This window comes from Colossoma macropomum, unplaced genomic scaffold, assembly GCF_904425465.1.
Source record: "Colossoma macropomum unplaced genomic scaffold, Colossoma_macropomum, whole genome shotgun sequence".
Lineage (NCBI taxonomy): Eukaryota > Metazoa > Chordata > Actinopteri > Characiformes > Serrasalmidae > Colossoma > Colossoma macropomum.
This window is the reverse complement of record NW_023494785.1, coordinates 1575942-1637500: the sequence shown is the minus strand read 5'-3', so window position 1 is coordinate 1637500 and position 61559 is coordinate 1575942. Positions and strand designations below refer to the sequence as shown.

General features: G+C 38.7%; 2 protein-coding genes across 2 annotated transcripts; both read right to left on the bottom strand.

The window, feature by feature from the left end:
• Positions 1-6402: 6402 nt before the first annotated feature.
• LOC118815134 (zinc-alpha-2-glycoprotein-like) lies at positions 6403-17333 on the bottom strand. Its single transcript, XM_036581073.1, has 5 exons — positions 17000-17333; positions 14346-14612; positions 11166-11441; positions 10222-10506; positions 6403-6947 (listed from the first exon to the last, which is right to left on the bottom strand). Exons 1-5 carry the CDS (start codon positions 17064-17066, stop codon positions 6835-6837), a joined length of 1008 nt encoding a protein of 335 aa, XP_036436966.1. The 5' UTR covers positions 17067-17333; the 3' UTR covers positions 6403-6834.
• Positions 17334-52201: 34868 nt separating this feature from the next.
• LOC118812839 (major histocompatibility complex class I-related gene protein-like) lies at positions 52202-58827 on the bottom strand. Its single transcript, XM_036577957.1, has 5 exons — positions 58764-58827; positions 56222-56506; positions 53721-54011; positions 52441-52720; positions 52202-52223 (listed from the first exon to the last, which is right to left on the bottom strand). Exons 1-5 carry the CDS (start codon positions 58825-58827, stop codon positions 52202-52204), a joined length of 942 nt encoding a protein of 313 aa, XP_036433850.1.
• Positions 58828-61559: the final 2732 nt, after the last annotated feature.

Genomic DNA, 61559 nt, shown 5'->3' with positions numbered 1-61559 from the left:
TATATTTATGTATACTTTTTAGGAGGGGGCGGGTCTGAGAAGAGGTCATTCTCTATTGGTTAACTGATTTGGAGTGACAGGTCTTCTGAACAGCCCACTCTGAGGGCCATGATCTGCCTGAACATGGTGGAGCTCTCCGTACTCTGTGTAGTTTGGTCAGAGGGCAGTGCTGACGTGTCTGACCCTGTTTAGCAATGTTTGTCATATTTGTTAATGTAACACTCAGGGTCCTGTGTTCCTGTTTGAAATTGGGAATTAAAGTATATTAGGTAAACAAAGCTTTCTGCAGCTGTGTTTTGCTGGTGCTAACTAGCCTAGCGGTGTCTGCTATAGTGCTAACTCAGTGAGCTTTACAGCTGTTTAAATCAGAGTTTATTAACCTGTTTCTGGAGACCTGCAGCTCCACACGGCTTCAACCACTCCTTACAGTAAAACACCTGATCCAGCTCATCAACTGATTATCAGCCCTTCATGAGCTGATCAGGAGTGTTGGGTCAGGAAATCATTGAACCTGCGGTGCTGTGGGGTCGAGAGAAACAATGCAGCGCTGACCTAAACAATCCAGCGCTGACCTAAACAACGCAGCGCTGACCTAAACAACGCAGCGCTGACCTAAACAATGGAGCACTGACCTAAACAACGCAGCGCTGACCTAAACAATCCAGCACTGACCTAAACAACGCAGCGCTGACCTAAACAATCCAGCACTGACCTAAACAACGCAGCGCTGACCTAAACAATCCAGCACTGACCTAAACAATCCAGCACTGACCTAAACAACGCAGCGCTGACCTAAACAATCCAGCGCTGACCTAAACAATCCAGCACTGACCTAAACAACGCAGCGCTGACCTAAACAATCCAGCACTGACCTAAACAACGCAGCGCTGACCTAAACAATCCAGCACTGACCTAAACAGCGCAGCGCTGACCTAAACAATCCAGCACTGACCTAAACAACGCAGCGCTGACCTAAACAATCCAGCACTGACCTAAACAACGCAGCGCTGACCTAAACAATCCAGCACTGACCTAAACAATCCAGCACTGACCTAAACAACGCAGCGCTGACCTAAACAATCCAGCGCTGACCTAAACAATCCAGCGCTGACCTAAACAATCCAGCACTGACCTAAACAACGCAGCGCTGACCTAAACAATCCAGCACTGACCTAAACAACGCAGCGCTGACCTAAACAATCCAGCACTGACCTAAACAACGCAGCGCTGACCTAAACAGCGCAGCGCTGACCTAAACAACGCAGCGCTGACCTAAACAATGCAGTGCTGACCTAAACAGCGCAGCGCTGACCTAAACAATCCAGCACTGACCTAAACAATGCAGCGCTGACCTGCGTGAAGAGTCAAAAACACCTCGTACTGTATGAGTCACTGCTGCCGTCAGTGGATGGACAGTAATGTTTAATCACTACAAAAGGAATCAAGTCATCTTGTCCTGGTTGGCTGTGAGTTCTGGGTTTATGGCGGCTGTTCAGTCTTTTGTTGTTTCTACCCCAGAATCCCTCAGTGTCAGAAAAAGAACGATTCCAGAAGAAAAAAATGTATCAGTGAGATCAACAAACAGAAAAAAACGAAAGTAAAAATTGGCAAAACGAGTAATAAATTCATATCAGAATGAGTGAAAATGAGTAGTGATCTTCTGTAAAAGTTTGATTTAACTCTATGTGCACCATATTTCTGACATTCTGATTCTTAATATTTTGCTTGTGGATTTTATTATTTATGTGCAACTTTTGTCACAAAATTAACTCCACAAAACCACTGAATCCAGTACAGGAGGGTTCCTTAGGTCGCTTTGTCGTCATCTTATTTTATACGTTTTTCAGTTGCTGAAGCCACAAATGAAGCTTCTGTCTCCAATTTGTGGATCATCTCTGTGGAGAAAGAACCACAGAATGTTCCTGATGGATCAGCAGCGTCCTGAGGCTGAGTTTATGCTGCGTTCGAGTGGTGTTTAAAACGTGGACATTGCGCTCGAACAGCTGATAAAGCCAGTAAAACGCTGCACTTGGGGTTCATCCTAAAGTTAGGACAGGATTTAGGAGGTTTAGTCTAGTTAGGATGTCTGTGTGATGCTGATTTCTTATCTGGAGTTCATGATGAGATTATGAAGTTAGGAGCTGTTATTCTGGAATAGCTACTGAACTAAATTCAGTCCCTACTGACGTCGTCATGGAGACCAAACGGATCAGATTACAGATGTAAGACGTTTCTGTAACACGACCCCAGATGTGCTTCTATTAGATCTGTGTGCTTCTTAACACAGTAAAGAGAAAGTAAGATTCTCCGGACCGCCATGCTTTCTTTTTCTTTTTCTGCTTTCTTTCTTTCTTTCTTTTTCTGTATATGGGGCGAAGCTAACCGTTATGATTGAGCACCAGAACGGAGTTTAATCGTATTTACTAGTAACTATCTGGGATAAACAACCTTCTGATGAGCGCCCGAACGCAGCATTAGCCCCGTATCTGCACTAAGTTCTCTGACTGTCTCCAGAATAATATCCTCCTCTGTGTTTGAAGTCACTGCTGGAGCTGCATCCATTCAGCTACAGTGTCTTTTAAAAATCCATCAGTGGCTTCATCGCTACTCATACCAAACAGTTTTGACTGGTCATAAAAAGCGTAACTGAGGCCTTTTGTAAAGTACGCTCTTCTGTGTCATCCTTACACTGGCATTTCAGCGTCCAGTGGGCCAAGAGAGGTCAGAATAAGGTCCACATCTTCTTTTCAGACACTCAGTGCCTCGAATCCACTGTACATCCATCCAGCTGTTCCCATGTGAAATCCTTCAGTCTCAGACTTTGAGTGTTTATCCGACCAGCTGTCAGATTTCCCCATGAAACAGTTTATTCCTCCTCAACATTATCAAGAGTTTATAATAATCCTGTGACTTTCACAGAAGATCTGCAGGGTGTTTAATCTTGAGTTCTCTGTCTCGAGAAAAGTGACCACCAATGTCTCTGAGGTCACTGCTGGAGCTGCATCCCTTCAGCTACAGTGTTTTTCTTGAGAATCCATCAGCAGCTTCACTGCTAATCATACTAAACAGTTTCAGTTTGCATTGAGAGTCAACAAGCAAAATTGGGGCCCTTTGGAGAGTTTGATCCTCTGTGTGATACTTATCTTGGTATTTCAGTGTCCAGTGAGTCGAGACAGAACAGAACAAGGTCCACATCTTCTTTACAATCAGTGTCTGTGTGTCCACTGTCTGTCCGTCCACCTGCTCCCAGAAACAAGTTAACATGAAAATAAGACAATGTCAGTGTGACACCAATAAACCCAGCTTTACATCATAACTGATCTGTTTATCTTTGTTAGCTCTCATTTCAGATCTAAACCAGGCCCACGCTGCTCTCACTCTTGTAGGTGACGTCCAGATAGTTTCGTGTGTTTTTCAGTTGTGACCACATTTTCATTGTAGCCTGTGTGTATTTTGCAGTGCTGATCCTTAAACTGAAACTCCTTAAATTAAAACAGATCTGAACTGTAAATGAATCTGAACGCAGTAAAGTTCAGTGTGTTTGTTTTAGAGTTTGAGTTTTTATATTTTATCCATATATTTTCAACCCCTGCAGTAGCCGTTCACTGTTTAAGAGCTGAATCACTTCCCTGACCTGCTGACCGCTTTGGGGGCGTCACTAAAACACTCCCAGGCTGAGGTTAAAGAGGGAAGTGTGGTCAGAGCTGTGGGCAGTTCTGATCAACAAAGCACCCAAACTCTGTCTTTACACTCAAACACAGAATAATGTCCAGGAGAAAGGAGAAATTCACAGTGTGGGGATAAGAAAGACAATCTAATCTGTAAAACTGACCCTCAAACTGAACCTGTATCACCAAACACGATGATCACGAGTGGGAAATGACAGTAACACTCACCATCTGAAGATGCTCAGCTTGTACGTCTCCTGCACCTCCTTGATTTAGACATAAAACAGTATATTATTTAAATTAATTAAATAAATTATTTATTTTTTTCCTGTAGAAATAATTTGTTTATATATTTTTGACACAATAATGAAAGTAACATTATAAAGCCCAACTACTGACAACGTGAATCGCAGTGATCAACTACTTATTGCTATTTAAGATACAGTTTGATGATGAAATAAATAGTAACAATGTATTTATAATCCAAAACCAAACTATACATTAACAAACTGGATCTATTTCATAAAGAGTAAAAGTCACAGTCAGAATCTCTGCAGACGTTCATATGAGTCAGCTGGACGTAGAGAATCCTAACACATTTGAACTGGTTTGTACCACAGCGTGTGCTGAACTCAGCTGTCTGTCTTAACAGAGGTGCTGTTTGAGTTTAGATTTCTCTACAGGAATCAGACACACAGCCGAATTTAAACTGGGCTGAAGATTCATGAAGATTCATTCACTGATCCTCACACAGTGACTTTTACACATCAAACACTACAGACAGTTACGTCTCATTAAACCCTACAATCCACAGAAGATAAACACATTTTATCCAGATGAAGCAGCAGAGTTAGATGTTTCAGTGCTGTTTGATCTTCCAGTAATTCTCTTTCCTAATAAAGAATCAGCTACAGTCACACTGAACAGACATTCATTAATGACAAAGATTAAATTAATCAATATTGTTAATGTGGAATATTATTACCTGATCCAGCCTCAGGACCACCAGCTGTAGACCCTGGAGGAGAGTTCAGTTAAATACAGATTAAAACAGGTAAAGAAGAGTCTGGAGAAGATCATACACTGAACACACAGCACTGATTCAACCAATGAATTGTAATATTTCTATTAATTTGAAGAAAATCACAGTAAAAATGCTGTGTGCTGAGATTTCAGGATCCTTTAACTGAAACTCCTTAAATTAAAACAGATCTGATCTGTAAATGAATCTGAACGCAGTAAAGTTCAGTTTGTTTGTTTTAGAGTTTGAGTTTTTATGTTTTATCCATATATTTTCAACCCCTGCAGTAGCCGTTCACTGTTTAAGAGCCGAATCACTTCCCTGACCTGCTGGCCGCTTTGGGGGCGTCACTAAAACACTCCCAGGTTGAGGTTAAAGAGGGAAGTGTGGTCAGAGCTGTGGGCAGTTCTGATCAACAAAGCAGCCGAATCCTGTTTTTAAACATGTAATAATGTCCAGCGCTGTGAATACATTAGTTTTTATTAACCATTGTCTCTCTATTCGAGAGCTGAACCTCAGTGTGTGACTGTGTGACACAATCTTTACCACAACTCATCAACAATCTGATTGGTCGCCGCTCAGCTCATTTGCATAAAGTTCATTCAGAAGGAGAGAGAGCAGAGAAATCAGTATCAGCAGTTTAACGTGTCAGTTATGATAAACTGTCGTCCACAATACAGCAGGTCACAAAACGCTCAGTTTGATGAAATCAGCAAAAAAATCAAAATAAAAAGGTGAATCATTTTGCATGATGTCATCGTTCACGTCACACAAACGCTGCTTAAAATTTCAGTATCCCAAATTTAAAAGACCTTCCTGTGTGGCTGAAATTTCTGAAATTGTGAGTAAGAACCTGAAGAACATATTAGATTAATAAATAAACTGAAATACAAGGATTTTGTGCCAGAATTAAAATTAGGAACTCAATAAAATAAATAAAAATCGAATCTGTACAACTGAACCTCAAACTGAATCTGTATCACCAAACACGATGATCAGAAGTGTGAAATAACAGTAATCATAATAATAATAATAATAAGAAGAAGAAGAAGAAGAAGAAGAAGTTACATTTATATAGCGCCTTTCACAAACCCAAGGTCGCTTTACATAGCATGGGCAAACAAACAAACCAAAAAAAAATAATAATAATAAAAAAAAAAGAAAAAAAAATCCTAAGCAGTGGACGAGGGAGAAAAATGCTGATTAAAGAGAAAAGTCTTCAAGTCAGATTTGAAGGAGGAGAAAGAAGAGCAGTCCCTGAGGGATTGAGGAAGAAAATTCCAGAGTTTGGGGGCCATGGCACTGAAGGACCTCCCTCCCAAAGTGGAAAGTCTGGTGCTGGGACAGCAAGTAAGTTATTACAAGAAGACCTGAGAGAGCGAGAGGGAGTGTAAGAGGTCAGCAGTTCTCTGAGGTAGGGGGAACAGTAACACTCACCTCCAGACTCACGTTGCTCTCTTTCACGTTCTTGAATTAAAGATTAAAAAATGTATGTTATTTAACCTGGATCTGTTTAAAAAGAGTAAAGGTCACAGGCAGAATCTCTGCAGATGGTCATACGAGTCAGCTGGACGTAGAGAATCCTAACACATTTAAATAGAAAGCATCTCACACTACCGATCTGTAAGTCTCTGTAATTCAAAAAGAGCTTTTGAATATTTTAATTATCAAATTGTATCAAATAATTGTTGTAGCTCTAAATAACATGCTTGAAATAAGGCTGAATTAACACTGAAACACAGTAAAACATTATAAATATTAAGTGACTATTCTACACTAATGACGTGTGCACGCACAGCAGGGCCGCTCTGTGGGTTCTAGAGACTGTTAGAACACCGTCTCTAAGAACTGACCGGCTGATGTGAAATTCTAAAGGGAGGGTCTTTACGGTTCTGGTTATTATAAAGTTTTCCACTGCTGTCCACACATGTAAGAGATCAGATTCAGTTCTGATAATTTCACCTCTAAAGCTGCAACTAATGTCACACACTGAGTTGAAGAACAGCTGGAAACATCAGTGACAGCACTGATCTAGTAAAACTCTGGAGAACATATCTAGGCAGAGTACATGACAGTGTTTTTAAAAACTGTTCATGTTTCCACTGTAAACAGAACCTGTATTTATACAGTCTATACTCACCAGGTCTACAAACAGAAAATCTGAACAGCTGTTCCGATCAACACCAGAGCAAATGTCACTCCTACAATCACTCCTACAATCACTCCCCCTCCTGGACCATTCTGGCAGTCGCTGCATGCTGTAGACAAAAACAATCACTAATTTAAAAGTGCTGACAGCAGAATGTTCTAATGTTCTAATGTTCTTCTACCATCATCTGCAGAGAACAATTATTTTATAACTCACTGCTTTAAGCTACTGAAATTCCCCTGATGTTCTAGAAAAGCTTCAACCCGAGGAGACAGATGCCTTCAAATGAACCTCCAAATTCCCCGGTTTTGTGCCAGTGATGGTCACAGGCAGAGACTGTTTAAGTTTGGGTGCTGCATCTCTATTGAACTTCCACCATTCCACCATAAGAGCTCAGGATCCAGTGTAATCTAACAGAAGACCTACTGTAAGCCTACAGCACCTCTATTATTTTATTTCAAGTGTTGATGTTTGATTATTTATGTTGTTTATATTTGACTCCTTTTTGAAAACAGGTCATAAGTAAGAATGAGTCCAGTTTAAAAAAAATGTAACAGTCATGAAAGTGTAAAAAAATAAAATAACATCAGGATTTCTGATAAACAATCATTCACAATCTATCACTCACATATTGAATAACTCCACCAGAGGGCACTGTAGAGCCTGTGTGTAACATTTTGGTCAGAGGTTCTAAGAGGTTCTAAAGAAGTATAGAAAGACTACTGCAGCCAGCTAAAGACTATCACACACTGGATGAGACTCTCAACACTGCACAGCTGACAGTACAGAGTGCAGCTATAGCACATAAGAAGCACTGCTGAAAACTGCTGATGAACAACTGAAGCTCAGTTTACACTCTCAGAAAAAACCTTCAACAGCAGCACACATCGTTCTTTAAATAATGCAAATGATATCAAACCTGACTAAAATGTTGATTCCTAATACTAATCGATACAGGAAATGGGGCCTTTTTAGAAGTAATTCCAAATATGGACCATTCTACAGAATCAGTTCAAACTTATGATCTATTTAAACCCAATACTTTAATAGAGACAGTAATAAGCTAAATAAATATAACATCATTTATACAGTTCTTTCTATTGGGAGGTGTCAGTTCCAAACTCTAAACACTAAATGTACACTTAATACTTAATCTGTTTTGCATCTTTTACATTTTTTTAATATTTTTGATTTCTTTTACAGTGAAATTGAAAGATTTAGATTTATCAATAGTTTAATTTTCAAATAAAAAACTTATGTCACTAAAAACACAAACAGTTTTGGTCCACAGGCCAATTTTAGCCACGCCCCTGCATTTTAGAGCAGGAAGTGAGGCTGCATCCCTGTCCCTCATGGCCACATGGTGAGCAGTTAGATCGCATTGTTTTGAAGTAAATGTGTCCCAAAGTCTGGAAATCAGTGTGGAACATTAAGAACTGTCAGTTAAAAATATCTGCATTATTAAATAGTTAAGATGTAAACAGAGTCGTTCAGAGTGGTTTGGGGTGAAACGCTCTGTTCTAGAGAAACTTACTGAGTCAGAACTGTTCACAGTGGTGGTGATAGGAACCAGACGTCTGAAGTGTTTAATGCCTGTACAAGGTACTAGGGGTGTAATGATACATCGTGATATAATACATCACGATGCAAAAATGTGACTGTGCATCGTGGAGATGGACGATAACAAGTATGTTTGGTTTATTATGCCATCCAATGCAATTGCATTTTTGAACACCAGAGGGTGCAGTTGATTTTACCCACACCAGCACATCATACATCATGCTCCCATACGCCACAGTCCTTAGCCTCGGTTGGTGTTTTTATTGCAAATGACATGAGGCTGTTTTTTGTTGGCAATAATGATAGACCGTGAATGCCCGTGAAATCTATACTCTGGACGGCTCCAGCATCAGTGATGCTGACGATATTGTGAAACTTCTGAAACCTCTGAAAACAGCCACCACTGTGTTGTCCAACAAAAAGAACCCCACAGTGTCATCCATCCATCCATCCATCATCTAAACCGCTTATCCTTCTGGGTCGCGGTGGGGTGCTGGAGCCTATCCCAGCTGTCATTGGGCAGAAGGCAGGATACACCCTGGACAGGTTGCAGACAGACATACACATTCACACCTAGGGGCAATTTAGCACATCCAATCAGCCTGACTGCATGTTTTTGGACCGTGGGAGGAAACCGGAGTACCCAGAGGAAACCCACGCAGACACGGGGAGAACATGCAGACTCCACATAGAGATGACCCCGGTCGCCCGGCCGGGAATCGAACCCAGGCCCTTCTTGCTGTGAGGCGACAGCACGACCCACTGTGCCACCGTGCCGCCCCCACAGTGTCATTCAGTGTCACAATTTTCATTTTTCCTTCTAAGTTCTTTTAATTGCAGGAGAGTAAAGTTTCTTTTTGTTTAAACTAAATATAAATTTGTTATATTTTGTAAAAGAAAAGTAGAAATTATTTGAACTGTTAATCTTCAGAAAAAAGGAATGTTTTCACTTTGATATTTAATATATGCTGAAGCAACAATAGAATATTTTCATTTCATTCAAATTGTGTTTAAAATCGAGAAAATCGAATCGTGAACTTAGTATTGCAAAACGAATCATGAGTAGAGTGCATCGTTACACCTCTACAAGCTACCACACAGCACTTTACGATAGTTCAGAGAAGATTTGGTCTAAAATGTATTTTCTAATATCCATTTATGGTGCAAAGGTATGTGCACATGTGTTGTGAGGCAAAATAGTCCCCAAAGAAAATGTACTATTTCAGATTTCCCACTATTTTCTATCATAAACATTCCATATAAACTCAGAAGACTCGTGTAGGTTCACTGGTGGTTCTAGATAGTAAATAAAACCACTCTGAATCCCTCTGTGTACATCAGCGTAATTCCCCTTTGAGTAAACTCTTTTTTGTGTTTTAATAAAAATGTGATGATTTTCTGTGTGAACAGCTGTTCAAAGCTGTGTTTGTTGGTCATGTACTGGCTGGCATTTTTGTGTTCTGCTCAAAATGAGTTAAAATTGTCATTCCTGAAACGGTCACTACTGAAACATTTGATAAACCTTCAGTAGTGTTATTATTATATTGGTAAAGTCAAAATGGAATGTTCAATTATTTGTTTTAATAAAATCAGCAAGTCTGAAATGTGTTTCACCTCTGACTAGGATGATCCGTAACATTAAACTGAGCAAGTGTTCAGACGTTTACCACACGAAATGTATTTTTTGATGATTTTTGGTTTCTGCACATCTACCATTTTACTGCTGTTAAACAAAGACTAATAACTGCAATAACTTCACTACAATCTCCTCAAACTGGCGAACAATCAGCCAGAACATCGACACGGATATAATATATACTTACCCCATTTTTTTATCACTGGCTCTCCGAGGGAGCTGTGAGTCACATAACAATAATAATCTGCTGTATCGTCCTCCTGGATCTCCACACTCTTCCTCAGCTGGTAGGTTCCATCATCATTGGGTCTGACTCCTGAAGATGTTAGTAGATGTTCAGGCAGTGAAGTGGTGAACTTCCTCAGTGTAATCTCCACGTCTTTGGGGTAGAAGCCCGTGGCCAGGCAGGTCAGGGTCAGCTTCTTCAGGTCAGTTACAGATTTCTTCACAAACATATAAACATCCACTCGAGCTGGAGAGAAAACAAATGCACAATGAAACATTTACTCAGAATCAGTGAGATGTTCTGACACAGACATGTGTGACTGTTCATGTATTCAAGTTCTGGTGATAATTTTGTGTCATAACTCTGCAGCTTTGCTGCTTACAGTAGAATTATAGATACAGAGAGTTTCTGCATAATTAAACAGTGAGGATGTAAACAGAGTCGTTCAGAGTGGTTTGGTGTGAAACGCTCTGTTCTAGAGAAACTCAGAGTCAGAACTGTTCACAGTCGTCTGAAGAGTTTAATGCTTCTAGATTCTAGGATCACTGATGGTTCTGGATAGTAAAGAAAGTGTCTATATTTGTGTTGTAGTCATGGCGACGCCTGGTTCCTATCACCACCACTGTAAAGACATCTGAACCATTTCACACCAAAACACTCTGAATGACCTTATTTACATCTATACATGGAGAAATTTAGAAAAATCAGTGGAATTGCCCTTCAATACCATGTTAACCACTTCACTCAGTGTGCATGACTACAAAAAATACACAAAAGTACAACCTGTTTTTTTTACCTGTCTGTAAAATACCTACATAATAATCACACCTCTACTACCTCTATTAATCTGCTAAAAGTAAGAATTAAATTATTAATCTGATCATAGCCAGTTTCTAAATACTCACTCTGTTTGGTTTCAGTGGTGTTGTACTGTAAATAAATCTTCAGCCAGTGCTCACACTCTTCACAATTATAAACAGCGTTTGGACCGCGTCCAGCGTTCCACTCCTCTGTTATCCCATCTTGACTGACTAAGGCTGACCATTTCTTCAAGGTCCAGTTATAGGAGATTAAACTCTGTCCATCGTAGCCGTATTCATTAATGCAGTTTAAACCTGAAACTGAGCCGTCAGATTGTTTTTCACCCTCACAGCCGACTCTCCACTGCAGAGAGTGACCATCTGAAATATAAAGAGTGATTCATGTGAGCAAAGCCAGATACAGATTATCTGTCTGTGTTACAGAACACGCCTATAATCTCACAGACATGAGCAAAGAAAGGATCAGCATCATGTCTCTGTCACTTAGTTTTCATTTGATTTACCTTTTATTTTTTATTTCCACAAATGGTTTATACACACATGGACTAATAATAATAGTAGTAATAGTAATAATAATAATAATAATAATAATAATAAAAATAATAAAAAGCAGAACAATGATAATAATATAAAATCATTTTCAGACAGTTCCTAACTCGCAGGAGAAACACAGTGATATCGTGTGAGTCGAGTTTTAATATCATAATATGGTCAGTTCAGTAAAGGTTGTGGTCGTACTTCACTGCCCCCCCCCAACTGTGTTGAATCAGTGCAGCTCAGCAGTCGTGTTTGTAGATCTGATCTGTGTTAAATTCAGTATATGCAGTATTAACCCTGTAATGCAGACGTAAAAACAGCAATAATACGAGGCTGTTTCTGCTGTGTGATCTGCTCTTCTCCATTAATCACATGATCACTTTATCATTACACTCATTAAACACACCAATAATAAGCTCTTACTGATCGGCTCAGGTATGTTTATAACACTGGCTGTAAATCAGCTGTTACTGTCACTGGAAGCTGTTCCCATGGTAACTTGGTTAACAGATACAGCCCTAATGATAAACAACAAGTTTCTGAAATTGTTCTATTTAATAATTACACTCAATCTGGCAACACTAATCAGGGTTCTGGTGCTGTTTGGATGTGTCAGTGATGAGCAGGACAGCAGAGGAATCTTTATAACCATCACCTTTAACCCCTCTACTCAAAGGGCGAGGAAGTGATCATATTCATATTAATAATAATAAACTTTAAGAATGTAGCACCTTTCATATATTTAAAGTGCAGCTCAGAGTGCTTTACAGCGTGAACTGAAAACAACAGAGAAGGAACAGAAACGAGTGGCATTAAAATAAAATGAGTAAACTTTAAGAGGCAACAACAATAAATAATAATAAATAATAAATTAGACACAAGTGATTTTTTACAATTGTCCAAAATAAACGAGGTAGTAGTGATTTATAACATCAGGACACGCTTTCCTCAGTGCACATCAGTGCTGCCCTGTCTGTGCATTCAAGTGCAGTTAGCCTCAGCGCTTGAAGGCTCAGCCCTGCAAGCCTTTAAGACCTCATTGCCAACGTTCAAGTGACTTGGCCTCGTAGCCTCGTAGCCTTGTAGCCAGCCTGAGTAAAAACGTAATCCGTTACAAACTTTATTAAACACACACCCCAGTCCACAGCTCTGTCAGTGAAGCTTTTGAATGGCCTGTGGTTTGTTGACGTCTTTCAGTATATGTTTCACCTCCAATCACTGCTTAGTAACCATTACACTATTCTTCATTATCTCACTCAAGCTTTCAGGTTCTTATACCGTGGCAGTAACTTTAGCTAAGCAGCTTCACAGTTTGCTGCTTCTATCTTTGTGTGTTTTTCATCTAATGGTTATGTATGTCGTCTTCATTGGGGTTCGTGTTTTGCTTGTCAAGAATGGATGTGTGCTTTATAGGGAAATGTTTCATTGGTTGTTGGGTTTATGTTAACATGTGTTCTCATTAATGCGATTGAAGTGATTCTGCTACTGTTTTGTCTCAATCTGGAAAAAAATGCGCTCACAGTGGTGATGTGCCAACACTGGGTAATATGCTGCCATTGTGGTGCTGAATAGGCTTTACTTAACTTGCTGTGAGATCATATATATAAAAAAAAAAAAAAAATCACTGACCACTCAAAAAAGGTAGCCAGGTATAACCCATAACTTAACGATCCAGGCCTGTGAAGCATGTCATGTTCTATTTAGTTATAAAAAAATAACTAATAGCATTGGGCTGTGTTCTCTAGGTCGTGCTAAGGACTTGTATTTTGAAAGAATGTGTGTTTTTGGTGGTGGCTAGCTCAGAGAGAGCAGTGTTGTTAGGTGAGTGAGCTAACAGTGTGTGTGTTTTTCCCTGCTGGACCAGAACCTAAACATCTCCAAGTTTCTTCTGAGAACCCCCCCCCCATGTTATTCAGTTTACTGAGTTTGTAAATGTTCAGTTTCTCTCAGAGAAAAATGATTTATGTTCTTTAACTTCATAAACCAAACCTGCAGTTCTAAACCTGGGTGTGATCTTAGACTCTGAGCTCTGTAAACAGTCACTAAAGTAGCTTTTTATCATCTGAGAAAATCACTGAACTTCAGCCTTTTCTCTCTCAGAGCGACGCACAGAAACTTCATGTGTTTCTTACAGTCAGAGTTGTTCACTGTAATGATCTTCTTACTGGACTTCCTAAGAAAACTATACATCCTTTACAGCTCATACAGAGCGCAGCAGCATCCTAACAAAAACAACACAGAGAGATCAGATCAGTCCCGCTTCACTGCTGCACTGACTGCCTGTATCGCTCAGGATAGATTTTAACGGTCTGCTATTAGTTTTTAAGCTCTAAATGACCTTAAAGCACCACTTATATCACAGAATGCCTGTCTGTTTATGTTCCAGCATGTGATCTTGGATCTGTTGATAATGATCTTCTACAAACACCTTCAGTAAAACAGAACAAGAGATACATTTTTAAACGTTTCTTTAATGTGTGAACTGAGCTTGACTGATAAAATCCTTTGATCTGTCATTGTCTTGTCTATTGCTGTAAAACATTATCACCTGTCTGTAAAGCACTTTGAGCTGCCACCAGTATGAAAAGTGCTCTATAACTAATTATTATTATTATTATTGATAATAATAATAATAATAATAATAATAATAATAATAATATGTTAATCCAGGCAGACTCAATGTCCATGTTTTATAAATGGCTGTGTATCGGCTGTGTACTTTCTCACCTGACTCATCGTGTCTGAAGTCCTTCATTTGTATGTCGAGGATCTTGTTTAACTGGTGTCCATCGTACTTCAGTTTATCAGCACCTTCTTTCCACTCACTCTCCTTCATCTCCTTCATCCAGTCCTGTTTAGGAGTCCTGACCCCGTCTGTACTGCTGTAGGAGTCAATCTGTCTGTCATCCAGCAGAGTCACTGCACTGAACTCAGAGACTCTGTCTGAAGAGCTTTTAGACTGGACAGTGTAGAGATAATACAGAGAGTGTTCATCTGTGGAGAAATAAAAAGACTGGATATTAAACAATGATTTCACTACAATAAACAGCGACAGTAATTTAGATCAAGGTATTCCTTTAAGTCTACAATAAAACTTCATTCTTTTAACTTTTTATATTCCAATAACACCTGAACTGGATCATAATTTATCTCGATTATATAAAATACAGATGTCCTGATCAAGATCTGATTCCTTTCAAGTCTCTCTTAACGTGAGGTGAACAGGAATATCGATTGTGAGCCAGAACATCAGTGCTTGACCTCACAAATGCTCTTTTGACTGAATGGACACAAATTCCCACAGATACACTCCAAAATCTTGTGGAAAGCTTCCCAGAAGAGTGGAGGCTCTTAGAGCCGCAAAGGGGCGCAACTCCATGTTACTGCACATGGTTTTAGAATCGGACATCCAAAAAGCTTATATAGGTGTGAGAGTCAGCTGTCCACATACTTATGGCCACATAGTCTATGTTAGTATGCCAGGGAAATACATTTTCATTGTTTGTTGACCCAACATGAGCTACAGTAGTTAGCAACACCGCCGCGCCATCTCAGCCTTCTCAGTCACATCCTTAACTACGTATCCATGGTAACACATTCAAAGTATAACATAACATACTTACAAATACAAGCAAAACAGTCCTGTTTTACTGAATTCTTAGCCGTTCTTTCTCCGTCTTTCACTGATGAAGTCTAACAATTATCTGAACAGTGATGTCAGTACTCAAACTTGGTCACTTGAGTGGTGCAGATGGGGGGCAGATGTGATGAATAATAAATAAATAAATGACAATTAATTTGAAAGACTTGGTCCTTCACATCTGTATCTAACTGAAGATGTTCTTGTTGAAACACCTGCTGTTAAATAACGTCAGTCTATCAGTTTTGTGAACATAAAATCTAAATCTACTCTAAAATAAAGGTACAGCAGTGGTCCTGGGGTCCGGCTGAGTACCTTAAATGAGTTTTAAAGTGTTCTTTCCCAGAGAAAAGGTGCATATTAGTACCTTCACACTAATTTGTAACTACTTCGTAAAAGTCAGTAAAAAATTATACTGTGATGTACACTGTGTGTTGTGAAACTGTCTTGAGGTATCGTGATATAATATCTTCTCCTTCTGTTATCCTACTCAGGCTGTTTTTGGAGTTGGGTTGTATTTTACACAACTCTACTGCTGATCATTTTAGTTTTAGTTGACATTTTCCATAATAAAATTTGTTTCCATGGTGAGACGTTTCTATAAATAAAGTTCACTCACGGTATTCCTGTTTGTGTAATAAAATCACTTTGTTGTCATTTGTCAGCTATGCATCTGAGACATTGTCATATATGCTTTTTTCCATCAAATCGGTTGGCAAGACCATCTAAGCTGGGTTTGGACATTAAATCTGACCGCCCCCTGACCTTAGCAGACCCCTTTCAGCTGCACAGCTTCACACCCCTGCCTCACTTTACTAGGCTTTTTTTTCGCATGGTAGCCTCATTCACTGCACACACTGTTTATATTAATTACATTTAATAATCAGTATAATTAGTTAATGTATATTTTATGGAATTAGATTTCATAAAACCTCAAATAAATGCAGGGAAAACACTGTACAGAAAACCGCAATAACTACTGAAACGCAGAAAGGACCTCAGTACAGTACTGAATACTGCACTCCTACGGTTTACTGTACCACAGCATGAACTGGGATATCTAAAGACCGAGAGCGGCAGAAGACAGACTGAGCACTATCTACTCAGAACAGAGACGATTTCAGAGTCAGAATAAGATACAGAACAAATACTCTACACTCCGAGAGGACCTTAGTACTGTACTGAATACAGCACTCTTACTGAACTGGGATATCTAATAGACCGAGAGTGGCAGAGGACAGACTGAGCACTATCTACTCAGAACAGAGGCGATTTCAACAGTATAGAGTCAGAATAAGATACAGAACAAACTGTCTACACTCCGAGTTTCTGCTTTTCCTCTTCATTTCCTCTCCATACTGGAATTTCCTGAACTAATCTCTCTACAGCAGCGCACATTCCTCAATCTACAGACCTTCTCAGCTCTACTGAACTTCACTCGCCCCAAAACAAAAACCTCAGATTAGTTTCGTTTTCTCTGTTAAAGGCCTCCATTTCCGTTCAGCTGTTCGTTCATATGTTACTGTTTATACTCCACACAGTGTTTCACTTTCTGTACTCTGGAGAATCTTTATTTAGGTGATTAATCAAAGCTGGACATTTGCCAGTTGAGGCCTTTAATGACCACAAACATTTCAATACAAACTAAACTGAACTGAACCGAGCTGAGCTGAACTGAGCTGAGCTGAACGGCCTTTAGGACAGAGAGGAACTTCAGTCAGAGTGAAGAGAGAAAACTCACCTCCAGCAACATCAGACAGAAGAAAACTCAAACCCAGCAGCGCTAAAACTGAACCTGTATGGATCATCGTCGTCTTCGGTGTGTCTGTCTCGTCCTCAGTGCAGATGAGGGACTAATACTGCGTTCGGGCGCTCATCGGGAGGTTGTTTATCCCAGACAGTTACTAGTAAATATGATTAAACTCCATTACGGTGGTCGGTCGTAACGGTTGGATTCGCCGTACACAGAAAAAGAAAGCAGAAAAAGAAAAAGAAAAAGAAAGCATGGCGGTCCGGATCATCTCACTTTCTCTTTACTGTGTTGAGAAGCACACAGATCTAATAGGCGCTCCCCTGTTTACGCCCAAGTTGGTTTATGAGTTCTCACTTCCTGTTTCCCCCTTATCTCAAAAACAGGACAGCTGAACAGCAGAGGGCGCCCGCGAGCGAGTCCTCAGTGAATGGGAGTGAATGGAGCTAAACAGCTAAAAACGAAAGTTAAATAGTTTCTAATCACTCAGAACTTTCCTTTAGTTTTTAGACAGTAGAGGATGAGTTTCACTAAAAAACAGAGAAATCTCACCTGTATGTTTCCTTTATTCTACAGTAAACGGGTTTTGGGCAGCAGGACACTAACATTACTGCTACTGAGTGCTGATTGGTTGGCATTACTGCTACTGAGTGCTGATTGATTGGCATTACTGCTACTGAGTGCTGATTGGTTAGCATTACTGCTACTGAGTGCTGACTGGTTAGCATTACTGCAACTGAGTGCTGATTGGTTAGCATTACTGCTACTGAGTGCTGTTTGGTTAGCATTACTGCTACTGAGAGCTGACTGGTTAGCATTACTGCAACTGAGTGCTGATTGGTTAGCATTACTGCTACTGAGTGGTGATTGGTTAGCATTACTGCTACTGAGTGCTGTTTGGTTAGCATTACTGCTACTGAGTGCTGATTGGTTAGCATTACTGCTACTGAGTGCTGACTGGTTAGCATTACTGCAACTGAGTGGTGATTGGTTAGCATTACTGCTACTGAGTGGTGATTGGTTAGCATTACTGCTACTGAGTGCTTATTGGTTAGCATTACTGCTACTGAGTGCTTATTGGTTAGCATTACTGCTACTCAGCACAAAACCAATTTTTAACATTTGAGAAAACATTTTTAATATAAAACAATATTTTAGGTTTAACTGAGGAATTTGTATAAAATAGATTCACGTTTACTTTTTCATTAATGTTTTACTACATTTCAAAAATATGTATATTATTTAAAAAGTTCATTTGTCACAGAGATTTTGATTTTACATTTTAACACAGTATTTTCAGCTCTACTAAACTGCTTCTTTGGGTCGAGGCTCATCAGTGAGAAAGCAGCTCAAGGCCTGAGAAGGCAAGTCACACTCGCTCACTATATTTCATTAATTTATTAATAATTTTGTTTATCAGGCAACTCATAACTTCACTGTGTCACTGGAGTTCTGTGCTTTAATGACTGGTTTTATTTAAAATATCATTTTATTACTCATTTTAAACAGTCGCACAAGGTCATCTGACCAACAATGAGTCAGCCAATTTACAAAATCCTCAGTTTTAACCAGAATGTCACTGGAGTCACCGTCACTGGTGTTACACCATATTCATACAACACCAGTGACATCAGTGTTAATGATGAAGTCATGAATGATCAGAACTCCTGAAAAACTAGTTAATACAGAAACCGGATCTTTATCAATATTTACCAGTGGTGGACGAAGTACACAAACCATGTACCTGAGTTAAAGCAGAGATACCCAAGGTAAAATATTACTACAGTAAAAGTAGAAGTTCCTCCCTTTAGATCTCCACTTGAGTAAAAGTACAAAAGTATTTGCCTTCAAATGTACTTAAGTATTGAAAGTGAAAGTACTAAAAGATTAATTATGACTTTGATGTCCTATTACCATTTTTCTAACAAGGCTCTGCTTCATTAACTCTTTAGGTGAAAATACTCCAGTGTCTCTCTTGGTAAACCAGTCTTTTAATAGAAGGTCACTAATTAGTGACGCTGATGTCTATTAAAATGATCATAAGCACAAAACACTGAAGGCAAACAGTTTCCATCAGGTAGAACTGAGTGGCCATGAAATACAAGCAAAGTTTCAGTTTGCTTTTTTTTTGTAACTTGGTTTAAATAAAAATTAGTTTAAATGTAAACAAGTATATATATAATAAAATCTTGCTTTAAACACAGGTTCACAAATGAGTTTTCCTTTACTAAACTGCATCTGTAGGTCAATTTTAATTATCACCTACAATATCAATAACGCTGCCTTATCGTCACAGTTCCCTCCTTGTTCCAGAGTGCATCTGTTTCTTCCCTTCTGTTGTAGCCATGTGTCTTTTGTTTTCTTGTGCCATGTGCTTTTGTTGTTGTTTTGCTCTGTGCCTCCTCCCGGGTCCTGTGTCTCCTCCCGGGTCCTGCCCCCTTGTTATCTGCTCCACCTGTCTGTAGCTCCATGTGTTTCTTGTTTCCCCTCAGTGTATTTATAGCCCCCTGTTCGTTCAGCCGTCTTGTCTTACATTGTGAATGTTGTTTTCTTTGATCTTGTTGTTAGGTTTCGTTTCATTACAGACTTGTCTATACTACAAATTTCTGCTACTCAACACAAATCTCTGGACTCACACTTGCATCCCGCCTCCTCGCCTCCGTTATACTTATCAAGTTTAAGGTGGGGACTTTTAACATAATATTTTTTTTTTTTTACATTTTATTTTTATTTAACCTTTATTTAACCTGGAAGTCCCTTGAGATTAAAATCTCTTTTTTGAGGGACACCTGATAGCACACAGTTTCCAGTAAGAGGAATTATAAAATCAATCACAACAAAACAGACATAGGACAATTTAAATAGAATATCATCAAAACAGATGAAGAACAACAGATACATAATACAAAACACAAAAACAGCTTAGGAGTAGCAATTGCACTCTTTAGTTATACAGTTTTTATCCAGCTTTAAACTCAAGGAGACAAAATCATAGAGATGTATGTTCTGAAGGTTATGCCATGTCCAATGTGCAAAATAGCAGAAAGCATTTCTACCGAATTCTGAACTAATCTTGGGTACTTTGAAGAGCAGCCTGCTAGAACAGCAAGAGTCATAGCAGCTGTTAATATGTGATTGCAAATTACACAGATAAGAAGGGCATCTACCCAGCAAGGCTTTGTAAATAGTCTCTCTGAATTATTTCAGTTGAAATCTTGGTGAGGAAAATCGGTGAGGGACAGAAGACATCTGTGGTCTGTCTGAGTGCTCCAAAAACAGAAAACAGCACAGAAAAAACATGTGTGATCATGATCACTAGCAACATAAATCATCAATAGCATTATCAATAGATCATTAGCAAAAATATTTGACAGGGTGGCTATTTTAAGCAATTCAAAATAAACTTATCAATGTATTGCATCAATGTTGTTTTTTTAAGTAATTGATGATATTCTTTAATTTTCATTAGGTTGGGATTATTCTATATAGGACTTTAATCTGTAGAAGCCAGCGATGGCTGCTGTTCCTCAGCATCAGGATTGTGGGACCAATGTTCTCTGTAGTGCCTTTTTTCTGACCCACCATGTCTGGCCAAACCTGAAAGCAAGAAGGTGAGTGAGGCACTTGTTAAAATCATACAGGTCAGTTCATACTTTCTGAATCTGAAACACAGGCAAGTTGAGGTGGCTTGGCTACATTAAAGGAAATAATCTGTACAACAAGATTAAAGCCAAACATGATATTATGTGAGAAAAAAAGTTTTGAGCACTGAGACTGATCACAGTACGCTCTGCACATTTACACACCTTTCTGTGATTTGTGTAAGGAACACAGTTTACATAAAACTACATGCATTACATGATTAGATGGTTGTATGAGGCTTCCTAGTTTATCTGTTTCCAATAAAGTAGTTTAGAATCTCTGAGAGGCTGTGCAGAGGCTGTTACTGTTTAATTAATTTTTGTCCAAAATCAGATTACTTCATTAAGAGTCAAAATAACAGGTAATTATTCAAATAATAAAGTAATTTTTAGTGATCTCATTTTGTGTCCTTATGCCTATTAGCTCATTGTACATTAGCTTACATTAACTCACAGGGTCTGCAGCTACAGACAGTAATGTAGGCGCACCACAGTACACCTTTCTGATCATATCTGAATTCCAGCTGTAGAGCCCCTGCAGCCAGGTGACCTGACTTCTCTACAAGGTTTTATAGAACTATATAATAGAGGAATAAGGAGACCTTCCTGAGGCCACAGCCAGACTTCCTAAAAAGATTGTAAATGGGAGTCAATCTTCCTTAAACCTTAATGAATAGTGACAAACCAAAAGCCTTAAAACAAAGGTACCACTTAAGGACAGAGTGTATGACATCTTTCTGCGACTCGCTAGGAGTCACGACCCAGTGGCTTGATAGACACTCAGCTATCAATGGGGAAAAAAAGCATGAACGTCATATTTTCACAAAAAGATATTTTTCTGTTAGCAACACCAACATGTAAATTTCACAGGACATTCATAACATCATAATCATGTTTATTCTACAATATTTACTGTAATGTTTATTAAAAATAAATGACCGAAGTAAAAGCAGTTTATTAGAAATTAACTAAGTAAAAGCACTGTGAATTAATTCTACAACAAAATGTACTGTTACAGGGAAAAATGTACTGTACTGTAACATTAACAAAAGTAAATTTATTACTTTCCATCACAGTTAATTAGAAATATTAAATACAGGGTGATTCAAAAAGATTAATCCGATTTCGAAGCGCTATATTTTTACAACCGTGAGGCGCCTAGGAACCAATCACAATCCAATTGAAAGAGGGGTCATAGAGAACCTCCAACAGCTCAGAGCATTTGTTGTTGGTACTAACAGTTCCAAGAAAAAGGTCATCAGCATCACCAGATCTCACGCCGTGTGACTTTTTTGTGGGAGTACATTAAGCAATCTGTTTATGTGCCACTCCCACCAGCACTGGATGCTCTCCGAAATCACACTGAAAGAAAAATTTCATAATAAACTTTATGCTCATTTAAACCATTTACAGTTTACTGCATTGTTCTGTAATGATTCACAAGTGAAATAAATCATTTTGAAATCAGATGAATCTTTTTGAATCACCCTGTGTTACAAATGGTTTTAGTAAGGAACATTAATACCTGAGTCTGTATCAGCGTTATCATTGATGTTCCTGTTAGATCTACCTGTGGTTTCTTTACCTGGAAAAGAATCATTAAGGCCACATCACAGCTGAGTTACAGGGGACAGATATTCACCAATACCAAACATAACAAACAGTGTAAATATGGAATATTATTACTAGAGTCAGTTGGAACCACCAGATGTAGATCCTGGATGAGAGTTCAGTAAAATATGGAATAAAACAAGTAAAGATGAATGTAGTATTTGTAGAGTTAATCAGTGCTCAGATCTGATAATCATAAAGTCAAATGTGGGAGACTCTAGTGTGGGCAGCACAGGATCAATAAAAAGTCAAAAACACAGCTGAAGAGCAGTGACAGTGAGGGGGAAATGGGGGAAAACCCCCCGTTAAGAACACAGTTCATTCCCTGTAAAGCTAAATCATGTGTGTCTGAGTTTATCATGTACAGGATGATGATCAATAAACCTGCACACAGTTACAGAAATAAACTGGAATAGCAGGCAATTCTGTTTATATCACACAGAATACCTAATCTTTAAAACAGACATCTTGTCCCACTATGGGTGCAAGAAGCCTCCTTACCTGGGGTAGTTCTTCAATTTGTCAGTTTCACAAACATATATATGCTTATTTACATAGTTACATTCTTGGCTGGAGATTCCCCTCCCCGCCTACAGAGGTCACCCTCTTCCAAGTTTTAATGGCTGACTGCTCACCTGAAACTTGTTACCTCATTACTTTTTCTATATATACCTTGTATTTTGGCTAGGGTCTTTGCAAAGCCTTGACAGATTATATTCTGCAATTCCAAGCCCTATTACTTATTGTTCTTGGTGTTTTTCATGTTCTCTGACCTTCTGCTTGTCTACTGGCTTTTTTCTGATTTTGGATCTCGTTTTTGACTGCCTCAGATGTTTTTATATTACTCTTTGGCTTCAATAATTTAGCTCACGCTTGGATCCATTAGTCTGTTTCTTGATGTTACATATATTTTTAGCCTTTGCATTTTTTAAAACTGTATTATTACTCAAGGCATAGCAATAAAAAGATTATATTTTTAAATTAAATTGAATTCTCAATTAATTTATGATTCAATGCATTTACTTTATTTTAATAAGTTGTGACAAGTAAAAAATGTAAAATAAAAATTATTGATGATTATCAATTATTATTATGACAGATCAGATCAGGTAATGATGATACTCTGAGCTGTAAAACTCAAACTCTGATCTCCAGTGAGACACTAAGTGTTTCTTAATTCTAGCTAATGATCACTACCATATTTATATTTACTATATATTTATATATATATATATATATATACAAACATATACACACTTTTTTGTCTTAGTAACTAACATATGGGGGGCTGTACACCAAAGGTCTAAATTTACACTTTTACTTTCACTTATTTTTTCACTTTAGTTTTCAGATATTTTTTTTATCTCAAAACTAAATGTACTGATTCCCTACAACCCCCACAATAACACATTTTAACAACTTTTAGTGTACGACATTAATATACATGTATAGATCTTTGTTATTAATGATAAAAAATTATATCAACTGACCCCAAAAAGTTTCCAGGTGAATAAATCTCATGCAGTGATGCAGATGAATTTCAAAATTAATTTGACCATAAACATTTAGTAACTATGCTGAACTTAGATTTGGACCCATCATTTGATCAGGATTAAAAATAAGAGAGGGAGCATCTTCCTTTGGGGGGTTATTCTCCCTAATTACCCTGTTTTATGGTTTTGTAATGCATAACTCAGACTGCTCAACAGATCTACTGTCTTCACTTATTACTTAGGGTGGGTGTTCACTTCACTGGACTGAGTGAACACCCACCCTATGAGGGCAGAACAGCATTAATTTATTACACTGACTTGCTGTGGAAGCACGTGATAACGTTCATTTCCTGTGCTGTGAGTGAGACATAAAAATCACTGTAAGAACGACACTCACCATCTGAACTTGTTTGCCGAGGATCCTCAGGCCTGGATGTTGCCTCTCCAACACCATCTTTAATTAGAGATTTTAAAAGTTAATTAAATACATTAATTTATTTATTGCTTTTTATGTTTAAATAAATAAATAAAAAGAAAGAAAGGAATATTTTGATGCACAAGTATTAACCACATGAATCCACAGTGACAAACAATGTACTTTCATTTATAATATGAGAATAATTTTCTTCTTTTTTTACCTGAAAGCAAGAGGTTCACTAATTTTTAATCTAAATCTGAACCTTAAACAAAAACACACTTTTACAATCGGAATCTATTTCAAAAAGAACAAAAGTCACAGGTAGAAATCAATGCAGACTGAGGCTTTTATGTGATCAACCTGGATGTACCCTTAGTGTTGAACAATATGCTCTGAATAAGTAGAGATGGGTGAGTGCTATATATGCTATCCTAAATGTATTCAGCAACACATTCCATTTCAATACATAAAAATTAGTGTATTCAAAATACACTTAAAATATACTTAGAGTACTTCTTCAAAAGGCAAATTGGAAAAAACCTTTTTGTTCCTCGCTGTTACTGATCCGCACTATTCTTCCTGTAATTTTTCTGTGATTCTGTTTAATTAAAAATTCACATATCATTTAAATGAAGTTCTGAATTTTTTTTCTCTCTCTCACTACTTGCTTCTGTTCACTGCTGCTCCAACAATCACCCAAGCAGAGGTTTGCACTGTAATGGTGAAATTAATAATTGACTAATCACATTGATTTATCAGTCTACTCAGGCTTTAGCAGAGCTCAGTAACACTGAGATCAATAACTGATCATCATATTGATTTATCAGTCTACTCAGGCTTTAGCAGAGCTCAGTAACACTGAGATTAATAACTGATCATCACATTGATTTATCAGTCTACTCAGGCTTTAGCAGAGCTCAGTAACACTGAGATCAATAACTGATCATCACATTGATTTATCAGTCTACTCAGGCTTTAGCAGAGCTCAGTAACACTGAGATTAATAACTGATCACACTGATTTATTAGTCTACTCAGGCTTTAGCAGAGCTCAGTAATGCTGAGATCAATAACTGATCACATTGATTTATCAGTCTACTCAGGCTTTAGCAGAGCTCAGTAATGCTGAGATCAATAACTGATCACATTGATTTATCAGTCTACTCAGGCTTTAGCAGAGCTCAGTAATGCTGAGATCAATAACTGATCACATTGATTTATCAGTCTACTCAGGCTTTAGCAGAGCTCAGTAATGCTGAGATCAATAACTGATCACATTGATTTATCAGTCTACTCAGGCTTTAGCAGAGCTCAGTAACGCTGAGATCAATAACTGATCACATTGATTTATCAGTCTACTCAGGCTTTAGCAGAGCTCAGTAACGCTGAGATCAATAACTGATCACATTGATTTATCAGTCTACTCAGGCTTTAGCAGAGCTCAGTAACGCTGAGATCAATAACTGATCACATTGATTTATCAGTCTACTCAGGCTTTAGCAGAGCTCAGTAACGCTGAGATCAATAACTGATCACATTGATTTATCAGTCTTCTCAGGCTTTAGCAGAGCTCAGTAACACTGAGATTAATAACTGATCATCACATTGATTTATCAGTCTTCTCAGGCTTTAGCAGAGCTCAGTAATGCTGAGATCAATAACTGATCATTAATAACTAAACAATAAACTTTTGCAGTTTCAACATTTGATATGTTGTCTTTGTACTATTTTCAAATAAATATAGTATTTAAATTATTTGCACATCATTGCATTTTGTTTTCAATTACATTTTGCACAGCGTCCCAACTTTTTTGGAAATGGGGTTGTACCTTACAGAATATGTATTGATACAGCCTGTACTCACCACATAACCTCTTCTTTATAAGGTCAAAGACAATTGCAATCAGCATAGACAGCAACAGCAGACCCATCATCACTCCTGCAATTACTTCTTGAATCACTCTTCCAGTCACTGCCCCACTTGGGCCATTCTGGCAGTGTCTGCATTGTCCACCTGTAGACATGTTTTTAAAATATGTATTTCATACTTTTCACTCTTTTTAAATACAAAAATTTAACTCATGGCTTCCTCTTCTACCATTGATCAGTAGACATCAATTATTTTGCACAACTTACTGCATTCAGCTACTGAAATGAAATTTATTTGGTTTCACGGTGTACTTGTATGTAGCTGAAATGACAATAAAGCCTCTAAAGCCTCTTGAAATTCAACTAGTGCTTCAGAAAAGCTTTGTCATTCAATCAGCACCTTCAACTGAAGCTCCAAACAGATGATGTTTGATTATTTTATTTTTATTATTTTTATTTTACTCCTGTTTGAAACTGATACTAAGAAGAGAGGAGTTTGATCTTTCACTGTTGTTCAATAGTCATGAAAGTGCAAAATAAATCAAACAGTACAATAAGCATGTATTATGCATATCAAGGGGTCATAAGATGTCTTAGTGTCATTGGGCCACACCTGCAGTCAAATCCACCTCCAATAAGGGTTTGGCCCAAGCTAGCTGGTGACAGGCAGCAACAAAGCTGTTTTTCTCTTGCAAGAGGCTTTAATTTTACTGCATGTAATGGGTTCTCTGAACACATAACACACTTCCTGCTTCAATGGTGTTTTAGTCATGCTGTCATGCATCCATGTGCTAACAACAGGTTGTCAGATAGTATTGATGAGTGCACCATTACCCTTACTTTAAGCTCTGCCTTCACAAGGTGTTGGATTAGTTTAGAAATTTCACAGTTTGTTCCCACCCTAATAAGTCTATGTTCCCTATTTATTGTGCATAAAGTTTCTCTTAGCTGTCCACAGACATTCTCATTACAAGATCATGCCTGGCTCAATTAAGCCGTACTCCACCGGAGGGCACGTAGAGCTTGTGTTTCATATTTTGGTCAAAGGTTCTAACCTGTTCAGTCCAATGAAGGAAACACAGAGAGCCTACTGCAGCCGTCTAAAGGCTACCACCTCTTAAAGGCTACTGCACACTAGACACCAGACGCGTTAACACACAGCATTTAAAAGCTGGAAACCACCAGAAGAAAAGCACATAACAGAAAGCCTACTATACAGGAAGTACTAAAGAAAAGTGTTGATAAACATCAATCTCAAGCTCATTTTACTCTCTACTTGGATAGATAAACTATATGGGCAAAAGTATGATTATTGCAATAAAACTTTTTGTTTGTTTCTCATTAGTTTAACATAGAAAATGTCATTTCTTTGTAATTATTTGGTCTCTGACCTGGTTTATTACTGCTTTTAAGATATCAACTACATATACAAATAATTGCAATAACTTTGGAAGACTAGAATCTCCTCAAAATGGTTAACAATCAGCCATTAATATCAACAAACACAGATATGATTACCCCATTGTTTAACTGGTTCTTTGAGGGAGCTGTGAGTCACATAACAGTAATAATCTGCTTTTTCATCCTCCTGGATCTCCACACTCTTCCTCAGCTGGTAGGTTCCATCATCATTGGGTCTGACTCCTGAAGATGTCAGTAGGTGTTCAGGCAGTGAAGTTTTGGACTTTCTCAGTTTAATCTTCACATGTTTTGGGTAGAAGCCCGTGGCCGGGCAGGTCAGGGTCAGCTTCTTCGAGTCAGTTACAGATTTCTTTGCAACCACATGAACATCTGGTGGAGCTACAGAGAGAAAAAGTGGAAATGCACAGTTTAACATTAATCAGATTTTAGATCTCTGTCAAAATGATAACCATCAAGCAGGTTTAGAATTACAGTGAACGCCCCAACACAGAAATGTATGGATATGTTTGAATAAGTAAATGGTTAAGATGTAAACAAAGTTATTCAGAGTGGTCTGATATCAATTTTTGAAGAGTTGAACATTTCTAAATGTTCCTTGCAGAGAGCTACATGCAGGACGCTGTGAGGCAAAATAGTCCCCAAAGTAAACTTATTATTTTAGATTTTCCACTATTTTCATCATCAACATTCCATATAAACTCAGAAGACTCATGTTGGTTGACTGGTGGTTCTGGATAGTAAATAAAATGTCTATATTTGTGTTGTAGTAAAGACATCCGAACCATTTCACACCAAACCACTCTGAATCACTCTGATTACATCTAACACACTAAATTATGGGGGGATTTTGAAAAATAATAATAATAACAGGATTGCCAACTTTCATTGTTTTCATGATTTTGGATCGTTTTGCTCTACCTTTTATAGCATAAAAGGTCCAAAAGTGTACATGACAGAAAAACCATAACAAAGCACAATTATTAGAAATTTAAAAACATAACAATGATACTTCTAATAATATTAACATTATTACAATTAATATTATTATTACTAGTATTGTTACATTATAATTAACAGGCTTGCCAACTCTCATTGTTTTGATGTGGATGTTTTTTTCAAACTCTCATGCTGCACAACAACATGCTCAGAACTGAACCATGACTATTTTATGTTTGTTATGCATAATGACATTTGATTAGCTCATTTTGTAGCCTATAGATATGAGATTGGCTGTATCTGTCTTTTTTAAGTCACTAGGGTGGCCGGAGTATGTGTGCAAAGCATGTGTGTGTTAAAATTTACATCTAAATTAATCTCTAAATTCCACACAAATCTGTACCGAATGGAAATTCAAGAGAAAATTAATTTCAGTACTTCATTTAGAAATAAATAGCCAATCAGAGTAAACATAATTTAAAGACCTGTCAGTGTACCCACCATTGAACAACACAGTTATGCTGATTAAAATGGCTGATGTTGTTTGAAAACCTAGAAATTAACCAGTAGAAACAGTTCAAAACCAGCTGCCTCTAAACACATTTTTGCTCTGACTTACTCAGCTGCACAAGTCCACCTGCACAAGTTATTCAGCGTTCCTAGTGGCTTCAGATGGAGCTGGGTTAGAGCAAAAATGTAGATCAGCTGGCTGGGGGTCCCTAGAGGCCACATGCTAATGATCAGGACCTTAAGCAGTATTACAGTGGAAACACACTTGTGTCTACAAAAAATGAACGTCTCAGTTAGAAATCCAAATACTAACTCTATTTGAAGTCAATAGTGTTGTAGTGCAAATAAATCTTCAGCCAGTGGACACACTCTTCACATTTCTGATGAGCATTTGGACCACGCCCAGCATTCCACTGTTCCTTCATCTCCTTAGCCTGACTTACTGAGGCTGACCATTTCTTCAACGTCCAGTCATAGGAGACTGAGTTTTGTCCATCATAGCCGTATTCATTAATGCAATTGAAAACCGAGCCATCAGAATGCTCATCAACCTCATAGCCGATCCTCCACTGAAGAGTGTGACCATCTGAAATATAAATGAAGAAATTAATTTAGATGAAGAATAGTGAACAATATACAACATCAGATATATTGACATTTTGTATTTTAAGAAGACTGTAAAATGTGACTGTTTTGCTTGTATTTTTCAGTAAGTATGTATATTACACTTTGCAAGAGTGCAAAGCGTTTGCCTACTAAGCCTTCTCTGAAGGTTCATGCCCAAGAAACTAACTATAGAGCATAACTACAGAAGCATAACTACAGAGCATAACTACAAGAGCTATAACTAGATGCTACTGTGTTTGAAATCATGACAGCTTATGTCACATACTAATTTCAGGACCCCCATGGACCCTCACAGAGCAGGTACTATTTGGGTGGTGGATCATTCTCAGCACTGCAGTGACACTGATGTGGTGGTGGTGTGTTAGTGTGTGTTGCGCTGGTCTGAGTGGATCAGACACAGCAGTGCTGCTGGAGTTTTAAACACCTCAGTGTCACTGCTGGACTGAGAACAGTCCACCAACCAAAAATATTCAGCCAACAGCGTCCTGTGGGCAGCGTCCTGAGACCACTGATGAAGGACTAGAGGATAACCAACACAAACTGTGCAGCAGCAGATGAGCTACCGTCTCTAACTTTACATCTACAAGGTGGACTGACAAGGTAGGAGTGTCTGATAGAGTGGACAGTGAGTGGACACAGTGTTTAAAAGCTATAGTAACTGTAGAACTACAAAGTGCACCTATATAGTAAGTGGAGCTGATAAAATGGACAATGAGCGTAGAAACAAGGAGGTGGTCATTATGCTATGCCTGATCAGTGTATATGCATCCTGAATAGAATCTGTTTAATGAAGAGTGATAATCTAAACAGAAAACAACTGTACAACCTCTACCTCTGTGTATAATGAAATTAAAATATAAAACAAATGTTCTTACCTGAAGTATTGTGTCCGAAAGCCTCCATATGTATTTGAAGGACCTTGTTTAACCATTGTCCATCATGCTTCAGTTTATCAGTGCCTGCTTTCCACTCACTCTCCTTCATCTCCTTCACCCAGTCCTGTTTAGGAGTCCTGACCCCGTCTGTACTGCTGTAGGAGTCAATCTGTCTGTCATCCAGCAGAGTCACTGCACTGAACTCAGAGACTCTGTCTGAAGAGCTTTTAGACTGGACAGTGTAGAGGTAACACAGAGAGTGTTCATCTGTGGAGAAACAGAGAAATGAAAGATTGGATATTTAACCTTGACTTGATGACAGTACAATCTCACAGCAAAAGATACTACACTATCACTGGGGTGGTTCTTAAGGGTCAATTTATTTATATAGCACTTTTCACAGACACAAGTCGCAAAGTGCTTTACAGAAACATTACACAACATAATATAAGATATACAAACATAATATATAAAGACAAAATACAAACAAAACAGACTTGGTGCTTATGGACTACAAAAAATGCATATTTAAAATCATACTTCTTCAGCTGCTTTTTAAAAGAATCCACAGAATATGTAGACCTTAAAAGAGAGGGCAGAGCGCTCCAGTTTAGGTGCTATAGCCTCAAATGCCTGATCATCATGGGTCTTTAAGTCTTTATGTAGAACATACATTAAACTTAACTTATTTGATCTAAGAGAACAAGCTAATAAATAAAGGTGAAGTAGATCAGCCACATACGCAGAAACTTGACCGTGCAGTGCTCTGTAGGTAAAAGTAAGAATTTTAAACTGGATCCTATGTGCAAAAGGAAACCAGTGAAGAGATACTAGCAAAGAGGTTATATATAAGGGGTTATAATATAAACAGTATATGTTACTGTTGGACCTAGTAAGTAGTCTTGCACCAGCATTCTGAATTGCTTGCAGACAATCAAGGGAAGTTTACTATACTAAGCGAGGAGAAAAAAGCATTACAATAGTCAATACAAGATAAAATAAAGGCCTGTACAAGCATCTCTACCTCTGCATTTGAAACTACAGATCTCAATTTACTAATATTTGGAAAAAACAAGATCTGGTCAGCTGCGTAACATGGGTTTAAATAACTAGGTTTGAATAAAATGCAGAGCTGGATATCATCAATATGCAGTATTGAATCTTTTTATAATCTGTCCCAAGGGTAGCTGGTATAAAAAGAATAACAAGGGCCCCAAAACCGAACCCTAAAGGACACCACAGGGTAGTGGAGAGGAATTAGACACACAAAATCTCCAATATTCATGGTGAGATAAGATGTAAACCAGTGTAACGGTGCGCCCACCCAGACTCATAACCTCTTAATCAGAATATAACGATCAGCTGTATCAACACAGAGCTATGGTCGAGTAGTACTAACACAGAAGTCACCCACATCAGAGGACATTAAATATAATTTGAAACCTTCAAAAGAGCAGTCTCAGTATAGTGCCATTTCCAAAACCCAGACTGAAATTTATCAAAAATATTGGGTCACTCCCATGCAGCAGTGAGCTGTCTGGCCACAACTTTCTCTAAGATTTTTGACAAAAATGGGAATTTAGATATAGGCCTATAGTTGTTAGGCAAAGCAGGTTTCTTAACTAATGTCTGGATATTAGCATGGTTAAAATAGGGAGACACATCCTGTAGACAGTGAAGAATTAATAATAACGAATACTGTGGGGTTAATAATTGGTAAAACTTTTAAAAATAGAAAAGATGATATTACATCCAGAGGGCTAGAAGATGGCTTCATTTTCCTAATAAAATCCATCAGACCTCTGAAGCTTATAGGTTGGAAGACGTTTAGAATAGTAGGAGATACAGGAGGGCTAATGTTGGATGGGCAAGTCACAGGCTGAATACTGGACCTAATTATCTTATCGACAAAGAAAAAACTAATTACAATCATTAACAGAAAAACATGGTAATGTAGAGGGGGTGGCGAAACAATATTATTCATAGTATCATATAATATCTTAGGATTTCTCTTAGAAGGAGAAATTACATGAGCAAATTACGCAGACCGGACTTGCTTTATTAATGCATTAAAAGAAAATCAGAGATCTTTAAAGTATACATTATGCACTTCTCGCTCAGTGGCTTTCCAGAGTCGCTCAGTCCTGTGACACCTCCGTCTCAGGCAGCAGACATCATCCATCGTACCACAAGAGAACTACTGCAGATAGCCCTAGTCCTGGCCTGTAATGGTGCCACTTTGTCCAGCAGCATAGAGCACAGCAATGCTCATTTACAGACTACATTAAAAACTCAACATCATCAAGATTTATATTCAGATCATAACAAAAAATACGCTGAGAACTGATCAACAATACTAGTAATACAAGTATTACAACTATAGTAATAATACAAAAATGGAACATTCTTTTAAGACACAGAGGGTCAACATTTATGATCACTGATCAAAAGGTCCTCACAACAGATACGACCAATATCTAGTCCCAGAGAAAAAACAAGGTCCAAGATATGACCACATGTGTGAGTGGCGCTGGAGACAAATTGCTTGAGATTAAAAGATTCAGTAATATTAAGAAATTCAGTGGCTGCACAATCTGTGGCATCATTGATATGCAAGTTAAAATCTCTAACATATCACTTTGTCCAGCTTAATAGGAGAAGTCAGAAAGTCAGTCAGATAAAAACAAACCAGCTGGACCAGGAGGTTGATAGATTAAAACACAATAAAATGGCTTTATCCTACCAACTTTTCTCAGTTGTAGCTCAAAAGTAGTAAAAAGTTCTGTGCTCACCAACTGGCAAGAAAACCACTTATTCCAAACCACAGCGAGACCTCCACCATGGCCAGGCAGACAGATATTGGGACAGAGTCCCAATAAATGAACAATCCTTAAGGCACAGTTCATTCAAATGTATAAATTCCATATTCTGTTGCCAAATTTCAGTCAAGAACAAGAAAGCCCATTTTTTTCTTATAAACAAGTCATTAAGAATGTGAGCCTTGTTTGCCACTGAGTGAGCATTTGTAGAGCACATTTTGATTGAAGAAGCCGCTATTGTCATCAGCAGCACAGGAAGCTTTAGGGGTGCATGTAATCACACAGATACTCGTGAACCTCTGGAATCTCGTGTAACTGGCTGTTTCTGCTGTGCATATGACAATAAAACTCTTGAATCTTGAATCTTGAATCTCTGCCATAACAAAGGTGTGGGCAAGGCAGTTGCAGACCACCAAACCACAATAAGTGCTAGAAAACACTACCTGCAGGTAAGATTATCTGGCTGGGCTGCATTGGACCACTTTAACCCCAGAGTAGATCAGAGTGGGCCTTACGGTCACGGGAATGCAGTTTTGGATGTTGGCGGCAAGAGCTTGCTTTCAGAGACGTTGAGATTTAACTTGGGGACCAGCCCTAGTTCCTCGCCTCCTCCTACAGCGCCTCTTAGCCGACGACTCTAGTTTTTCCCTCCAATTGCACGCCGGTGGTAAGCCGTGGGACGACAAGCAAACAACCAGGGATGAAAATGGATAGTTCCCAACTACGGACAAACTATCCACAGAGTTTTTAATTTGTAACAGCAATTACCAATCATAGACCAGGGCAGCTGAGATATCACAAACAGACAACAGCAATGACAAAACTAGACAAAACACAACGCACCAGTGAGACAGAAGTGTAAGTCTTGCACTTTCACACTCTTGAATCACTTCTTGTTTTGGCGACCTCCTCTCCCCACATGCCAGTTTTGCATGCGCGCAACTCGCCCTTGCTACTGGATGCCACAGATGGCATTACTGATTTCTGTTGGTTCCTTTTATAGACAAATGTTTCATCTTGAATTTCAAAAGAATGGAAGATACAAATCTAATAGAAACAGAAACAACAGAAAATCGAAAAATATTTGCCCGTTTTGAATTTGATGCCAACAACACATTCCAAAAAAGTTGGGACGGGGGCCTGTTTACCACTGTGTTTCATCACCTCTTCTTTAACACTCTGTAAGTGTTTGGGAACTGAGGAGACACTACTGTACTTTTGAAACTGAAATGTTTTTGTTTGATACAGGATTTCAGCTGCTCATCATCTCTTTTGCATTTTTCATTTCTTAATGCACCAAATGTTTCCAGTGGTGACACGTCTGGACTGCAGGCAGGTCAGTTTAGCACCCGGACTCTTTTAATACGGAGCAGTGCTATTGTAATACATGCAGAATGTGGTTTGGCATCGTCTTGCTATAATCCTTCCCTGTTGATGTAATCTGTAATCTGGATGGCAGCATATGTTGCCAAAACGTATATATCATTCATCATTAATGGTGCCTTCACAGATGTGCACGTCACCCATGCCATGTGCACTAATGCCCCCCTATACCATCATGAATACTGGCTTTTGAACTGTGCACTGATAACAAGCTGAGTGGTCTTTAGCCTGGAGGACACAGTGTCCATGATTTCCAAAAAGAATTTCAAATGTTGATTCGTCGAACCACAGGACACTTTTCCACTTCCCCTCAGTCCATTTTAAATGAGCTCCAGCCCAGAGAAGGTGGCAGCGTTATATGTGCGTTTCTTCTTTGTGTTTTAGAGTTTTAACTTGCATTTGTAGATGCAGTGATGAACTGTGTTCACAGACAGTGTTCAGTTCAGAAGTGTTTCTGAGCCCATGCAGTGATTTCCACTACAGAATCACGTCTGTTTTTAATGCAGTGCTGCCTGAGGGCCCAAAGATCACGGCCAGCAAATACTGGTTTTTGGCCTCGTCCCTTACATACAGAGATTTCTCCAGATTCTCTGAATCTTTTAATGATATTATGTACTGTAGATGATGAAAAGCAGAAGTTCTTTGCTATTTTACGTTGAGAAACGTTATTCTTCAATTGTTGCACTATTTGATGGTGCAGTCTTTCACAGAGTGGTGAACCCCTCCTCATCTCTACTTCTGAAAGACTCCGCCTCTCTGAGATGCTCTTTATACCCAATCATGTTACTGAGCTGTTGCCAATCAACCACCAGGTGTTTTTTAGCATTACACAACTTTACCAGCCTTTTTTTGCCCCATCCCAACTTTTTTGGAATGTGTTGTTGGCATCAAATTCAAAATGAGCAAATATTTTTTCAAGAAACAATAAAACTTTTCAGTTTCAACATTTGATATGTTGTCTTTGTACTATTTTCACATCATTGCATTTTGTTTTTATTTATATTTTGCACAACATCCCAACATTTCTGGAAATGGGTTGCAGTTTCTTTTCGTCTTCCTCACCTGTCTGCTCGTGCACCCGTTTGTTCTTTTTTTATCTGATATTTATCTACCGCTCAGTGTCTGATTATTTATACTATCGCCTATCTTTAATTAGATTTAATAAACATTTTTAAAAGGTTCCAGTCTCGCACATTTATGATGATCAACATCTCATCTCACAAAAGACACTAATTCAGTGCAATTGCTATGTTTATGTTCACTCTTAAGAAACATGGTTCTTCAAGGGTTCTTTAGTAAAGACAGTGGTTCTATATAGAACCATGAACACTCAAAGAACCATTTGCATGATTAAATGATTCTTTGCATGGTGAAATGGTTCAGCAGATTGATGGAGAATGTGTTGTATATGGTTCTAACCTTTTTTGGTGCTATTTGAAACCATTTTCAAAAAAGGTTCTATGTAGAACCATATATAACATATTCTCAATCAATCTGAAGAATCATTTCACCATGCAAAGAACCCTTTAAACATGCAAATGGTTCTTTGAGTCTTCATGGTTCTATATGGAACCACAGTCTTTATCAAAAAACCTTTGAAGAACCATCATTATTGAAGTGTTGTTTATTGTGATTCATCAACATATGAAATATATAACTGAACTACACTCTGTATTTCTGTGATCCTAAAATGATCCAACTTGTCAATCAAAGCGGCACAGAGTGAGAACTCACCTCCAAACACGGGCAGCAGAAAACCCAGCAGAAACAAATCCAAAGCCGTATCGACCATCGCCGACTTCGCGTGATCTTAAGAAAAGTTCAGTAAACCATATTCCTCCTTATGAAAACCGATCGGCGGAAAACTTCCTCGAGAAGTCCGCTCACCGACGAGTGGACTCTTTGATCCGGTTCCTTTAGATGAACGCTGAGAGCCGACTCGCGTGTATGAAGAGCCGTTTAGGGTTTGTGTTTGTTTCGTGTGACGCTCTCTGGCTGAACATTCATCAGTATTGTTTAAGTCTAATGCTGTTATCATAAACAGTGTGTCTGTGATCTAAAAGCACCCACTGAATCACCATCTGAACTGTTCAGTATAACGTCACCTCATTTATGTTGCTTAGCATCATCTTACAGTACTGCTTATGATCTATAGCAGCATATTTAAGTCATTTTAACAAACACAATACGATATAATGTTAATCTGAGTGATATTCGCGATCCTGAGAACTTTGGAGGCACTAGTTCAAGGAGTCGACTCCTATCAGTGAACTAAGCCAACTGATCTGAGTGCCAGTTCCTGTCTGCGTCAGTACCTGTCAGTACCTTTCTGAATTCAGAGAGTATACTTTATGATGTACATATTTGAAGTACATTCATCTCTTTTTTCAGACACATTTATGATGGAAAAAGCAATAATAACTAAATTTAATCAAGTAAAAATAACAATATTCAAAACATTTTTAAAACCCTATAATAGCAATCATTTTAAAATATAACAAATGAATTAATAAATGACATGTAATATCAAAGATAAATGAAAGGAACAAGTATCTGTAGTTCTGTGTAAGATAAGGGATGTCTTCATTTTGGCTTGGATGTACAAACATGCACAAGCACAAAGGCTTTGAGTGCATTAATATCTATTTGAATAAAGTCCACCTTGGGATGAAGCTCATTTTCCTACGTTTATGAATTGATATGATGTTTCATATTAAGGGCATAAAGTGTTTGGTGGAATCGTCCAGTCCAGGTTTTCATGTGTTACACTTCAGAAACGACACCACTGCTTCATTAAGCTCTATCGGTTTTGCTTTTTTAAAACTGGGGAAGGTTGAACTGAAAACAGGTAAACCAAAGATTCTTGTTCCTCATTTCAGAGCGAGCACTCTGCTGGTCAGCTGTTCATTTATATAGAAACACTTTACAGGGAGAATGACAATAGAGAATGTGTGATATTGTAGCACTCAGTATCATTTCACATGGTTTTAACCTCTAAATCTCTCGAGACAATGACTCCACTATAGAGCTTCACTAGAGGATCTGAAAGTGGATTTTTTTTTACCTAATTCGGTAAATAAAGCAAGTGTGGTTCACTTTCCAGCCCGTATCTGAAACACCTTTCACAGAGCCGTATAAGGAGAGACTCACCCACATACATGCACACTAGTGAGCACACACACTAGGGGCAGTGAGCACACCTGCCCAGAGCAGTGGGCAGCCCTATCCACGGAACCTGGGGAGCAGTTGGGGGTTAGGTGTCTAGCTCAAGGGACCCCCCTATATCTGTATATATAATATATATTCTATTAATTATTAATTAATTAGTTTTTAAATGTTTCTAAAAGGTAAAAATGACTATCATTCCACACTAATGGAGCAACTGTGACTAGCCCACTTTTCAGTACAACTGATTTTGAAGGGTTTTAGATTTACCACCAGCAATGAAACACTGCACTGTGGTAGGTAGCATTGTTAGACCACAGTTTCTCTGGACAGTCGCAGTAAACACAGACAGCTCACACAATGATGGAAGTAGTTTATTTGTAAATACAATAGACAAATGCTCAAAATAGCATTAAACACAGAATAATAGTAATACTTAAAAACAAAACAAAAAAAAAATGCTAGAAACACAGACTTTATGATTAGGAGTGAGGATTATGATATAGCAGACTTACTGAGATCAGACATCCTGAGTCTAAATAATATAAAAAGCACAAAATACAGAACCAAGCAACATCTAATAGTTTCAGTATTTAAGACCCCATAGTCCAATACTTATGCAACTGTTGCTTGAACAACTTTCAAGCTCTATTTCTATATAAAAATCCCAATCTAATACCTTAGTATCTATATTATCACATCAATGTGTGCCCTACAAGATAGCTTGTTATCGATCCAAAGTTGTCAATTGAAATAAGAGCACCGTCAATAACTGAACCATTTAAAGTGTTTAAGCACAACAATTCAATCAAATAACAGTCCTCACGTTTAACCCAGGTGGTTGTGCTCAAGAATGGGTGATGTCACTGGAAGACAGAGCAATAAGCTCTCTCTTTCCTTTTTGGCTCAGGTGCTTGTGCTGCCATTAAGAAGAACCAGCTGACTCTGGTTTGGCATTGGCAGTGCAGGCACCTTTAAAAGGAGTGGAGAGGCAAGAGAAATAGAAGGAGAAAGACAGGAGGACAGGAGTGGCAAGCAGATAGCTGGAGAAGTCAAGTTTGAAGGACTGAAAAGTCAAAAGAAGAGTAAAGGTCAAGCCATAGAAAAGTGGCATTTTTGCTTGCGATTAAATTGTTTGTGAATAAAAATAAAAATTAAATCATGCCTTGCACATCCTTCCTTTCCCTGGGATGATACATGATGTGCCACAGGACCCCTTCAGTATCTTTAGTAAGGGAACATAACTGTACCAAAATTATATTTCTTTCTTATTGAAGTTATACTTTTTTTTTACCTGTAATGCACTGTGAAGGTTTTAGTTTGGAGATCCATTTTTGATACATTTTCATTTTTGAAGTTCTGTTCCCTGAGTGACTGTACATAAGCTTCCTTTTTCCAGAACGCTGGACGTAATGACGAAAGTTTGTTCAATATTGAGAGATTTGATTAGAAGAATGATTCTCTTTTTTGGTGAATTCGTTCTGGATATCTTCGCCTAGAAAGAGAGGGTTAATATAAATGAGTGCACAGTAACAGTTATGCAATGACTGAAAACCGAGAAAATGACCACTTTAAGTATTTCCATCTCTCCTTTCTGTTTCATGTAGGAAACACAACCATTTCATCTCCCTAATGAGCCTGACTTCTGTGCTTATACCTCAGTCCCCAGAACTCCAGCTCAGGTTCTCAGAGTTCTTTCTCTTCTTAATTATACAATCTCTGCTCATACTACAACCATACGCTGAAGATACAATCTATAGTCAAAACTGAGCACTGGATTCACACAGAGGTGCTGTCTATGTGATATACAGGTATATGCTGTATATCTATGAAGAAAACCACTAATATTTGCACATAATGCAAAATGACACGGCAAGAGATTCAGATAATTGTTCCACTGTATGTGAAACTGTGTCACAAAATGACATCAAAAACACTAAAGACAGATGAACAGGCATGGAAATACAAATTTCCTTTACTCATGCCCATCAAGCTAAAAACAGGGCATGGCAGTAGCAGGCTGATAAGAAGCCTGGTTACCATTACTGTTATTTTTAGCTACTAATAGCTCTGTTGTAACTGAGATTGGATGTCAATTTTATTTTACCCATACAGAATACTAGAAAATGAGTAAAAATATTAAATAAAAGATTCAGGATTGTATTTGAAATTAAATTACACCATGGTTGTAATGTTGACAGAAAAGAGTCCTTCTAAACATGGAACAGATGTTACACATATTAAAATGATGCATGTAAAGAATATTTTACTTGGTATCCATTTAACTGTTTCAGTGCTAATAATATGCTAATGTGTTAGAGAGATGCGAGCATGGAAGACCAGGGGCCGTATTACAGAAACCTCTTAAGTCTGAAATCTGAACTGTTTGGTCTCCATGACGACATCAATACGGAGAGTAGCTATTACAGAATAACAGTTCCTAACTTCAAAATCTCATCATGAACTCCAGATAAGAAAACAGCATCACACAAACATCCTAACTAGACTAAACCTCCTAAATCCTGTCCTAACTTTAGGATGAACCCCAACAGGGTCCTCACTTCTGTTTAAGGTCTGTTTCTATGGTTTTTAGGCAGCTGTGTCAGCAGCATAGTTCACTACCAGCATAATGAGCTCCATTTATTTCTACTGTAAAACGCTGCTTTCACTGTGAGATGATTTTCTTTTCTAACTCTGCGTTTTAAAGATCTCAGACGCTGCAGACTCGATCTCCACCGCCCCTCTGATCACCTTCGTGTGTTAATGTTGATGAAATATTACAGTGATGGTGGTGAATAATGAGGAGACGGAGCTGAACGTGTGTCTGTTTATTAGGAGGAGAAATCTTAAAGTAAGTTAAGACTTCCTAACTTGAGAAAAGATAAGATGCTGTAAAATAAGATTCCTAAATTAAGATAAGATTTGCTTCCGTAAAAGGAATTTATGAAAAATCTTCTCAACCTGTCAGATCTTGAAACAAAAAGATAGGAATTTTTGTAACAAGGCCCCAGATCAGAGCTATATTGGGTGCAAGTAAAGCCCCCGAGCTTATAGCTCTGTCATTTAGACTCAAATTAGCATTATGAGGACAATTTTAAGCAAACACAATGCAAAATATTACCATGTTCTCTCTCAACTTTAAGTTTACCTGAATGTTCAGTAACTCTTACACAGTGATCCATGATTGTATCCAAAATAGCACAATGTGTACTGTGTACTGCACCATTAAATACTGTATACTGCATACTACTCCTCATAGTAGTATTGAGGGGGGTGCCATGGGCTCTGCACTGCGTGAGGAGCTTAGGGGGTGTATCTATGCAGTGTGGCTTTTCTGGCTGAAGACCAACTGTTGTTAAGTGGGTTAGTGTTAGTTGTGTTTATTGGAGGAATTGTGGCCGAGTACAGTGGGCTATGTAATGTAACTGATGGTTACTCTACCCTCAACAAATCCTCCCTGTGTTTCATGTTAGGGTATTGTTGGGCTGAGCATTTCTCTTCATCTGCTGAAGTTCCTGTTAAAATTAAAGCATTTTCCTGTACATTCAATGTTTTCCACATCTTCTGCTGCACCAATGCTACATTTGTGTAGAATGTGGCTGCTGAGTTTAAAGAAATCTACTGGTGCATCAATGAATTCGAAGGCAGATGGCAAAGGAGACATAGCCTGGAGGATGGGGGTACTAGGTACTACGCCTGCCCCCCCCCGAAGGGTACTACGCCTGGCCCAGCGAGGGTGCCTGAGACGTACTCTACACAGCTGCAAGTGGTCGCCCAGCATCATGACTGGATGGGGGCCACAGTGGTAATGTAGTTGTGTCCGGCACTGGAGGGGAAAGCACTACGGGTGCCTGTGGATCTGCCAACCGAGCACAACGATCTAGTGGCATTGCCCACGGCTCTCCAGCAATGTTTTGGGCAGGTGCCAGCAGAATGGTCGGCTAAAGGAAGAGCAGATAAGCATGCTGGTGATGGAACAGAGCACACAGGCATACCCGGCATTTGAGGCTAAGCAGGAAGAGTTGGTGCTGGAACACTTTCTGAACGTGCTGCTGCCAGAGGAGCTGAGACACTACATGCAGCTCACTGCACTGGCCAGCCTTCAAGCAGCCACGGCCAAGGCAGAAGGGGCAGAACTACACATACAAATGCCGCAGCGGAGGAGCTCGAGGAGGAGATGGCGTGGTGAGCAGCCCCCGAGCAAGAGGCAGTGGAGTGACTGGTGTGTTGGCAGTGTAGGAAGAGGAGACAGTGTCCAAGTCAATGCCGCAAACCTGAGCTGGTGGGGAAATGGAAGCCAGCCAGGAAGATCGGCTGCCACCATAGACTTTGAAAAGCAATGACTGTCCAAATCAAGTCCATTACTATCACCATGCTATAGATATAATAATATATATAAATAAACTTGTATTACTACTAAAAAAAACAATCACACCACAGAGTCTTCTGTGCTTCCACATGGTCAAATCTACACATAAACATCATACAAACATGAGGCCTGTGAACCTTCTTAGGATTAATGGCATTAAGGACTCCAGTCCAAGTACCAGCAGATTCTAAATGAAAATTTGGCTGCTTCTGCCAAAAAGCTACAACCAAGTCAGGGTTGGATCTTCAAGCAGGACAATGATTCAAAATATACTTCCAAATCCACACAAAAAATGATCAATGACCAGAGAATCCAACTTTTGATATGGCTACCCCAGCCCCCTGACCTAAACCCCACTGAAAACCTGTGGTCTGATCTGGAGACAGTCTGTACTGTATTTGTTATGTGAGATAATATATCTCTAATTTACCACAATAATGTTGTTATTACCTTTTCCCCCTCATTCACCAAAGGGCAATAATTATGAAGCTGACTGTATAATCTAGCATTAGCTGTCCAACAGCACCTGGAACTCGGCTAAGAATAATAGTTACGTGAAAAAATAAGTACATCCCATGAATAGTGAGATGTGTGGGCTTATCACTATTACTGCCCATTCCTCTATGCAGAACTGTGCCATGTTTGAGTGGTTTCCTGCTGCTTTTGCTGTTTTGGAATTCTTAAAGACCTCTTTTAGGGAAGCTCTTGGGTTTAATTTGATGGGGTGGCCTGAACTGGACATGTTGGCCGTGGTTTTGAATCTTCTCTACAAGTAAGAGAGCAAAACCAGACCAGATATCTGAGGGTTAAATAAGACAGATTACTTCAGAATATTCCCTATCATTGTTCTAATCATCAGCACCTGATTTCTATTTGACATGTTTGAAACAGTGATATATACAGGGGTGTACATACTTTTTACACATAAGAGCACTGCATTGTTTATTTCAATTATATAAATGATGACAAATGTTAATTTTAGGTGTCACTTATGTTAAGTGTTAAATTATATCATCACCACTGTTTAAATGAAAGACTGGATATCTGTACGTCCAAATACACTGAAAAAGTCTAAACTTTTCACAGGGTGTACTTACTTCTTCACATGACTGTATGCTGGCTTTAAAGCTAAAAAAGGTGGCAGCTTTATCTGCAAGCAAGTCTGAGCTACAGCTCAGAGAGAACCAGTTGAGGTTAAATCGTGAACTAACCTTGTTTTGCATTGTGCTCCTTTTCAGTTGTTTCCATCACTTCCTTGCTGTAATCTGCAAACAGAGATCTAGTTATTTCTCACAGTTTGAATTTGTGAATTGTGAAATGAAATTGTAGACGTTGCAGTCTCAGAGCACTACTTCTTTTACAACATTAATAAATACAAACAAAAGAGAAGAATCCAAACGCTAAAAAGAAACAGTATTTCAATGCACCCACCTCGAATTCATTAATATTTAAACAACAGACCTCTTTTTCCTAAAAACATAGCAACGCATGAAATGTTTGACATGTTTAACTCAAAGATGAGATACAGTTGCACCACAAAACAAAAAAGGATGTCATCAAAAAATGAACAGCTGCAACTCAAAAGGAATTGCTGCAAGCCTGAAACGGTTTGGTGGAAAACTAAATTGTACACTATGAAATTCTAAAGTTGTACTGCCACTTACAACAATACAATGTAAAAGCAGAGACAATTACAGGTTTCAAAGATAATAAATAAAAAAAGACACCTATTTTAGCTTCATTACATCGGCTGCCTGTCTTGTTTAGAAATTGTTTTAAAATTCTTTTACTGGTTTGTAAATCTGTTATTGGATTAGCACTTACATACAATATAGCTCATGAAGCGCAGAGAGACACTGAAGCCATGTTCTGTTTTCACGCAACAAAATGTTAATACCTTTACGTATTAACATTAGTCAGACATCATCTGTAACCAGCTTTAAAAAGCAGCTGAGCAGCACTGTTAGCTTCTTGTTTTTATTTCAGATATTATTTTATTAATTTTATTGTTCTGATTTTTCATTCTCATTACACATTTATTTTGCTCTATTTCCTTTAATAGAACAAAATTGAGCTGCATTGAGCTGAATGTATGAGACATGCTATATAAACAAAGTTATTATTATTATCATTATTATTATTATTATCATTATTATTATTAGGCCTGAAGTAGATCTGGGGTTATGAATGTCATGGTGAGTTAAAGGACCCACTGACCATGGAATGGGTCTTATGAATGTTCAGGCCTGTGGAAAGACACAACTGAACCCCAGATAATTGCTGTTGGACAGACAAATAAGTTGCTCTAAACAATATTGAGCCATATGACATCCAAACCTTTTCATTTCCATTAAACTGTACACTTGGACAGCTGTCCTCAGTTATCTACTGTTGTTGAGAGACTGCTGGTACAGGCAATACAGCTCGTCCAGAAAACAGGTGAAACGGTTCACCCCTCAGCACTTTACTGCCTAGCCTAACATCAATTCCCAGTTTTACTCTGCTCTGCTCCTGTGTGCTCAAGCCTAGCTTACCCTCTGTGTTTACACTCTGAATTGTTGTTAGACTTCAATACGTATTTAGTAGCCGTATTTATAAAATGTAAGAATCAAACATTTCACATTGCTTCCTCATTGAGAGGTTTACAGCTAAATGCTAAACCTGTATAGAGCTTATAGAACCTCATATGTTTCTCACAGTTTACTGATCAAACACATCATCTAAGAACACCATGTAAACTGATCTACAGTTTAGAGTGGAGAACCAGTTGAGTGAAACTGTGAACTAACCTTTTTGTTCTTCGGTCTTCTCTGTGGTTGTTCCTTCACTGCTGTTCTGACCTGGAAAACAACAGAGGACTGTCACTTTTCAGCACAGCCTGAGTCAAAAGATTTTTTTCCTATAAAATGTCAAGCATGATCTCAGAGGCACTTCACTCAAGGATGAACAGTATCTTGAAGGTACCGTATTTAACAATGCCATAATAATAGATCGGAAGTTATGAATGTCATGGTGAGTTAAAGGAGCCACTGAACATGAAGTGGCTCTTATGAATGTTCAGACCTGTTGAAAGACAGATAATTGCTGTTGGACAGACAAATAAATTGTTCTAAACAGTGAAGAGCCATATGACATCCAAACCTTTTCATTTCCTTTAACCTATACGCTTGGACAGCTGTCCTCAGTTATCTACTGGTTTTGAGAGACTGCTGGTACAGGCAATACAGCTCATCCAGAAAACAGGTGAAACGGTTCACCCCTCAGCACTTTACTGCCAAGATTTCAGTGCCATCCAATCAGATCTGGAAAGTGTATAAAAAGCTCTGACATTTCTATCACTGTACGCCTCACGTTCTTTCGATACAGGGAGTCACCGATACTGAGTCACAGTATTGAATATTGTGTGTGCTGCTGTTGTGTTTATGTTTTGTAAGTTTAACCCCATGTTCACATGTGTCCAGTGTGAGATGAGACATTGCCAATGTTGTTATAATAATATAATGTTGTAACTTGGTCAATGATACATATGTGAGAGTGCGTTTATTTCTCTGAATAGTAACATTCTCAGTTGTATGTAACTCTAGTAACTCTAGGTTACTGTTTCTGTTAAATTATAATGTTTATGGATATGTTTGAATGAGTTTTGGTGGCTCTGATTTGGTATTATAAACAAGCATTTCTTTATTTGTGTTTCAAAATTTTGACAATACTTCTGATACCCGCTGATGCCGTTTAAAGTAAGGCAATTGTAGCAGCCATGCTAATGAACAGACAACTCTATCTGGCTGTGAAGGGGGCTCTGCTCACACAGAGACGTGCTTCTGACTCTGTGGAGGGTGGACACAAAAGTCACTGGTCACTTTAAACATACCACCTTGGCAGATTCCCACCACCACTGTAGAGCAATCGTATTGTCATATTGCACATCACTGCCTGGCTTTAGCTTCACCGCTTAGTGTCAGTGGTGCTGCTCAGTTTCTCAGCATGCTTGCTCAGTATTCAGTGCGCAGCGTGTTGTTTTGAATAATCTTTACTTGAAATTGTTCATGGACAGAGCTGCCTGTAGAGGCTGCATGTCACACTATGTGGACGGAGTGTTTTCGTACAGTGTGAGTATATAAATCGTAGCCTTTGTCTCTACATGATAGACTATTCAAACATACAGTGTGACTCAACAAAGTACAAGATTTCTAATATCACACAGTGTCTGTCTGGCTTTAGAGGACATTTAGCTACAGCTCAACCAGCCAAACAACAAACTTCAACAAGACGTAAAACTCAAAGCGTGAGCTCCTCAGATGCGTTAGCCTCAGATGTGATTCCTGCTGTCACTGTGCTACAGAGACTGTTGTTGAAAGAGACAGATAGGATCACTTTTCTGACATGGAACAAAACCCACTCTTCTCCACTGCAGAATTACTTGATCCAAGCTAATTAATGTAGCATAACTAGCTAATGCACGTCATTTAAAATCAGCTAGATACACCATATAGACACAGTATTGGGACACTCCTCCTAATTATTGGGTTCAGGTGTTTCAGTCACACCCATTGCTAACAGGTGGATAAAGTTAAGCACATAGCTTTGCAGTCTCAATAGACAAATACTGGCAGTAGAGGGTTGTACTGATGAGCTCAGTGACTAAACATGGCGCTGTCATAGGATGCCAACTCTGACAGTCAGTTTGTAAATTTCTATGATGTTACATCTGCCCCTGCCAACTGTAAGTGCCATTGTTGTAAAACTGAAGCACCTAGAAGCAACAACAGCTCAGCCATGAAGCGGTAGACCACACAAACTCACAAAGTGGAGCCGCAGAGTGTTGAAGCGCACAGTTCCAAACTGCCTCTGGAAGCAACATCAGCAAAAGAGCTGTGCATCAGGAGATTCATGAAATGGGTTTCCATGGTCGAAAAGCTGCACACAAGGCTAAGATCAAAATGCATAGTGCCAAAAGGGGCTGCGGGGGGAGTGGTGTAAAGCACCAACACTGGACTCTGGAGCAGTGGAAACGCATTCTGTGTAGTGACGAATCTTCTCTATCTGTCAGTCTCTGATGGACGAGTCTGGGTTTGGTGAATGCCAGGAGAACGTTACCTGCCTGACTGCACTGTGCCAGCTGTACAGTTTGGTGGAGGAGGGATGAAGATATGGGGTTGTTTTTCAGGGGTTGGTCTAGAACCCTTAGTTCCAGTGAAGGGAGATCTTAATGCTTCAGCACCAAGAGATTTTGGACAGTTGTACACTTCCAACTTTGTGGAACAGTTTGGGGAAGAACCTTTTCCGTTCCAGCATGACTGAGCCCCAGTGACCAAAGCAGCTCCATAAAGGCCTGACTGGGTGAGTTTGGTGTGGAAGAACTTGACTGACCCTCACAGAGCCCTGACCTCAACCCCATCAAACACCTTTCATCAAATCTCTGATGAACTAGAACAGAGATTGTGAGCCAGACCCTCTCGTCCAACATCAGTGTCTGACCTCACTAACACTCTTCTGGATGAATGGGCAGAAATTCCCACAGACTCTCTCCAACATCTTGTAGAAAGCTTCCCAGAAGAGTGGAAGCTGTTAGAGCTGCAAAGGGGGACCAGCTCCATATTAATGCTATGAATCTAAATGGGACGTCAGAAATGCTCTTGTGGGTGTAATTTGTAGGTGTCCCAATACTTTTGTCCATATAGTGTATAACGACTTACCAGTGATTAGTAAAAAACATATTCATACTCTGTCTGACAAAATGGTTTCAATGCATCACTAGTTTATATAACACTCCTGTTAAAGAGGTCAGTGCCCAGTGCTGATTTACTCTCTTATTTCAGACTGATGAAAATACTGATTATTAAGCTGTACTAATACAGACTGCTGGACCACAATACAGTTCAGAGAAGAAATGGTGTCTCCTCGTCTTCATTCCTGTACTATCCTGTTTACTGCCAAACTTCATCGAGCTAGCCCTCTCTAATAACTCGTCTAGACCACGTTTTCCAGGCGTCCTGGTCCTTGCCTAGCTATTCTTTACAAGAATATAAGAGCTACCTGTAGATCCTGTGATGAAATTCTGGGGTTATTATAGACCTCTTTTAGCATGTTACAGTCTGCTCTTGGGTTAGATTTACTGGGTGGCCTGGCCTGCACAAGTTGGCAGTGGTTTTAAATCTTTTCTACTAGTAGATGATCTTCCAGACAGTGGGGCTGAATCAGCAGGATTTCTTTCTATGGGAAGTGTCCAACCTGAGATACTGACCCAACCCACCGGACAGCGTGGCGAGACTGACCGGACAGCGTGGCGCAGATCAGCTGACTTGCATGAACTATCATCTAGACCTGTGCAGGCACCAAACACAGGCCTGGACTGTAAATGAGCAGCAGATGCTGAGCCCACCTGTCCCTGACATCTCTTACTGTAGACAGTTTGGGAAGAGCCTTTCCTGTTCCAGCATGACTAAGCCCCTGTGCACAAAGCAGCTCCATGAAGACATGGTGTGACGAGTCAGTGTCTGACCTCACAAATGCTCTTTTGACTGAATGGGAACAAATTCCCACAAATACACTACACCATCTTGTGGAAAGCTTCCCAGAAAAGTGGGGGCTGTTATAGCTGCAAAAGCCCTTAAAGCCCTTACTCATTAATAAATATATTTAACGTTTCAAAAGATATAATGTCATTTTAATGCCATGTTACTGTGCTTTTATAAATGTCAAGAATTCTTGGTGTACATCTAGTTAGTGTAAAGCCTTACCAAATATTTGTTTAGCACTGAAAAGTGTTGTAGTCAAGACCGCTAGAGCAGTGTCCAGGTCAAGACAGAGACTGGGAAACATTGAGTCTGAGTCAAGACCAAGACCAGGAGTGGCCGAGATCGAGACCAGATTAAGATTTTTTTTCAGAACAAAAAATAAATAAATAAATGAATGAAATTCCTTTATAGTTATAGTTTGTTATATATATATATGTGTGTGTATATATATATACATATATATATATATATATATATATATATATATATATATAACGATACATAATATTACCTTTACAATATATTTTGTAAAATATAACATTAAATAATATATAACCTAAAACATTATTATTATAAGTCAAATATCAGCTCTCAGTCACGCTATCATTCTTTTAATGCTGGTAATATTATGCTATCTTTTAGTATCTTTTAATGCTGGTATATATAATACCGGAATATACTCAAGTACAACAACACACTGAACCATGTTCTAGTTCTACAAAATTAAGATGGCCAGGTCACACCATAATTGTAATTGCAAAATGAAATGGAATATTTTCATAGACATATACATAGAAATCCGCTATACTGCATATTTTAGCTAACAAGTTTCATGTGAGCGTAAAGAACTGTCCAGCTATAAAACAGTTCAGCTGAAGAGCTGTGCCTAACTGTGTTCCTAGATCTACATAGTCCTAGATATAAACCTATATTCAGTGTCGTATTAATAGGCTTGGGACAACTGCCAAAAACACAAAAGTTGAGTGTACAGTCTAGCGTAAGTACTTTTGCCCTATAAAACTTTACATGGTGTTTTTAGATGATGTGTTTGTTCAGTAAAATATGAGAAACATATGATGTTCCTTGGTCAAAGTTTTAGTACTTTAAGCCACTTTAAGCTTGCCTAAGCTACTATACAGGTTTAGCATTTAGCTGTACACCTCTCAATGAGGAAGCAATGTGAAACGCGCATTTAAAGTTTAATAACACTTTAGTTTCCATAAAATAAATGCACAAACAATGAAACCTCAGTGCTTTGATTCTGAGTGATCTTAAGCATGCAGGAACACTTAATTCTGTAAATAATACTTTGTATCACTTCTGTTTGGCTTGCATGGTGCTGCTCAGTGGGTCACAACGATAGGCTTAAATTGGTCCGCTCCACACAACCCACTGAGTCACGCAGGTCAGCTGATCTGTGCCACGCTGTCCGGTGGGTAGTGCACATTATCGGTCCATGCTGTGTGCTTCTGATGAGTAGCACAGTTTGAACAGGTTTTTGAGTTGTTTGGCTTCCAATAGATTTCTAATATTTTGGAAACACTTCTCAAACCTCTTCCAAGACTCATAGTCACACTCATTCTTAGTTTCAACATTGATATGATGTTTTTGTACTACTTTAAATTAAAGTTTAAACAATTTGCACATCGTTACATTCTATTTTTTTTACATTTTGCAAAGCATCCCAACTTTTTTTTAAAACATGGATATAAGTAAACACCAAGAAAAGTTTCATTTGTAGAGAATATATCTGTATTTGATCTTCAGTTGAACAGTATATGTACAACCCCGTTTCCAAAAAAGTTGAGACGCTGTGCAAAATGTAAATAAAAACAAAATGCAATGCTGAGCAGATAATTTAACACCTATATTTAACTGAAAATAGTACAAAGACAACACATCAAATGTTGAAACTGAAAAATTTTATTGAAAAAGTTTTTTTGAAAAATATTTGCCCATTTTGAATTTGATGCCAACAACACATTCCAAAAAAGTTGGGACAGGGGCAACAAAAGGCTGGTAAAGTTGTGTAATGCTGAAAAACACCTGGTGGTTGATTGACACCAGGTCAGTAACATGATTGGGTATAAAGAGCATCTCAGAGAGTCTTTCAGAAGTAAAGATGAGGAGGGGTTCACCACTCTGTGAAAGACTGCATGATCAAATAGTGCAACAATTCAAGAATAACATTTCTCAATGTAAAACAGCAAAGAAGCTTTTCATCATCTACAGTACATAATATCATTAAAAGATTCAGAGAATCTGGAGAAATCTCTGTATGTGAGGGACAAGGATAAAAACTAGTATATGCTGGCCGTGATCTTTGGGCCCTCAGGCGGCACTGCATTAAAAACAGACATGATTCTGTAGTGGAAATCACTGCATGGACTCGAACACTTCTGAAAACCACTGTCTGTGAAAACAGTTAATCGCTGCATCCACAAACGCAAGTTAAAAATCTAAAACGCAAAGAAGAAACTGTACACGAACAGGATTCAGAAATGCTGCCACCTTCTCTGGGCCTGAGCTCCTTTAAAATGGACTGAGAGGAAGTGGAAGAGTGTTCCGTGGTCCGACAAATCAACATTTGAAATTCTTTTTGGAAATCATGGGCTGAAGACCACTCAGCTTGTTATCAGTGCGCAGTTCAAAAGCCAGTATTCATGATGGTATAGGGGGACATTACTGCACATGGCATGGCTGACGTGCACATCTGTGAAGGCACCATTAATGCTGAACTACATATACATGTTTTGGCAACATATGCTGCCATCCAGACAACGTCTTTTTTTTCAGGGAAGGCCTTGATTATTTCAGCAAGACAACGTACAGCCACATTCTGCATGTATTAAAACAGCACTGCTCCGTATTAAAATAGTTTGGGTGCTAAACTGACCTGAATGAGGTCCAGATCTGTCACCACTGATAACATTTGGTGCATTATGACATGAAAAATACAACAATGGAGACCCTGAACTGTTGAGCAGCTGAAATCCGGTATCAAACAAGAATGGAAAAATAATTCACTTTCAAAACTACAGCAGCGTCTCCTCAGTTCCCAAACGCTTAGAGTGTTGTTAAAAGAAGGCTTGCGCTTGCACTTAGGCTTGCAGCGTGAACTGTGTATGTTAGTGTTTCCAGACTTTTGTAGCACATTCTGCACACACATCTGACCCAGTTGTAGACATTATTTAGAAGACATTCTGTGTTCTGCCAGGCTAAATAAACAAAGAATCCCTGCACAACACTACGCTCATTATTTTTGTAAAGACTGTTTTAAGGTCAACGTAAGGTCAAGGTGTTCAAAATGTTCTCTTTACATTTTTAACACATTTCCCTCATGTCTCATTTGTAATCTGAAGAAACAATGTCCTGTGATATTCCTAAATAAAAAAATTAAATAAACAATACCTGGAAAAGTATAAAACATAAATAATGCCACTCACAAATACATCTGAGGATCATCATCAAAATGGGAAACAATATGCCTACTGCAACCAGACCAAAAACAATGGTCCACTTATTCCATGCCTCTCCATCACAGCGTTGCCAGTTCCCGTCTGCACAGAAAAAAATGACAAATTACAGGTGTTAAAAAAGACTTCCTTGAAATGTGAATCCATAGCAATATGCAACTGTGGAAAACTTGCTCATGTTTCCAGCGTGTTGTTTTTTCAGTGGACAGGGAACATGTTCCATTCTGGTACACACTGTACCCTTTTAACATTTTTTTAGAATACATAGTACTATAACTCTTAAATGTGTAATTTACCCCACTTAACAGTGACCAGTGTGTCCAGGCTGTTGTGCTCTATCCTACAGCTGTAATCTGTATCGTCTTCCTTTATTTGCACACTCTTCCTCAGCTGGTAGGTTCCATCTTCATTGGGTCTGACTCCTGAAGATGTTAGTAGATGTTCAGGCAGTGAAGTGCTGAACATCCTCACACTCATCTTCACGTCTTTAGGGAAAAAGCCTGTGACCAGGCAGGTCAGAACCAGCATGTTTTTATCACAGGATTTCTTTGCAAACACTGAAGTCTGAAAAGCCGGTGGAGCTAGAAAAGAAAAAAGCAAAAAGCAAAAGGTTATTGTAGTTAGCCACTGAACAACTAATCAGAGTAGACCACTGCTACAGTGATCACATTACACGCAGCTGATATGTGTGCTAACAAGGTAACTTAGGGGAGGACGCCCCCCAGGGGAAGTTGCCCCCCTTATTTTCTCTCCTGATGAAAAGACAGAAGACAGGACTAAATCTAATCTCAGCACATTTAGTGAATGCCTACAGTCCAATTAACTCACAGAAGAATGTTATAAACAAACATATGATTGGTGGGGGTGTATTCATATATATATATATATATATATATATGTGTGTGTGTGTGTGTGTGTGTGTGTGTGTGTGTGTGTGTATATATACGAAACTGCACTGGAATACAGTTATTTTCTCTAACTGAAAAATCCAAAAATACAGTTTTTCTGAGAGTGTAACTGCATATATGTATATATCATCATCCTGTACATTCTAACTCATGCACAGAAATGATTTAGCCTTTCAGTACTTGCTCTCAGTACACTGCTCCTAAATGGGGCATCTCCCCCCCCCCATTTTCCTCTATATGACAATAAATATTCAGCTAAATATATATTATTATTAATATTTCCTGACTACATTGATATACATGTAAACATGTATTAAAAATGTATACTGGTACATTTAAACAATACAGTGAAATTTCACAGCTTGTTTTGAACTGTTCAGTTAGCTGTAATGCTGCCTTGCAGGCAGGGAGGCGAGCATGCTTATTAGAATATTAGGCGACATCCAGACAACCAGGCAATTCTCAGGTCTGTCTGATCACTGAAACCACCAGCCACTTCTTATTGTGTTTTTAATTTTAACTTTGTGAGATGTTTAATATAAAACAGTGAAATTTGGTATCATACAAATATTTGTAATATTTTACACAATGTCCCCTGAAGCTTTAAAATCTAATGTATGTTAATGTAAACATTGTTTAAAAAGATAAAAATCAAAAGGCATAAAGAACTCACAAAGAGTTTGTCTTCTGGGATTCCTGAAGTTCAGGACATTGGATAGACTCTCCACACACTCGTTTTTCAGGTAAAATTCAATGTGCTGTTTGCGCCCTTTTTCTTTATCCCAAATTCTCTTGATCGGTTGGGCTTTAGGAACCTCAGCCTTCCACTGCATAGCATCAACATCAAAGCTGATGAAATCTTGTCCGTCGTAGCCGTATTCTTCAATGGCCCTGAGAAGATGAACTGACCCATTCTCATGTTCCTTTACCTCACAGCCGAATCTCCTCTGCAGCACGTGAAGATCTAAAACCAGTGATTAAGAACAGGATAATATATTAGAGCCATATGGTTCTGTAGAATAAATAATAATATGGCAACAAGAAAGGACACACAAAATACTGTTTGTAAATCATTATCGTAGGGCTGGGACCACTTAGTAATTTATCAGTAATTGTCAACAACAGCCAAGTAGACCATAATTTCTTCTTCAAATTTTGTAATTATGTAAGCACTGAGCACAGGAATGTGCTCTGATCTGTGATCTGAAATGGTGAAACACCATCAGAAACAGTATATTTCATCCTTAATGTTTGTTTAATGTGTAGTTGTTAGGCCATGTCATAACAAGTAGAACTTTTAACACACTGAAACTTCTGCTACAACATCCTTTTTACTAAACACCCACACAAAGAAGATGAAGACGAAAAATTGGATCCATCGAGTGTAACAGCCACAAAGTTGCGTTTTTTTAGCCAGTGCAACTCAAATATGCACACACGGTTTAACAGCCCATTCTGCTAAAGTAAACGCCAACTTGAAACTCAGTGCTAGTTCAGCAGTGCTGTATTTGTCTGTATGGAGAAGTTTGAGGCTCTCTGAACATTAAAAAGAGCAAACAAACCACAAGCAACCATGGCATTAGTGTTAATGTTTACATTTTCAAAACTGGCCTTTTGTTTTTGATGTTCTCTTTCTATATACTCATACACTATATTTCCAAAAGTATTCACTCACCCATCCAAATCATTGAATTCAGGTTCCAATCACTTCCATGGCCACAGGTGTATAAAACCAAGCACCTAGGCCTGCAGACTGCTTCTACACACATTAGTGAAAGAATGGGTCTCAGGAGCTCAGTGAACTCCAGCGTGGTACTGTGATAGGATGCCACCTGTGCAACAAGTCCAGTCGTGAAATTTCCTCGCTACTAAATATTCAGTCAACTGTCAGTGGTATTATAACAAAGTGGAAGCGATCGGGAACGACAGCAACTCAGCCACGAAGTGGTCGGCCATGTAAAATGACCGAGCGGGGTCAGCGGATGCTGAGGCGCATAGTGCGCAGAGGTCACCAACTTTCTGCAGAGTCAATTGCTACAGACCTCCAAACTTCATGTGGCCTTCAGATTAGCTCAAGAACAGCGTAGAGAGCTTCATGGAATGGGTTTCCATGGCCGAGCAGCTGCATCCAAGCCTTACATCACCAAGCGCAATGCAAAGCGTCGAATGCAGTGGTGTAAAGCGCCGCCACTGGACTCTAGAGCAGAGTGACCAATCACGCTTCTCCGTCTGGCAATCCGATGGACGAGTCTGGGTTTGGCGGTTGGCAGGAGACGGTACTTGTCTGACTGCATTGTGCCAAGTGTAAAGTGTGGTGGAGGGGGATTATGGTGTGGGGTTGTTTTTCAGGAGGTGGGCTCGGCCCCTTAGTTCCAGTGAAAGGAACTCTTAATGCTTCAGCACCAAGAGATTTTGGACAATTTCATGCTCCCAACTTTGTGGGAACAGTTTGGGGAGTTCGTCCCCTTCCTGTTCCAACATGACTGCGCACCAGTGCACAAAGCAGCTCCATAAAGACATGGATGAGCGAGTTTGGTGTGGAAGAACTTGACTGGCCTGCACAGAGTCCTGACCTCAACCCGATAGAACACCTTTGGGATGAATTAGAGCGGAGACTGCGAGCCAGGCCTTCTCGTCCAACATCAGTGTCTGACCAAATGCACTTCTGGAAGAATGGTCAAAAATTCCCATAAACACTCCTAACCCTTGTGGAAAGCCTTCCCAGAAGAGTTGAAGCTGTTATAGCTGCAAAGGGTGGGCTGACATCTTATTAAACCCTATGGATTAAGAATGGGATGTCACTCAAGTTTATATGCGTATGAAGGCAGATGAGCAAATACTTTTGGCAATATAGTGTATTTGTTGATAATTTTGTCTCAATTTATCGAGTTTCCAAACTTGCTTGCATTATCGCAATATTGACTTTTAAAATACTGATAGCTCAAAGGGAAGTAATATGCAAATGAACCCTTTCATCACATTTTTATTGTGTGCTGTGAACATCCTGACTGATCCAACAAGCATGAATCATTTTGATCACTGAAATAATGCAACCTAATCTTTAAAGTACATCTAAATGTTTTGATATACCACAGTTGTAATATGCAGCAGTAAATCGCAATATGTTATTTTGTCCTTATCTTGCAGCCCCACTACAGATGTGGAGAAACTCACCAGGACATGGCCATGTGCAGTTCCCCACAACTTCATTCTGTCTTCTAAACCAGTCTCTCAACCTCTGGAGCTCTTCAGGATTGTGGATCAAGTGCTCTACATCCAGGCCTTCTCTCATCCAGTCATGTTCAGGTCTAGTAACCTGGTTCTTACTGTCATAGTAGTACAGCTTCCATTCATCCAGCAAGCCCAGTGCAGTGAACTCATGAAAGCCCAGAGGAGAAAGATCCTTTGTGAGTTCTGTGTAGTAGTAGATGAGAGAGTGGTTTGCTGGTGTTTGGAAGGCTGGGGGAACAGAAGAATTTTTCAAAATTACCCAAAATACAACACAGCCAACGTGAGCATACTGAATAAAAGTGATTTCAAAGTGTATTTTAAATTTCCCAAGTCAAAATGTTAACTTATGTCAAAACAACAACTTATTTTTTCTCAAAATTGCTTTCTTGACATTTACTGACTCATTATTTTGACATAGCATGTCAACAGTTCAAGGATGTAAGTCTTTATTTCAATATAAAAATTTTAAGTAAATGAGTCATTATTCTGATATAGTAACAAAGTTATTGAGAAAATAAGTCATTATTTTGAAATATCAAGATATACATAATACACTGTTTAGAATAATAAAGTCACTATTTAAACATACAACATAAGCATAAGTTAAACTGCTGAGCTAATACGTCTAAACTGTTGACACTGAGAGAAAAAACGAATAATTTATTTCTCCTCTGCCATTAAAATAAAACCATTAAATAAATTTAGGTCCGGAAATCAGAGGTACAGCCATCTGACTGCTGTGATATTTAAGTGTCATTTAACTGACTGCTGTGATGTTTAGGTGCCATTTAACTGCACTGTTGTGATGTTTAAGTACCATTTAACTGCACTGCTGTGGTGTTTAATTTCCATCTAACTGCACTGCTTTGATGTTTAAGTACCTTTTAACTGCACTGCTGTGGTGTTTAATTTCCATCTAACTGCACTGCTGTGATGTTTAAGTGCCATTTAACTGAAATAATCAAGGCCTTCCCTGAAAAAGATGTTGTCTGGATGGCACATATGTATATATCGTTCAGCATTAATGGTGCTTTCACAGATGTGCATGTCACCCATGGCATGTGCAATAATGCACCTATCATCACAGATGCTAGTTTTTGAACTGTGCACTGATAACAAGCTGAGTGGTCTTTAGCCCGGAGGACACACCGTCCATGATTTCCAAAAAGAATTTCAAATTTTGATTTGTCAGACCACAGGACACTTTTCCACTTCCCCTCAGTCCATTTTGAATGAGCTTGGGCCCAGAGAAGGCAGTGGTGTTTCTGGATCTTGTTCATATATGGTTTCTTCTTTGCATTTTAGAGTTTTAACTTGCATTTGTGGATGCAGACAGTGGTTTTCGGAAGTGTTCCTAAGCCCATGCAGTGATTTCCTCTACAGAATCATGTCTGTTACACAACTTTACCAGTCTTTTGTTGCCCCTGTCGCAACGTTTTTTGAAACATGTTGCTGGCATCAAATTCAAAATAGGCATATATTTTTCAAAGAACAATAACATTTCTCAGTTTCAACATTTGATTTGTTGTCTTTGTACTATTTTCAAATACATACAGGGTTTAAATGATTTGCACATAATTACATTTTGTCTTCATTTACATTTTGCACACCATCACAACTTTTTTGGAAATGGGGTTGTATATATCATATAAATAAATGAGTATCACCCGGGCTGGAAATCGCTGATCTACGAAACTTTGCTGCTGATCATTTTAGTTTGAATTGATATTTTCCATAATTAAATGTGCATTTTGAACTTAAGAGATTTTCCATAGGGACGTGTGTCTATTACCAAAGCTCACTTACTGTACCACAGCATGGGGAAATATGAAATAGGATATCTAATGACATAGAACGGCAGAGGAAAGATTAAACAATATCTACTCAGTATAGAGCCGATATCAACAGAGCTAGACTAAGATATAGAATAAACACTCTACACTCTGTGTTTTTTCCTCTTCATTTCCTTCTTCATAGTGGAATTTTGGGGATTAATAACTCGACAACAGCACACAATTCTTAATTTATAGACTTTTTCAGGTGTACTAAACTTCCCCTTTTCACAAACAAGAACCTGACCGTTAAGTTTAGTTTTGTTTTGGTCAAGGCCTCTGTTTCCGTTTAGCCATTTTCTCATATTTTATCGGATATTATTCTGAATGTTATCTGTACGCCAGTAAACCTTTAATTAGGCGTGATTAATCAAAGTTAAAAATGTCAATCAAGGCATTTAAAGATAAACATTTGAATACAAACTGACCCGAACCGGCCGAGCGCTGGGAAAAGAGTTAATACTGCAGTTTAATCAGACACTGAATCAGTTTAACCGCTCAGCGCTGTTTTACTGACATTAATCAACACTATACAGTATAGAACTGAACTAAGGAAGAAATTATTTGTCTTGTATTTACATCGAAGTTTGACTCGTTCAAAGTGAAACTAACTTCCCAGGGAGCCTCACAGAGCAAAGAGACAGAAAACTCACCTCCAACAACACCAGGCAGAAGAAAACTAAACAGCAGCGCTAAAACTGAAGCTGTATCGATCATCGTCAACTTCGCATGGCCATCAGAACCGTTAAATAAAACATGCTTAGTGGAGGAAAGTGGACGGCGATGAACGTCGTCGAGTCCCGAAGTTCGAGCAAAGAGACGACTCTTTGAAACCGGTTCTTTTAAGTGAACGTTTGGAGTCGACTCACATGTTTGAAGATCAGAGCGGTGTTTATTCATAAAGCAGGGCTTCTCGGTTAGACTAAGATCGGTAAAACCACGAGCCTAGCAGGAGAAGAGCTAAACCCTACTGGACCATCCTCAAGTCCTTCAGCTTACTGAGAAATCCTGCTCTGTGAAATCCTGTGAGTTGAGGTTAAATAAAAAGGGCAGTACAGTCAGCATGAAGCTCACCTGTGTAATGTAGAGTGAGCTCACCTGTATGTGATGTGAGTAATTTCTACTTTTACATTCATTAAAATAACGGTAACCAAGCACAATACAAGGGAAGATCTGAAAGAGTCGACTCAGTGAACTGAGTCATCGGCGTCGCCTGTGCTGGGCTTCCGGGTATAGCCCCCATTATTTTTAAGACAAACTCACTTTAACTCAGAACACAATGAGACGCAATGCTGTGTTTACGCGTGGTCTTTCAGTTTTAAAATATAGTTTCCTTTTTGGTTTTAGGCAACAAGAGTTTTACTGAATGTATTTAGCTTCTAAAATACAGTGCTGTGAAAAAGTATTTGCCCCCTTCCCAATTTCTTCTATTTTTTGCTTATTTGTCACACTTTAATATTTCAGATCATCACACTACTTTTAATATTACACAGATATAACACAAGCAAACACAAATGCTGTTTTTAAATGATAATTTCATTTACTGAAGGAAAATTTCTGCTCAGCCCTACATGGCCCTATGTGAAAAAGTAAGCGCCCTCTTAGCTATTAATTCGACCAGTTAACCAAATTCAATTGACTGTTGGGTTCAGTTTCAATGTCCACACCCAGACATGATCACTGCCAGACCTGCTGCATCAAAACATCACTTAAACAGAGCCTGTCTGTCAAGGTGAAGCAGGTAGAAGGTCTCAAAAAGCAGCACATGATGCGACATTCTGAAGAGATTCATATACAGATGTGAAACGAAGTAATTTAATTCTACCAGTCTGGAAAGAGTTACAAAGCTATTGCTGGGGCTCTGGAACTCCAGTGAATCACAGTGAGACCCATCATCCACAAATGGAGAAAACTTGGAAGAGTGGTGAACCTTCTCAGGAGTGACTGGCCTACCAAAATTTCACCAAGAGCACATCAACAACTCATAGAGGAGGTCAAGTTTTAGAGTGGCTGAGGCAAAGTCCTGACTTGAGATGCTGTGGCAAGGCCTTAAACAGTCAGTTCATGCTCGAAAACCCTCCAATGTAGCCGAATAAAACAGTTCTGCAAAGAAGAGTGGGCCACAGTGATGTAAAAGCAACTTATTGCAAACATTTGATTGCAGTTATTACTACCAAGGCTGGCACAAGAAGTTATGAGGTTTAGGGGGCAATTGCTTTTTCACTTGAGTGATAGAAGTCTTGAATAAATCTTTATCTTCAATAAATGAAATGATCATTTAAAAGCTGCATTTTCTGTTTGTGTTGTGTTTATCTCATATTAAAGCTGGTTGAATGATCTAAAACATTTAAATGTGGAAAAATAGCAACAACAGAAGAAATCAGGTGAGGGGTGAATACTTTTTCACAGAACTGTATATACAAATTGTCAATAAAATGTTCCTCTGTCAGCAGGACATTATAAAGGAGATGAGTAGAAGAGATTTGTGTTGAGAAGAAATGTGGAGATGTCTTTAAGAATGGCATTACCGAGGAAACATCTCCGTTTTTGACAAGTTTTAATTTTTCCTTTTTTTATTTTATGATTTTGTATATATAGAGGAGGGATTTCCCCAATAATTATACAATGAGCTGGGCTGAGCCCTGGATCTTTACATGCTCAGCCGACTCACTGCGTATTTCTACTTACTGATAATTTCACTCTGTCACTTCCTGCACTTCCAAGCAAACACAATGGTGTCTACATAACTCACCCCAAAGCTGCACTGTTTTCTTTTAGAATTAACTCATACATTTAACTTCCATAAAGAGATGGAATGCAAAGAAAAGAAAAAAAAATATGCTATTTAATACATGCAATTTAAAATTAAATGCATTTTTTTTTATTCTATATATGTGAACCCCTCTCGCTTTTCCCCCTTTTTATACATAAACCAACAATCCTTATTATATTTTTCTTGCTTGTAACTATTTTGACTTCTAAATTAACATATATGTAAAATATTATTGAACTGTCTTTATTACATGCATTATGTCATACCGGGCACGATATATTTACCATGTTTAAGCTATGGATGTATTGTAGTGCTGGTGCAGAAGACCCCGAGTCAGCCATTTTCTCTTCAAGGAAAATGTTCTTTACAGAAACAGGCAGCAAGTGAGGCCAAACCACGTTAGGGTGGAGACTTCCAACACCCTAGTTTAACACCAAAGGACATGAAAAAGCACGCCTACAACTTAGCACAACTTTCCCTCTCAGCTCCACCTTTCTCTCCTTGTCTTATCTATTTTGCAAAGTTGTAACAGTGATGCTGTTACTTTACTGGATAAACTAGCTAGATATCTAGTTGTACCGCACATCTCTGATTTTATACCGTTTATTGCGAATAGACCATGTATGTGCTGTAACCCCTTAAAACCTCAGGTTTGTTACATACTAGGACTTATTAC

What these genes read in the sequence shown, in the direction of transcription:
- LOC118815134 (XM_036581073.1), bottom strand. Translation starts at nt 17,066, where the DNA reads ATGATCCATACAGGTTCAGTTTTAGCGCTGCTGGGTTTGAGTTTTCTT. An exon ending in CACCACTGAAACCAAACAGA is followed by an intron (nt 10,507 to 11,165) that starts GTGAGTATTTAG and finishes TTTTCTCTCCAG; the next exon opens with CTCGAGTGGATGTTTATATG. An exon ending in GCCAGTGATAAAAAAATGGG is followed by an intron (nt 6,948 to 10,221) that starts GTAAGTATATAT and finishes TTTTGTCTACAG; the next exon opens with CATGCAGCGACTGCCAGAAT.
- LOC118812839 (XM_036577957.1), bottom strand. Translation starts at nt 58,827, where the DNA reads ATGATCGATACAGCTTCAGTTTTAGCGCTGCTGTTTAGTTTTCTTCTG. An exon ending in TCTGCCTGGTGTTGTTGGAG is followed by an intron (nt 56,507 to 58,763) that starts GTGAGTTTTCTG and finishes CTGTTCCCCCAG; the next exon opens with CCTTCCAAACACCAGCAAAC. An exon ending in TCCCAGAAGACAAACTCTTT is followed by an intron (nt 52,721 to 53,720) that starts GTGAGTTCTTTA and finishes TTTCTTTTCTAG; the next exon opens with CTCCACCGGCTTTTCAGACT.